Raw genomic sequence first — 72,089 nt, forward strand, 5'->3', positions numbered from 1 at the left:
AAGATAATATTTTTTTACTTCTATTTTTTCTATTCTAGAAAAATCTGTCTATTTTCTCCCCGTCCCTCTCTCTCTCTCTAGTCTCCATTGATTTCTAGGTTCTGATATTTTGTTTGTTTGTTGATTTACCTTTCTTTTCAAGCTCTGAAATTTCGTGGTCGTCCAACATGATTCCCACCTTCTCTTTCTCTGTTAGGGAAATTTTTTCCCACAACTTCTTCGGTTCCTCCTCCATAACTGATTTCAAGTGGTGGAATATTCAATGTGTTTGGGTTGATGATTTTGTGGATTTGTGATTTGTTCATTTTGAGGAATTTATGGTTTCATCATTTTGAAGATTTTGGTCTTCATTTTTTTTTTGTTTGTTCAGTTGTTGTTGACTGAGAATGGGAGACGAGAGAACATGAGAGATATAGATCCGGTTCCATGAGAGATAGAGAGAGGCGGAGAGGAAGATGGAAGTGCTGTGAAGAAGAAGAGATGAGGAAGAAAAGATCGGGAAACACGAGATCGAGGAGAGAGGAAAGATGAGAGAAACTTGTATTTTATCATTAAAATAAAGCATTGGGTAGCGATAATGTTTTCCAATGCATTGGAAAATACTGTACGTAGCTACCCCTTGAAGTAGGTTAAATTTAGGGCTTTTGACGTGGGTGTGGTTTTGTGGTTTTTTTTCCTTCTATTTTTTTCTTAAACTTAGGGAAGTGAATGCCATATAGGGCATCTGCTGCTAATGCTCTTACAAATAACTAAAGTTTGGAGGAGACTCCGTATTCAATAAGTCGTCATCTTCTTCTTCTTCATTTCTTAACTTATCTAACCGGAGAGTAATGATACAGGTTACGCGGCGTGCGTGAACAGTAACGCACGCCGCTGACGTGGCATGTGCCACGTCGTAACCTCTATTTAAAAAAAAAAAAAAAAAATCCAAAATCCTGCGTCAAAAACCCCAGCCCCGTCCATTTGATTTCCCCCCAAAATTTTCCCCAAACCATTCTCCCTCCCATTCTCCCTCCAAACCAACCATTTCTCCCCCCACCGGCACCGTAATCTCCTCTCCCCACCGTTACTGCCGCCGACGACCCCAAACCCTTTCTCCCGAGAATCACATTTCATTCCCCCATTTTTTCTCCCCAACCCATTTTCTTCCTCCACCGGCACCGTGAGTCTTCTCCTCTCCCCACCGTCACTGCTGCCGATGAGCCCAAAACCACCCCACCGTGCGATGACCAGCTCTACCACGCCTGGGACCCTCACCGACCTGGCCCATTGGCACTGCTGTTAAGGTCAACAGCGCAGACTCCGATATCGCCTTCAATTGCGCCAGGCGGCCTCCACCACGCCAAGAAGGTCAAGGCCTCTTGAGACCCTCGGGCTCTTTGAGACTTTTACATGGTTGAAAAACCAAGGCAAAGTTAGAAAGCCATTTCATTTTGATTTTATTTCCACATCTGTCACTTTCTGCTTTGTCTATTACGTTTCAATTTCGTTCTCAAATTTTTCATGGGTTATTTTCTATTTCAAATATAATGGTGAAATATTTGTCTTGGAGTTTTCTATTGCTTAGTTCTTATCCTTTGCCCTTCCAGAAATCTCCTCTTCATCAATGTCTCTCTCAGGTACTCTCTCTTTATCTCTCTCTCACATTAGATTTGACTGATTGGTTAGCTTCTAGTGCTTGTTTTACTTAGTGACTTATGGAGCTTTGTTGGAAAAAGATTTGCTGAAGAAGAAAAGAAGTGGGTTTATCTCAGTGTTTTATTTCCTTTTTACCAACGTGATGATATGTTCGGCTTAGCATCTTGCGGACCCAGTTCATAATTTTCTGTTGTTTGCATTGTGATGGCTGATCAGATGGTTACAAATTGTAAATTTTAATGTATTTTCATTTATTGGGTGCTGGAATTTAGACTACTGGGCATACATTGAATAAGGTACAAATATGAGAAATTATCATTTTGCTAGATTTTTTTTTTTTTTTTTTTTTTTTTTTTTTTTTTTTTTTGTGTTTCTATTTGGACCATTGTAATTGGTCTCTGTGTTATTTTTTCTGCATAGGATGAGAAGGTCTATAGTAATTTCTAATTAATCACTGAGGAGATAACTTTTATGATGTTGGAAAATTTTATTTCAAATCTTGCTTTCTTACTTCTAATTTTTAGTGGTGTTGTAGCTTAAAATCTTCTTGTGGTGTTGAATAAGGCCAATGTAATCAATATATGAATTTGTACCATAGAGTTCTTAAGGCCAGTTAAAACTTCTTAAGAGCTTTTTTGACCGAGGGGTTACTCGAGTAATGAGTGCTTTTATCAAGAGTAGAAGATGATTTAGCCTCTAATTTTGTGTCTCAAAAGTGCATGCTAGGATTTATCAATAAATTTTCTGGCATTTTCTTTTAAGAAGCAAAATTCTACATTTCTTCTATACTGGCTGAGGGGTGCTTGTAATTGGATAGTAAATGATATTATTATATCGATTTTGATGTTGAAATATGTTGTTCATATGATTGCTAAGATTTTATGCTAAGCTTTACTTTGTTAACCTAATTGATGATTGATACTTGATCCATATGTATGTGTGCTAGTGTGAGGGACTTTCCTAACGCAATTGCATTTCTTGATGACAGGCATTGCCTATTTCCTGATGATGTTAAAAGATCATGTTCTACAATATGGTTGAGAAAAGACAACAATTATTTCCTTCATGTGACTAAACATAAGATTCTTTTGTTCTTCTGTTTTTATCCCTCTTGATTCACTATGTATTTGGTAGGTTGTAGGTACCTAGTGAATTGTACATAAAATTGATTATTGGAATGCTCCCAACTCTTGGCCTTATGTAAAATTAATTATTCTATGTGTAAGTTTGTTTCATCTCATTTGATTCTTTTAGCAAGTGTTGTTTGCAAGAATTTATGATGGAATTAAACATTCTCAAAAAATTGTGAAGGATTGGTTGTTTGTTTGACAAAAAATGGTTAAGCTGAAGGAAAATATTGAATTAAAAAACGGATGCAGTATAATCTTATGTCTTGATAGAGAAACATGCAGCCGATTGATAGCTAAATTTGCACGTGTTTTGGCCACCTCACAATGCTAATGTGTGCTGAAGGTTGCAAGCATAGCAAGGGCATTGTTGATAACCATATAGCTTTATTCCTTTCTGTTTTGCAAGTGAAAGATATATTTGTTGTCAAAGTTTCAACCTTGAAAAGCAAGTAGAAAATCACACAAGACTTTTTCGACAACACATCATGACTTTGACAAAACAAAACCAACAAAGTACATTTAATTTTCACGAACTAAAAGATTCTATGCTTCAATAGTATGAAAATATTGAAGGATGTAGCAAAACAGAACAAAGAGAATTTTACAAGCTTGCAACATTAGTTTACAGTTGACCCATAAAAGGAAAAATGTAACCTCTTCCTTTTTGCAAACATGCGAAATACTTGCAAAATAATAAAATAAGCCTATTTAGGGTATCACTTGAATACATTTTAGTAATGAATTTGTACACCAATAATTTACAATAAGCAACCAAGCAACTCATCATAGAAAACGCTGAGGACCTGCGATCCCATGAGTCTGATTACATTAAGGAGTTTTGTGCAACCAGAACATGCAAAGAGATATATTGAATATACAAGAAGTTGAGGCCCATCATGGCTATGCCGAAGACTACAACTGATGCAATACAGCATGAATGGCCTTCAGATAAAGCTACATCAAAATCAAAGTAGTCAATAAGAAAAGGACCAATAAGTCAAACATTTAAAAACACATGCATTTTAGCGAAAGCAAATTTGGATATATTTTAGACAGCCATGTGAGAATGAACTAAATGGAAAGGTCGTAGTGGGCTAGTGTTAGTCAACCTGAGTGGTTCTTTCTTAATAGCATGGATTTATAAGAGTCAAGCATAATGTTAAAAAAGTTCATGCTAAAAGAGGACTTCCTATTCTGAGTTAATCCCATTGTTCTTATGTGTCACAATTATCCAAACATGCTTTTGACTCTTCCTTCGTAGCACATCTACATATTGGAGATACTTTCTGCAACTGAAAGAAACAATTCACTTCACCTTCCCTAGGTTTAGAAGTGATGGTGGCATAATTGAAACAGCAGTAGGTAACTATATGTTTCCTTTGGCTCCATTGAGGCCAGAACTTTGGTCTTGGTGTTGCCTCACAATTCAAGAGAAGTTAGCAATGGGATGGTACAAAACAACCACCAGCCCTTCTTTCTAATTTTGTGCCAAAAATTCACCAAATTAAACTTCAAGAGGAGAATTTTATAAAAAAAATTGATGTCTTCTCAAGAGTTTTGTAGAATATCATCATATAAATTATAGACCAATTGCATGCCACCATTTTTTTTTTTTTTTGGATAGGTAATTACATGCCACCATTTACATAGTATTACCTACTAGGTAACGCATCTGAAATGTATAAAAAGATTGGAAGCACAAGTAGCAAGCCATGAAAACAGCATAACTTCAACTCATTTGGTGGCATCTTCAGTAATTTTGATGGTTCCAACTCTCCATTTAGAAGACGCTGGACTAATAATGCATTTTTCTACCAAGAAACAAAAGAAAGTGACTTCTTTTTTCTTTTTCTTTTTTTTTTTGAAAAAGGAAGTTAATAAAAGTAGCAAGACAAATGTGACTACTTTTGCAGCAAAATGTACTCATATCTAAAGCTACGTGCTGTTTCCTCAAACCAATTTAATATGCTTTGTTTATTATGGACCCTAAGAGCAACAAACCTTACATATTGAAGGACTCGAGTCCTCAACTATGAACACAAACTATGCCCAAAAAAAGTAAAGGATTCATCTCATCAAGCAAAGGCATAACACTGTCTCTCTTTCATTCAAATGCTTCTAGCATTTGCTATTTACATGCTTGCAAATTCTTATAAAGAGAACCATGCCATCATTTTCTATTTACTCTTGCTTAGAATTTGATTGTTCAAAGATAACATTCTTCATGCAATAAACTAAATTATCAACATCAAAAGAAAAGCAACTCACATAATGGTGGAACATCTCCACAACCTTCTCAGCTTCTTCAACAGTACTCATAGTGATAAACCCAAACCCTCTACTTTGATATGTTCCCCTCTTGTAATTCACCTATAACAAAATCAGTAAATTAGCATAATTTCATGGCAGAAAATTCCCCATCTTCCAGTTTTACTCTCTCACACACACAAAAACCAACAAAAATGCAAACTTTACCTCATCAATCTCAACAATTCCAACAAGATGATGTCATGTGAATGAATTCTCCAAAAAAAGAAAAAAAAAAAAAAAAAAAAGGCTTCTCACAAGCCCAAAGATCTGGAGAGCGCATTGGAAGATGTTCACCCCCAATGTTGCTGCATTCACTTATTTTTGTATTAATGGACACAAAATCAATTAATAGCTTACACAAGTTGAAAAACCATAAGCAACAAGTATGCATAAGAAGCTACGAATCAACAGCAATGAGGGAAAGGTTAAAAAGAGACCAAAAAGAAAGAAAGGAAAAAAAAAAAAAGAGTTGGGGATTTCAAAATTAAGCTCTAGCCTCAATTATAACATGTTGCAGGCCACTTTTAAATCAGCACAAGTTCATTATCCATTTTACATTGATGGTTCATCAAATCCGTACAAATTTCAACTTTGCAAACAAGTTTAAGGAGAGCTTAAGGTCTTAGGTCCATGGCGGGGACACTCTGAAAACAAAACATTTGACAATAACACAACTCCACTAGAATAGACAGCGATATCTTAGAATGGGAACTTGAGAGAGTTTATAGGTGCTCCAAATGAACCAATAGCTATTCATATACTTTTCTAATGACCACCAAATGGCTTTTTGCCTTCTTAATGAGGTGTATAAGAGAATGTGCTTTTTGGAAGGTATTCACATAGAATTGACCCACATAAACAAAACAAAGGTGTTCATATAGAATTAGTATTGGTGGGCTCTTTTTTGGCTTTTTTCCTTCATATATTCAGAGGCATCATAAAAGTTATCATCTGAGTGATGAAGTAGATTTTGCTATAGACCTTATCATCATACGCAAATAACATTGAGACCAATTACAATGATCAAAAAAAAAAAACTCAATTTTCTAACAATATTATACTTCTCAGGTCTGTACCTTATTCAATGTATGCCCAGCAATATAAATTCCAGCACCCAACCAATGAAAATATATTGAAATTTACAATTTTTTAACCATCTAATCAGCCACCACAATGCAAACAACATAAAATCATGAATTGGGCCCGTAAGAAACTAAGCTGATCATGTCATCGCATTGGGCAAAAGGAAATAAAACAATGAGATAAACCCAGCAAATCTATTTCGAACAAAGCTCCATAAATCACTAAGTAAAACAAGCACTAGAAGCTAACCAATTAGTCAAATCTAAAGCGAGAGAGAGAGAGTACCTGAGAGAGACATTGATGAAGAGGAGATTTCTGGAAGAGGTGAAAGGATAAGAAGAGCTAAGCACTAGAAAACTCCAGGACATATATTTCATCATTAATTCTCACTCGGTCTTTCTCATAAACGAAGCTTCCTTTTCACAAAGAAAATACCAACAACCCATTTGAAACAGAGAATAAGCAATGAAAAATTTGAGAGCCCATGAAAAATTTGAGAACGAAATTGAAACGTAATAGACAAAGCAGAAAGTGAAAGATGTGGAAATAAAATCAAAATGAAATGGCTTTCTAACTTTGCCTTGGTTTTTCAACCTTGTAAAAGTCTCAAAGAGCCTGAGGGTCTCAAGAGGCCTTGGCCTTCTTGGCGTGGTGGAGGCCGCCTGGCGCAATTGAAGGCGATATCGGAGTCTGCGCTGTTGACCTTAACGGCAGTGCCAATGGGCCGGGTCGGTGAGGGTCCCAGGCGTGGTAGAGCTGGTCATCGCACGGTGGGGTGGTTTTGGGCTCATCGGCGGCAGTGACGGTGGGGAGAGGAGAAGACTCACGGTGCCGGTGGGGGAAGAAAATGGGTTGGGGAGAAAAAGGGGGGAAATGAAATGTGATTCTCGGGAGAAAGGGTTTGGGGTCGTCGGCGGCAGTAACGGTGGGGAGAGGAGATGACGGCGCCGACGACGGTGCCGATGGGGGGAGAAATGGTTGGTTTGGAGGGAGAATGGGAGGGAGAATGGTTTGGGGAAAATTTTGGGGGGAAATCAAATGGACGGGGGTGGAGGTTTTTGACGCAGGATTTTGGAAATTTTTTTTTTTTTTTTTTTTTTTTTTAAATAGAGGTTACGATGTGGCACATGCCACGTACGCGGCGTGCGTTACTGTTCACGCACGCCGCGTAACCTATATCATTACTCCTAACCGGATTGTGTTATTTTAGCCACTTTATAGACATAGTTAATTACTTTGGGTTAGGGGTGCAAAGGCGGTTACGGTTAGCGGTTAGTGGCAATAACCGCTAACCGTAACCGCCTTAGCGGTTAGTAGATTTCACTAACCGCAACCGCTAACCGCTTAACGGTTAGCGGTTAGCGGTTAACCGCCGGTTAGCGGTTAGTGAAATAGATAACCGCCCGCTAACCGCTTTTTTAAAATTGGGCTTTTTTTTTGGGCTTTTTGGGCTTTCTTTAAGGCTTTTTGGGCTTTTTTTTTTGGGCTTTTTTTTACCCTCATTTTTTTTTCTTGTATTTTTAATATCTTCTTGGGCCCAATTGCTATAAAAAGAGCCCATATTGAAAAATCAAAAATATTTGACCCAAAATTTACATTTACTTGTACTTTAAAAAAAATTTCTTAAATATTAAATCATAACCGGTTAACTTTTAAAAAAAAAAAAAAATCAACACAACATACAAAAAAAAGTTCAAATTTCAGACAACTGTCACAACATATAAAAAAAAATAAAAAAAAAAGTTCAACACAAAGCATATAAAATAAGTTCAAAAAATGGTTAAATTTCTTTTTCTAAAAAATATTCAAAAAATACATTAATACTTCAATTGTGATTATAAGTAACACATTGTTGAATCTAATGTCAATTACTTAATTTGATATTATATAATTATATAGTCTCATTAAATTACATCATATGATTCATATGATTAATTATTTAAATTCTTATCATATTTACTTATAATCTTTTTTTTTTTTTTGAATTGAACTTAATATCTAATGGTAAATGGTAATGTTCAAACTCCTAAATCCTAAATTCGCAAAGTATCTAATAATGCTTTAATTAAATTGTAGACTTGTAGTTATAAGTAATATATTGTTTAATTCAATTGAATCAATTGTGATTATCATTGTACATGAATCATATGATTAACTTGTAGACTTATGACTTATGAGTTATGTCATATTATATATGTATTATTTATTATTATATAATCATATGATTTAATGATCAAGTCATCATGTGATATAATCATATCAATTATAGTGATAATATATAAATTACTAAAATTATAATGATAATACATTAATACTTAAAATGTGTTTATAAGTAACACATTAGTCATTGTTTAATCCAATGTCAATTATTTAATTTGATATTATACGAATCACATCATCATTGTACATTAATAATATGATTCACTTGAAGTCTTGAATAAAGTATTTGAATTGTCATCGAATCATATGATTAAGTATTGATATTATACATTTATATTATTCATATACATATGTAGACTTATATAGACTTATAACATATATAGACTTATAAATTTATAACATACATTGGAAATAAATCTCTAGATATTTAATTGTTGTATTAGTATGAATTTGTATACTTATGAGTTATGTCATATTATATATGTATAATTTGTTATTATATAATCAAATGATTTAATGATCAATCTCATGTGATATAATCATATAAATTATAGTGATAATATATTAATACTCAAATTGTGATTTAATTATTTTTTTAAAAAAATTGTGATTTAATGATCAAGTGATTATATCATATAATCATATAAATTATAGTGATAATTTTTTAAAAAAATTGTGATTTAATTATCAAGTGATTATATTATATGTATAAATATTTTTATAATTATAAAAATATATTATATAAAAAGGCGGTTAGCGGTTAGCGGTTACAGTTAGTAGACCCAATAACCGCTAACCGCTAACCGCTAGACGGTTATAGCGGTTAGGCGGTTAGCGGTTAATGCGGTTAGGCGGTTAGACGGTTAGGCGGTTGGCGGTTATAGCGGTTAGCGGTTAGAAAAAACCGCCCGCCTTTGCACCCCTACTTTGGGTTTACACCTTATGATTGTCAGGCCCCCACAGGCGACACCCACATTCACGTTCTTTACAAATTAAACTTCATAATTGTTAGCTAGGCTGCTTGGTGCTTGAGTATTTTGGAGTAGGCATGTGATTAAGTGCAAGCAAATGTCAAGTCTCATTCATGACGTTGAGAATATATATATATATATATATATATATTATGTGGGCAACATGATGTTGATAATTTTTTTTATTAATTAGCACATTATGTTAATTTTTGATGCAATGATGATTTTGCTTTTTTTTTTTTTTTTTTTTTTTTAAGTTATTTTTATTTAATTAAACAAAACATAGAATCAATTACTTGCTCAGTTGTTTGTCAAATAAAATTTTTTAACACGCATGTAAGTAAGTTCGTATTTTTTTTTTTTTGCTTAACTTGTGCACATATTTCTTGTAAGGGTTAAATACCAAATACCCCCTTGGGGTTTGGTAACTTTATTTTTACCCCCATGAGGTTTCATTTTTATCACAGGACCGGCTTCTTGGGGTTTTGATAAAGGACCAAATTAGTCCATCCGTTAGTTGACCGTTAGGACTGACACGTGGACCAATCAGATGTTGACACGTAGTACCTATTTAATTTTTTTTAAATTAAAAAAAAAAAAAAAATGGGGGTGGCTCGGTCACCCCCTTGGGCTCCAAGGGGGTGGCCGAAACCACCCCCTGTACCCACTGGGGGTGACTCGGCCACCCCCATGGAGCCTTGGGGGTGGCCGAAACCACCCCCAATCACCATTGGGGGTGGTTTCGGCCACCCCCTTGGCACCCCCATCTAGCCAGATGGGGGTGGCTTGGCCACCCCCATGGCCAAAGGGGGTGGCCGAGCTACCCCCAATTGGCCAAGCCACCCCCAATTTTTTTTTTTTTTTTTTTTTTTTTTTTTTTTTTTAAAATACATTTTTTTTTAATTTAAAAAAATTTAAAAAATTAAATAGGTGCCATGTGTCAACATCTGATTGGTCCACGTGTCAGTCCTAACGGTCAACTAACGGATGGAGTCGACTAACTTGGTCTTTTATCAAAACCCTAGAGGGGTCCTGTGATAAAAATGAAACCCTAGGGAGGTAAAAATAAAATTACCAAACTCCAGTGGGGTATTTGGTATTTAACCCAATTATAAGAAAAATAAGTTATATTAGCTGTATGAAATAAAACGATTTACTGAGAAAAAAAAAATTAGTCCGCAAGAAAAGAAAATAAAAAAAAATCATGTGGTAATTAATTTTCTTTTTTGCATGTGAATTTGAGCAAAGTCAAATTAAGTAATTAACACAATAACTCACGCAAGACAATGACAATGACCACAAGTACTATTGATTGAGATACTTCATTATCTTTCTAAATTTTTGTTTTTACGTACGTTTGAGGTTAATTATAATTTGTTGATTGTGTTATCAGCTAGCGATTAATTGTTCGATAAAAAAAATGGAAAGAAAGCAAATGAGCCATTTAATCGACATAGAAGACCCTCATGTTCCATTGGAAGATTCAATGGGAAAGGAGTTTCAAAGCTTGTCTCTCTTATCCCCTGCATGTAGCATCTATAGAGTTCCTGACCGACTACGTCATCTCAAGCAAAAAGCATATACACCAAAGGTTGTCTCCATTGGCCCCCTACGTCATGGTGGTAGTGAAGCCTTAAAAGCCATGGAAGAACATAAAATGAGGTACCTGCGAGATTTCGTTGGACGGACTGGGCAAACCTTGAAGTTTTTTATTGACGTTGTAAGGGAGAAGGAAGCAAAACTTCGTGAATGTTATGCAGAAACCATTAATTTTACAAGTGAAAAATTTCTCAAAATCATTCTGGTGGATGCTGCCTTCATCCTTGAGGTCTTACTCAAGTCCTCCAACCCTAAACTCCTAGAAGAAAACGACCGCATATTTAACAAACCCTGGTTGATACAAGATGTTTGGGCAGACATGCTTTTGCTTGAAAATCAGCTTCCCTTCTTCATTCTTGAGCATCTTTTCAATTCATACAAAACAGATGTCCTTCTGCAAAATGATGGGACGACACTTACAATCAATAAGCTTACAGTAGACTTTTTCAAAAGCCGAATGGAGTCACTGGGAATAGAAGAAAGATGGGACGAAATCTTGTATGGTGATTTCAAAATCGAACATTTTGTTGATCTCCTACGACACGTGCAATTTAAGCCTGATGATGCTGAGATAGCAACTCGTAGAAATATGAAACTTCGGACACTAACCACCCCCAGTGCGACAGAGCTACACGAGGCTGGAGTGTTGTTTAAGGTACGGGATAAGAGCAAAAATCTTTTCGACATAAAATTCGAAAAAGGGAAACTAGAAATCCCAAGTTTTATTTTAAGCGATGAGAAAGAATACTCAATCAGAAATTCGCTTGCATTTGAGCAATGCCATTGTAGTGATGAGAACTACATAAATGACTATGTTATCCTTATAGGTCGCCTTGTCGAAACACGCAAGGATATAGACTTATTGGTGAAGCAGGGGATTATTGAGAATAGGATTAGCAACAGCCGAGATGGGTCACTTCTGTTAAACAAGCTTGCCGATGGGGCTATTTTGGACCAGGAAAAGTTCTCTTTTGCTACTCTTTTTGAGGAGTTGAACAACTACTACAACACCTCATGGCACAGGTGGAAGGCACACTTGAAACAAAGATATTTCAGAACACCATGGGCTGGGGTTTCGCTTTTAGCAGCTGTGTTTCTGCTTATTCTCACTATCGTACAAACGGTGTGTTCTTTGGCTGCGTTTTTCCCAACACTTAATCCTTCTTCTAATTAGTTCAGATTATGCATACTTGTTTTTGTGTTTATATTTGTGTGGGTTAAAATATTCTCATGCCCTTCTAGTTCTGTCAAGAACAAGTTTTCTTTTGTATTGAATATTTGATAAGATGCATTCGTTTTGTGAAATAAATATACTAGTGTGGGTGTACCAACATTTTACCACTTAAAATGATCTTCATTGAGTGCTAAATGCTAATAAGTTAATCAAGTTAAGCTTTAGTCAAGTTAAAGATTCCATTTTGATGCTTCACAAATCTATGCCTCGTCATAAAAAAATGATGAATCTTGATATCAACCTTTAGGCCTCAGAAGATAGCTTTCACTACTTAGAGCATTTCCAACAATAAGAGGTATTCTACCTAGTCAAAAAACATAATTCTCTATTTTAACTACTCATTTTTTAATACCAACTCCAACAAATTCTTTATTTCATTCTTTATTTTAGTAAATATTATTTTTTAATCTTTCGTTTTTTTTTTATTTTTTATTTTTTATCCACGACCTCTATTGCATCATCTTGTAAATTGCAATAGAATTGATTCACGCAGTATACCTGTGTGCTATTTTTATTTTTCCATTTTTAGTTTGTCAATTATATGCATGCTATTCAATTTTTTTGGGAGAGTTTTTAGTGATTCAAAAAACTTGAATTTATATCATAAATTCATGAAGAGAGAAGAGAGAAGAGAGAAGAGAGAAACGTTGAGGGAGAGAGAGAAGAGAGAGAAAATAATGTGAAAATAAGATTATATTCAACAATGTAGTGTGCTACAGTGAATAGCAATATGAAGCTATTCACTGTAGCAGTTAAGGTATAATAGCTAATATGAAGTTATTCTGTTGGAGCAAAAAAAAGGACAAAAATAGCTAAATGCAGCTAATATCTCTATTTTAGCTACACTGCTGGAAATGCTCTTACAACCGATTCACCAACATTACTCATTGCCAACACTACCAAAATAAATAAATAAAAATCCATTACGAATGACTTTTAGCGACGACATGCAAGTCATTGCTGATAAATCTTTGCAAATACTTCGACATTATTGCTCATTAGCGACAACTTTGAGTCGTCGTTGATATCTCCTTATCAGTTATTACTAATAATAGCGGTGACTTTTGTCGTTGCTGATAATGTTATTACTAATAGATTCAGAACCCCTAACGAGATTTCATCGGTTATAATAGGTTATCAACAATAACTTAAAGTTGTAACTAATATCTTATTATTATGAGAAATGATTCAAGTCAATATTTTTCTCATATCATCTCATAAATTCAATAGATCAACCATTAGATTTGTGGGGTCTACTATTAAATTTGTGTGGGGTCAACATAAGTCTACAAATGTAATGGTTGATTTGTAAGATGAGATGAAAAAAACATTGACGTGAATCATTTCTCTATTATTAGTGACAACTTTAAGTCGTTGCGTGGATTGGCCTCAAAGCCACCAACCTAATTGTGGACTAGGTCGTAAGATAGGATCATATAAGATAAATGAATCACATTGCTGGCAGACTTGACATCCATCTCTTCTCACTCATCATCATCCATCTTCTAGGGTTTCTCTATCTTTTTCAATAACACTTTGTAGACTCATCATTGAATCAAAAGATCTTTCATCGTTCTCTGTCAAAGAGAGAAGGTGTTCTTGTCATTGAACTTCCTCGCTTCATACTTGATACTTATGAAAAAAATAGTTTAAAAAAAAAAAACTCAAAATCAAAAGGTCCAATACACCTAAATGTCGCACTTAGACAAAAGGGATTCTTCCTCCAAGGAAAAAACAAGTAAAAACATTTTTTTTTTAAATTTTTTTTTTTATCTGGAACGAACAACGACTATGAGCTCGTTTGGGTGTACGATTTTTTTTTTTTTTTTTTTTTTGGTATTTGTATTCTTTCTTTCTTTAGAATGGTGAATATCAATAACAAAAAACATGTTTGGGTGAATATCAAAAAGAAAAAAGAAAAAAAAAATTGAGGTAGTTTTTAACCACCCCTAGGGGTGATTGGGCGACCCCCGAAATAGATGGGGCCCATCTTGTGACCCATGTGTTGACCTACGATTGTGGGTCATCGCTAGACCCTGTCGTGGGTCACTATTAGACACAACGTGTGTCACTTTACTCACGTTGCAATTTTTTTTATTTTTTTTTTTAAATGTAATTTTGTAGAGGTATAAGAGTCATTATAGTTATTTACATTATGATTTAGACCCAAACCCTAACGGTAGGTGGGACATTACAATTTATTTTTTAATTTTATTATTATTATTTTTTTAAGTTGGAGACCCTAAATTAAGAGTTTTTCAAGTTTGAGGAGGTGACTACGAAAGCAATGAAAGTTTATGGGTGTTAAATGAAGTTTTTCGTAACTCTTTATATTTACTTGCCCCTTGCTTTCCTCAAACCCAAATTCCACTTATATAACAAAATATTGTAATGGTGGTAAACAAAACTTAGGGTCCGTTTGAGTTTGCGAATTCAGAAAGTGAGATTTAAAAATAGCGATTTTAAAATGTGATTTTTAAAATGCAATAAACGTTTTACAAAATAGCAGTTTGGCATTTAAAATCGTAGTTTACTCTTTAAAATTGTGTGTGTTCAAAAAGCAGTTTCCTACTTGCTATTTGAAAAAGCAAATTTTCTATGTCTTCAAATCACAATCTTTTAAAAATGCAATCACAAACAATTCATTTTCTGCGATTTGATTTAAAATCACACTTTATATCTATAAAATTGCAATGTCAAACATACCCTTAAAATCACACTTTTAAAATCACAAAATCACACTTTTAAAATCACATTTTCTGCTACAATGGCACGTCACCAATTTTTGCCAGTGTTATTTGTGACACGTCACAAATAATTTTAATTTCAATTTTTTTTTTTGTTTTATTTTTCCCTTGTTCAAACCTTCTTTTTTTTTTTTCAAGTTGGTTACGTGTCAAAATTTACACGTCACTAAAAAACTTGGTGATGTGTGAAAAAACCCAGTATTGTAGACACATCACTAAATCTCGATTTTTTTTAGTGTTAGCCCATTAGCACATTTATTCTTCTTTTGTAACTTCTTCCGTTGTATTTTCTCTTAAAGGTGATAAATTTTAGACTTAGGGAGCTTGGAAAGGTAAAGAATGAAGTTGTATTCTAAGATTTAATTGGTGGGAAGGTTTTGGTATCTTCCTTGTCCTTTCCTAGTTTCCAAGCAACACATTTGTTCTAAATATCTCCCTATTAATTTCTATATGTCACATGCTTGTGGGCCTAGGCAAGAATAGGATCTTTCCCTCCCTTCGCTCTATTACCAAATTCATTTTCTCAATCTCTCCAAAATTTGAAGCACAAAGTTGATCGAAAAAGATCCTATTATTCATTTTCACGAGTGTAGCTTCAATTAAGCTTCCCTTACTTTTTTGAGATGCATTGTCAAATCTTAAACTTGATGTTGTAGTTTATACCGCGCCGGTTTGCTCTTCTTTTTTCTTTTATGGGAAAACTATACTTATCTTACTTAAACTACTATCCAATTTACAATGTTCTCTTAAATTTTAAAAGGTTGTAATCGACCCTCTCAAACTACCGGATACTTTCACTTTGCCCTTTCCATCAGCATTTTATATTATCTTGAACGGAAACTACAACACGTGACCCACAAATGATATAGAGACCGACGGCTTGACCTTGGGTCTATCTTTTTAATGTTTTCTTTAATGATTGGGTACAATGGGCATTCTAAGTCGCGTGTATCGCACATAACATATTTTCGATTGGATTTAACAGAAAATCCTTATAGATGGGGCTAAGCGAAAGGGCTATCTAGTTAAAGGGGTTGATTAATGTAACATTTAAAAATTTGGAGAATATTGCAAATTTGGTAGAAGTTAGAGATGAAGGATTAGTGTAGTTAATTTCCCCTTCTTTTAAAGTAACGATTCTTCATAACAATTTCTTTAGTTCCCTTGAGCCATTTAAGTGAAATGACAGGCAAATTGTGATTCTTGCTAATATGCTTTCTATTTGAGTCTTTTGACAATAAGAAGAAAAAAAATACAAATTCGAATTAAAAAAAATTACCATCTCTAACCCCACAAAATATTATTGCTGGAATATATATATACACAATTTCCTGTATATGACTTCGAAACTTTATGTTATACTATTTGAACATATTTGAGAATTTATGGATGGAAATTTATAATATTAATTTTTGTATCCAAGAAATTGCCGGTGATATATATATATATATATATCCTACCATATATGCATGTAACATGTTGATGTGGGGCCTATGTTTAGAGGAACATGTATTTTACAACTGGGGAGAGCCACTACAAGAAATTTACTCATCAGGGGCGACTTATTAGGGGCGACTATAAAGTCGCCCCTAACACTCAACTATCAGGGGCGACTTTTGAAAGTCGCCCCTAATAGTTAAGTATTAGCGTCCACATCCAAGTGGACGCTAATAGCCGACCGAAAAGATGAATATTAGCGTCCACTGTAGAGTGGACGCTAATAACTCGACCCTAATGTACACGCGGGAATTATTCAAGAGGTGGGAAAAAGATCAATAGGGTCGACAAAGTCGACCCTAAAGACTAGGTAGAAAAAATAAAAATAAAATTGAAGAGCAATAGCGTCCACTCAAAGTGGACGCTAAAGACCAATTATTAGGGCCGACTTTCAAAGTCGACCCTAAAGATTAGGTAGAAAAAATAAAAAAATAAAATTGAAGAGCAATAGCGTCCACTCAAAGTGGACGCTAAAGACCAATTATTAGGGTTGACTTTGAAAGCCGACCCTAATACTTAAGTATTAGGGTCGACAAAGTAGACCCTAAAGAGTAGGTAGAAAAAATAAAAAAATAAAATTGAAGAGCAATAGCGTCCACTCAAAGTGGATGCTAAAGACCAATTATTGAAAGTCGACCCTAATACTTAAGTATTAGGGTCGACAAAGTAGACCCTAAAGAGTAGGTAGAAAAAAAAAAAAAAAAAAATTGAAGAGCAATAGCGTCCACTCAAAGTGGACGCTAAAGACCAATTATTAGGGTTGACTTTCAAAGTCGACCCTAAAGACTAGGTAGAAAAAATTAAAAAAAAAACAAAAAAATAAAATTGAGGACGCTAAAGACCAATTATTAGGGTCAACTTTCAAAGTCGACCCTAAAGACTAGGTAGAAAAAAAAAAAAAAAAATTGAAGAGTAATAGCGTCCACTCAAAGTGGACGCTAAAGACCAATTATTAGGGTCAACTTTCAAAGTCGACCCTAAAGACTAGGTAGAAAAAATAAAAAATAAAAAATAAAATAAAATAAAAAAATTGAAGAGCAATAGCGTCCACTCAAAGTGGACGCTAAAGACCAATTATTAGGGTCAACTTTCAAAGTCGACCCTAAAGACTAGGTAAAAAAAATAAAAAAATAAAATTGAAGAGCAATAGCGTCCACTTAAAGTGGACGCTAAAGACCAATTATTAGGGTCGACAAAAGACTAGGTAGAAAAAATTAAAAAATAAATAAAAAAATAAAATTGAAGAGCAATAGCGTCCACTCAAAGTGGACGCTAAAGACCAATTATTTGAAAGTCGACCCTAAAGACTAGGTAGAAAAAATAAAAAAAAAATAAAAAAATAAAATTGAAGAGCAATAGCGTCCACTCAAAGTGGACGCTAAAGACAAATTATTAGGAAAGTCGACCCTAAAGACTAGGTAGAAAAAAATAAAAATAAAATAAAATAAAATTGAAGAGTAATAGCGTCCACTAAAAGTGGATGCTAAAGGCCAATTATTAGGGTCGACTTTCAAGACTAGGTAAAAAAAATAAAATAAAAATAAAAAAATAAAATTGATGAGCAATAGCGTCCACTCAAAGTGGATGCTAAAGACCAATTATTAGGGTCAACTTTCAAAGTCGACCCTAATACTTAAGTCTAAAGAGTAGGTAGAAAAAATTAAAAAAAAAATTAAAAATTAAAATTGATGGCCAATAGCGTCCACTAAAAGTTGACGCTGAAGACACACTATTAGGGTCGACTTTCAAAGTCGACCCTAAAGAGTAGTCCAAGCTTACTTAAATAAAAAAAATAAAAAGCAAAGTAAACTAAGAAATAGTTTAAAAAATTGTTTACAAAATGGTTTTAAAAAATGACCAAAATGAATATTAAGAACCTCAAGGTTCAAAAAATGGTTAAAAAATAGAATAAAATTTTTTGTTATTATATATGTGTAATTAAAATTTATAACATAGATGGACTTTTTTTTTTTGAAAAGTAATGTATAACATAGATTGACTTATAACATACATTGAAACTAAGTCTCTAGATACTTAATTATTTTATTAGTATGTATTTATATATTTATATCATATTATATATATGTAATTTTTTATTATATAATCATATGATTTAATAATCAGTTGATCATGTCATATAATCATATAAATTATAGTGATAATACATTATACTTAAATATTATGTAACTTAATTCATGAAGAATAGGACAAAGTTTTCTAAAAAAAAACAAAAAAAAACATTATTAGATCATGTTCATATGTATTATCATTCTAATTACACTAGATCATACTTAATTAACTAATTAAGTATGATCTAATGTAATTAGAATGATAATACATATCATCATATCATTGTTTTTTGAAAATAGTTAACTTACTTAGTAATACTTGTATTTTTTTTTTTTTTTTTTTTTTATAAATGGAACTTACTTAGTAATACTAAGTTAGTATATATTAACAAACAAGTATATATATATTAAGTAACATATAATTTGTTTTTTGTCAAAATAACTGGCCTATAGTAAATTATACTAGGTTAGTAATTTAATATATTAACTTAGTTAATATGTTAGTTTATTAAATAACTAGTTATTAAGTATCTAGGTACTTAATTGTTGTATTTTTATGAGTTTGTATACTTCTGACTTATGTCATATTATACATGTATATTTTATTATTCTATAATCATATGATTTAATCATCAATTGATCATTTTATATAATCATATAGATTATAATGGTAGACCATATGATGTAACATTTAACTTATAATGATATCTACATCATAATACTCTAAACATAACAAGAGCATATATTTCTAAACAAACACATTGTTGATTCTAATATTAATCACTTAATTTGTGATATATATGATCATATGATATAATAATTCACATAATCTTTAGATCATGTGATCTACCACTTAACTTAATATATAGTAATACTAAGTTAGTATATAGTAACTAACAAGTATGTATATTATATATTCATATATATATATAATACTCATACAAATATTAAGTAACATAATTTTTTTGTTTGTCAAAATAACCTATAGTTAATTATAGTAAGTTAGTAATTTAATATATGTTAACTTAGTTAATATGTTAGTTTATTAACTAACTAGTTACTAGTTAGTATGTCAATACTAATATATAACACACACATGTATAATAAAATAAGTAATATACATAGAAGTATTGAGTAACATTTACTTAATTATATTTACTTAATATATATTAATTAACTAAATAATATGTTAATTTATGAACTAACTAGTTAGTATGTCAACTAATACATACACATAAATATTAAATTATTCATATAACATATACTATTTAATTACTAATATATATATATATATATATATATATATATATATTGACCAAAAAGGAGAAAAGTAAAAATAATATCCAAGGAGAAAAGTAAAAATAATATCCAAGATCTCACAATCTGACCAATAAAGTGCATATAAAAGTTGGAAATATATATATATATATATATATATATATATATATATATATATATAAGGAATTAATTGAGGAAAGTGGTAGAACGACCCCGTTTTAGGGAAAATTTTTGCCGGGATCCATCAATTATATTTCGCACTAGATATTTCGCACAAAATTTTTGTTTCCCTCGCTCACCTCCCTCATCACTCTCACTCTAGATATTTCGCACGAAACTTGTGTTTCCCTCGCTCACCTCCCTCATCTCTCTCACTATCGATCTCACTCTCACTCTCAATCTCTCTCCCTCAAAAACACCCCCCTCTCACTCGATCTCTCTCCTGCTGCTCACCTCTCTCTTACTACGGCGCCCAGTGACCCGCACGGTTGGCCAACCCACCGGCCATCTTCTCCAGTTGAAACCGGCCGGCCATCTCCCTCTCCATCTCCCTGATCGATCGACATATCCTCTCTCTACGGCGCCCAGATAGTGCTCTCTCTCTCTCCGGCCGGCGATTATTCCGCCATTACTGTTCATGCACTAGTGAGTCTCTCCCTGTCTCTGTCTCTGTTTTTCTTTGTCTCTGCTGTCTTTTTAAGTTGTCGATTTGGGATTGTAATAGTCAGATTTTTGATGTATTATGATTTTTAGGAGAATTAGGGATTTTAAATTCAGCAAAATTCTTGATTCAGTTTTGGGGTTTGTTTGAGTTTCTGGGTTAATAAACATTAAACCCATTAAGATATTTCAGTTGCAAAGCAGTCAAGGCACTTGAAAACTTTATTTTTGAAGATTGACAAATTGGGGTTGTGTTGAGCTCTAAATTGAATCATTATATATTTTCCTTTTAAAACCAAATGATGCCTTTGATTTTCCCCTTCATGCTTTGGTATTGCCTTGGATAAAGGGCTTGAGTTGCAGGAAGGGGGTTTGGGTGGAGTAATGCAGGTTTATGCATGATGAACCTATTGAGTTCACTCTAGAATGATGAACAATAATCAATGAATTCTTTTAGGCTGTCAGGTTCCACTGAGAATCAAATTGAAAATTTTAATCCATCGTTCATTGCAGGTTTATGCATTTCATGGGAGTCATCCCTCTACAATAAATGGTGAGAATTTTTTCCTTCATTCTACTTGCTCTTAATTTTCTATAGGTCACCTGCATTGACATACGTTATATGGTGGCCTAACACATCATAATTCTGCTGAATATGAATAACAGAGTTGCAACATAAATTACCTTAACTTTATAAGTTTTAGTACAGTACCAAAGATTATTATATGTATTGTTATAAAAATTACCTTAACTTGAAAGTATTAGTTTGGTTTTCCATTCATTGGCATTATATTAGTTCATATATTGGTTTAAAGGTTCTTTGAATTTCTTACTGGTTATAAAAATGAGTTCGTAGAACTTCAATCTTAGTGATGTTTTGTGTTTCTTTTACATCCCTTCCTATGCTCATACCATACATTCATCATGGTACATACACATTGGAAGAACTAAAAATGGAGGCATTCATGAGAAGTTTGATGCAGAGCCTGTTGGTAATGAGGACAAGATGAGAAAATACCAGTTGACATAGTTGTTCTGTCTCTCCTGTATTTCATTCATAATCATCATATCTTTTATAGTTTCTTATGTTTTTTAGTTTGAAGCACCTTTCTTTCGGCTATTACCTTAATTTTGTTATTTGTTGAAACACATTATATGCTTGTATGGGCATTAAACTTCTGAGAAATTTGCTTCTTTTAACTCTTCACTATAGTTCATATTTTTCCTGCAAAAGTAATTAGGGCAGATGTACCTTTAACTTTTCAGGTTTTAAAGAGGAGGTTTCCGGGCTTGCAAATGGGGAACTTTTTCCAGAATTTGGAATTGTGCAAGATGCTGATCGTCTTGATGCAATTGGTGCAATTGGTAATGTGCCCTTTTGTATAAAATGCATCCATATTATCCTGGGTTAGCTACTTGAAAAGTGAGCTGCACATTAAGATACATGTGTGCATAAAGATTTTCTCTTTGTTTATTTAATGTACTTGTTTCTTTTGCTGATTTAATTCAACTTGTCGCGATGCCATTATTTGATATTGCATTACACACTGGAAGAAATTCTTTATTGACAAGCTATGCACAAATCTTAAGCTGTCTCTCAATTTCAGGTATTGCTCGTTGCTTTACTTTTGGGGGAAGTAGGAGCAGGGTGCTACACGATCCTACGATTCAGCCTCGATCAGATTTATCCAAGGAACAGTACATGAAGAAAGATGAGCAGACTACTGTGAATCATTTTCATGAGAAGCTTCTGAAGCTGAAGGATTTGATGAAAACCAAGGTAAAAGCAAACTCGCCTGCCCAGGTTTTCTTATCATTTGTGTGCTTAATGTGAACTTACAACACAACAGATGCATGTGCATTATTAGACTTGTATACATTTATATTCACTATATAAATTCAGGCTGGGCAGAAAAGGGCTGAGAAAAGGCACAAGTTCATGGAGGAGTTTCTAAAGGAGTTCTATGAAGAGTGGGATGGAAGAGCTTAAAAGAGAAACCTGTTGTTACTGTCAGCAATTTGATCCTTCAATTTAACACAACAATGAAATGATTTGATTTCCTAGTTCTTTTATATTCCAACACATGGACAAAACGCCAATTATGTTTTGGATGAATGGACTTTGCATGTTATTGAAATGGTAATAATTCAGAATGCCAGAATTTTTTTAGCTAAACTATGAATATTTTTTGTTGTCGGTATTTTCTGAAAGTCAAATTCTCAGAAGTTTTCCTATTATTTGTTATTCTGGAGTACTTTGTTGCCAATCTGATCTGGCATTTTGAGTGGATGGCAGTGGATGATGTTGATCTAACGGAGAAGGAGGAGTTCTTGGTTGTCATGAAGAATCCTGTGCGTGCCCAGGTTATCCCAAGAGTCAAAAAGATACCCTGCACGTACTACTTCTTCTGAGTATATGAATAAGAAGGCCCTTTATGTATTTTTCTATAGTATCTTTGGTTAAAAATCACTCTTTTGTATTGAAAAAAGGGGTAATAAAAACTAATGCATTTTATGGTTGTTTTACTTTTACCAATCTTTCATTAGATTTTATTAGATATATTTGTCCTAGCTTGATCCAAACTATGGCTGGTCTAACATGCACCAAATCAATATTAAATATCAAACAGTGTATATCCCTAGTACAGATTTCTGTATTAGCTAAGCATGTATATCTGTACATTTACACCAACACACTTGGACCATTCCACTCTGTGTTGGGTCATATGTCCCCCACATAGATATATAAAATTTTCTGCCTAGCTTTGATAAACTAAAATTTGAGGGTAATGGACTGGAAGCCTGGGTAACCATCTGTCTTAATGGGGTGAAAACACTTATTGCTTCAAATCATGTGCTTTTTTCAAAATAGAAAGTGTTTTTCCTTCATGCATTCTACTTTTATAATGTCTAACATTTGCTTATAATCTTATCTCTTGTTTTGCACAGGTGGCCTATGAACCAGTTATGGCGATGAGCAAGCAAGGTATTAGACCAATTTCTTGTTTTGCACAGGAAAAGTTTTGTTTATGAATACATAATTGTTACCAAGCAAGGTTTATCAAATAATTGTTACAAGCAGACATGGGATAGGTATCAAGTGAGTCAATTCAATTTATCCTATGTGGTCTTGGAGCCGATTATGATCTAATCATATCTTTTATGGTCCTATTTATTTTAAGGCATATAAATGGTGTCCTGAAGCCATCGTTTGTTACAGTTATTGGTGAACAAGATACTCTATGAGAAAACCTTAGCAAGTGGCTTTGGCTCAGTGCATTTTCTTTTAGATGCTTCTGAACAACAGCAAGTGAGAATTCTTTCAGTTTTATGAATGTATTTATCTTTCTGCATCGTATAGGTTTTATTGGGTCCAGAGTATGTTTTTGCATAGTGGAAGGTTTTAAATCAGCCACATCTTTTAGGATTGAATTTGATCATGTCAGGTTTAGTTCCATGTCAACATCAAGATAGTGGGTTGGGACTAACTAAATTATTAGTCCTGTTTAGCCATTTAAAGGGACTTTTTTTCCTCCATTCCATATGGTTGAATAGAAACTATTTGATTTATTTATATCTTAACAATATGGACTGTCTTTATGTGGTCTGAGGGAGAAGTCTTAAGTAATGTAACTCATAATTTTAGTTGTGTGGCTGAAAATTTTAAATAGCTTTCAAAGAAGTACAGGTAAGGAAAAGATATCCTTACCGCCAAACATGCACATCATTTTTCAGTTTAATGGATCTCTTAAACCAGCATATAATGATTATAAAATAGAGCCCAAAATGGATTCTAAGGCAGCCAAGAGAAATCTAAGTTCCATGAATATATGAATTTGTTCCCTGGTTCTGCGATCGATCGCACTCCAAGTGCGATCGATCGCAGTACCAGTGGGTTTTCAAATAGGTTTTTTATATTTTGCGATCGATCGCACTCCAAGTGCGATCGATCGTAAAATGTCGAAAACCTACTGGTACTGCGATCGATCGCACACGATTGTGCGATCGATTGCAGATTATCTTTTTTTTTTTTTTTTAGGACCATTAGGGTCCACTTTGTGAACGCTAATGGTTAACTATCAGCGTTCACTTTGGTTTGGACGCTGATAGTTAATTTTTTTTTAAAATTTTTTTAGGACCATTAGGGTCCACTTTGTGGACGCTAATGGTTAACTATCAGCGTCCACTTTGGTTTGGACGCTGATAGTTATTATTTTTTTAAAATTTTTTTAGGACCATTAGGGTCTACTTTGTGGACGCTAATGGTTAACTAAAAGTGGACACTAATGGTTGACTATTAGGGTTGACTATGGCTTCCGTTTACATCATCTTTAGGGTCAAAACATTTCGACTTTTAGGGTCGATAAAGTGGACGCTAAAAGTGAGCATTAGGGTCGACTTTAAGTGGATGCTGATAATCACGCATTTGATCATTAGGGTCGGACTATTAGCGTCGACACCTTTAGGGTCGAAAAGTCGACGCTGTTGTCAACAACGTCCACTTTAGGACTTTTAGGGTCGACTGCAAGTCGTCCCTAAAGACCTAAATTCTTGTAGTGGAGAGGGATTGGAGTCTCATCTTTAGACTCTTTACTTATAAAACGAGTAATATTACAGGCCAAAACATTCTATATGTCACATGCTTGTGGGCTTAGGCAAGAATAGGATATTTCCCTCCTTTAGCTCTATTACCAAATTCATTTTCTCAATCTCTCCGAAATTTGAAGCACAAAGTTGATGGAAAAAGATCCTGTTATTGATTTTCACGAGTCTAGCTTCAATTAAGCTTCCCTTACTTTTTTGAGAAGCGTTGTCAAATCTTAAACTTGATGTTGTAGTTTATACCACGCCTGTTTGCTTTTTTTATTTTTTATTTTTTATTTTATGGGAAAACTACACTTATCTTACTTGAACTATTGTCCAATTTACAATGTTCTCTTAAATTTTAAAAGGTTGCAATCGACCCTCTCAAACTACCGTATACTTTCACTTTGCCCTTTCCATCAGCATTTTATATTATCTTGAACGAAAACTACAACACATGACCCACAAATGATATAGAGTGTCAATTATACTCTTTATTAGTTGTGTGAAAATACATTTATACCTTTAGACTAAAAAAATAATAAAAAGCTTCTTTGGCCAAGGAGACTGATGCAGCGTCACTTAGTGGGCTGACAAAACTAAATACTCTCTAGGTTTTAAAGAAAAAGAATAAACTCAACTCTGAGTAATTCTTATTAAACAAACCCAATAATAATCCAAATCTGCATTCTCAGGGCTCTAAGCATCTATTTATAGCCCCAAGACTCCTAGTCTTAAGATAACAATAAAATAAAATCAGTTTAGAAGTCTATGAAAGACAACTAAACCAGATAAAAGACTAACAAAGAAACCTAATTCAAATAAAAGGCTGAAAGATAAGATAGAATAAAAGACTAACAAAGAAACCTAATAAAAGACTAAAAGATAAGATAAGCCTTGAATTCCAATCTATATCATCCTCCCGAGTTTGGAGAGAATTCGCCCTCGAATTCGAACAATTTTTTCCACGGTCCTTCGGGTGCCCTGTCAACTCATTCCATTCTCCATTCCTCAAGATCAAGACAAGACAACACCGCACAAGAAGCGTGATGCTCTTCATCACCGAAATATCTTGATGGTTGTTGCGAAGGCCCCACACACCACTTGGCAATTCTTTGGATTTGCCGTACTTCTCCCTTCCACGTGCCATGAAAATCTTCAAATAACTAGCAACGACCCCATCACTTTTTGATAGAACATTCCCTTCCGCCAAATAGATCTCATCACAAATTTGGTTAGAAGAATTTGACAAAATAGCATTTATCCCAATGAAATCAACATAGTCAATTGGCTCAACACTAAAATCAAAGATTTTATCTTCAGGGCTCTTATCAGGCATATGATATTTAGAATTGTCATCAAAAAGTGCAAAACTATCCGAATGATTTACCTCTTCCAAGGGTTCCTCTTCTTCATAAAAAATTGCGATATTCTCTGAAAGGTTTACCTCTTCCACTTGTTTCCCCAATTCTTCAAGCTTTTTAGGACTCTTGATGTCGTGCGCATGATTAGTAACATTAGTCCCCGGTACCAAATCAAGTTGAGGTTGAATGTCTCGCAATGATGGCATCACTTTCGGTAATTCTGCTCGGACTATGTCGACACATCTCCCCAACAGCTCCTTTATCGACCCCGACACCTCTCCCTTGATGCCGCTTTCCTTGTCTGTCAACTCTTGCTTGGCTATAAAGGATTGACCATCTCTTTGTGAAGGTTTTGGCTCCGCCCATAGGCTATGTAACAACGTCAATTTGGTTTTACCAAACATGAAGCTGTACGTGTTCTTTGTTTCATCATGGATAGCAGCTCTATCATATTTTCATGGCTTTCCCAACAATAGGTGACACGTATCCATGTCGACCACATCACACCACACATGATCCACATATTTAGCTCCAATATAAAAAGACACTAGACAACGTTTAGAAACCGTTACCTCGTTTTCTTTTGTGAGCCATTCCAACCGATAGGGAGTAGGATGTCTCTTGGTCTCAAGCCCTAGCTTTCGAACCGCTTCCTCCGAGACTACATTCATACCACTCCTTTGATCGATGACAAGCTTGGCCACCTTGCCTCCCATGGTGCATGCAGTCTGAAATTGTCATCATAACATTAAAAAAAAAAAAAAAAAAAACCATATTACAGAGGACTAAAGTTTGGAGGAGACTCCGTATTCAATAAGTCATCATCTCCTTCTTCATCTATTAACAAATCTAATTGAATTGTGTTATTTTAGCCGGTTTATAGACATAGTTAATTACTTTGGGTTTAAACCTATGATTGTTAGGCCCCCCACAAGCGACAACCACATTGGCGGTCAATACAAAACTTCATAATTGTTAGGTTCCTTTGTGCTTTAGTATTTTGGCGTAGGCATGTGATTAAGTGCAAGCAAATGTCAAGTCCCATTCATGAGATGTTGACTCTCTTTTCTTTTTTTCTTTTTTTTTTTTTTAATTTTTTTTATGCGGGCAACGTGGGGTTGATAATTTTTTATTAGCACATTATGTTAATTGTTGATGCAATAATGATTTTCTTCTTTCTCTCATTTACATGCACCTTGCCTCCCATGGTGCATGTAGTCTGAAATTGTCATCATAACATAAAAATTAAAAATTAAAAAAAAATAAAAATAAAAACAACATATTGCCGAGGACTAAAGTTTGGAGGAGACTCCGTATTCAATAAGTCATCATCTCCTTCTCATCTATTAACTAATCTAATTGAATTGTGTTATTTTAGCCCGTTTATAGACATAGTTAATTACTTTGGGTTTAAACCTATGATTGTTATGCCCCCCACAAGCGACAACCACATTGACGGTCAATACAAAACTTCATAATTGTTAGGTTCCTTTGTGATTTAGTATTTTGGCGTAGGCATGTGATTAAGTGCAAGCAAATGTCAAGTCCCATTCATGAGATGTTGATTTTTTTTTTTGTTATTATTATTATTATTTTTATTTATGCAGGCAACATGGGGTTGATAATTTTTTTATTAGCACATTATGTTAATTGTTGATGCAATAATGATTTTGTTCTTTCTCTCATTTTTTTTTTAAAGTTAATTATTTGTATTTGGCTAAACAAAACATAGAATCAATTACTTGTTCATGTTTGTCAATAAATTTTTTTAACATGCATGTAAGTAAGTTCGTATTTTTTTTTTTTTTTGCTTAACTTGTGCACATATTTCTTATAATTATAAGAAAAATAAGTTATATTAGCTGTATGAAATAAAACGATTTACTGAGTAAAAACAATTAACCCGCAAGAAAAAAAAAAAGTCATTTGGTAATTAATTTTCTTTTTTGCATGTGAATTTGAGCAAAGTCAAATTAAGTAATTAACACAATAACTCACGCAAGATAATGACCAAAACTATTGATTGAGATACTTATCTTTCTAAATTTTTGTTTTTACATTTGAGGTTAATTATAATTTGTTGATTGTGTTATCAGCGATTAATCGTCAAGAAAGTCTTGTTCGACAACAAAAATGGAAAGAAAGCAAATGAGCCATTTAATCGACATACAAGACCCTCATGTTCTATTGGTAGATTCAATGGGAAAGGAGTTTGAAAGCTTGTCTCTCTTATCACCTGCGCCTGCATGTAGCATCTATAGAGTTCCTGACCGGCTACGTCATCTCAAGCAAAAAGCCTACACACCAAAGGTTGTCTCCACTGGCCCCCTACGTCATGGTGGTAGTGAAGCCTTCAAAGCCATGGAAGAACATAAAATGAGGTACCTGCGAGATTTCATTGGACGGACTGGGAAAACCTTGAAGTTCTTTGTTGACGTTGTAAAGGAGAAGGAAGCAAAACTTCGTGATTGTTATCCAGAAACCATTGATTTTACAAGTGTAAAATTTGTGAAAATCATTCTGGTGGATACTGCCTTCATCCTTGAGGTCATACTCAAGTCCTTCAACCCTACACTCCAAGAAGAAAACGACCGCATTTTTAAGAAATCCTGATTGATACAAGATGTTCGGGCGACATGCTTTTGCTTGAAAATCAGCTTCCCTTCTTCATTCTTGAGTGTCTTTTCAACTCGTACAACAATGAGACAAAGACAATTACACTCAATCAGCTTACAGTAGTCTTTTTCCGAAACTGAATGGAGTCACCGGGAATTAAATATAGATGGGAAGAAATCTTGTGTGGTGATTTCAAAATCGAACATGTTGGCAGATAAAGCGGTTATGGAGTTTTTACTAAGAGTACATTAATATACATAATTTAACACAACTCTAGCCCAAAAGCCTAAGCTAATGGGCTAAGGTCTACTTAAGTATATTAACTACTCAACTCTCCCTCGCTTGTGAGTCATTTTTTACATTTCCAAAAGTGTCTTACATCAAGAGTTGCGGAAGGCAGACACAACTCTAAACCCGATACATCCAAACACTCGTCCCAGAAAAGTAACCATGGCTTTGATACCATTTGTTGGGAGATAAAGCGGTTATAGAGTTTTTACCTAGAGTACATTAATATACACAATTGAACACAACTCTAACCCAAAAGCCTAAGCTAATGGGTTAAGGTTCACTTAAGTATATTAACTACTATTTTCTTTTATATTTTCTCAATGTGGGACACAATACTCACAAGTGAATTCACAACAGAACATTTTGTTGATCTCCTACGACATGTGCAATTTAAGCCAGATGGTGATGATGAGATGGCAACTCGTAGAAATATGAAACTTCGAACACTAACTACTCCCAGCACGACAGAGCTACACAAGGCTGGAGTGTTGTTTAAGGTACGGGAAAAGAGCAAAAGTCTATTCGACATAAAATTCGAAAATGGGAAACTAGAAATCCCAAGTTTTATTTTAAGCGATGAGATAGAATACTCAATCAGAAATTCGCTTGCATTTGAGCAATGCCATTGTAGTGATCAGAACTACATAAATGACTATGTTTTCCTCATGGGTCGCCTTGTTGAAACACGCAAGGATATAGACTTATTGGTGAAGCAGGGGATTATTGAGAATAGGATTAGCAACAGCCGAGATGGGTCACTTCTGTTAAACAAGCTTGCCGATGGGGCTATTTTCGACCAGGAAAAGTTCTATTTTGCTACTCTTTTTGAGGAGTTGAACAACTACTACAACACCTCATGGCACAAGTGGAAGGCACACTTGAAACAAAAATATTTCAGAACACCATGGGCTGGCGTTTTGCTTTTAGCAGCTATTTTTCTGCTTATTCTCACTATCGTAAAAACGGTGTGTTCTTTGGCTTCACTTTTCCGACACTTAATCCTTCTTCTAATTAGTTCAAATTATGTATACTTGTTGTTATGGTTATATTTGTGTGGGTTAAAATATTCTCATGCCCTTCTAGTTCTGTCAAGAACAAGTTTTCTTTTGTATTGAATATATTGATAAGATGCATTCGTTTTGTGAAATAAATTTATATACTAGTGTGGGTGTACCAACATTTTACCACTTAAAATGATCTTCATTGAGTGCTAAATGCTAATAAATTAATCAAGTTAAGCTTTAGTCAAGTTAAAGCTTCCATTTTGATGTTTCACAAATCTATGCCTCGTCATAAAAAAATGATGAATCTTGATATCAACCTTTTGGCCTCAAAAGATAGCTTTCACTACTTACAACCGATTCACCAACATTACTCACTGCCAACACTACCAAAAAAATAAATAAAAATCCATTACTAATGACTTTTAGAGATGACATGCAAGTTATTGTTGATAAATCCTCGCAAATGGAAAAAGTTTTCCTCCAAACTGGGTTGAAGGAATTTCCTTCAACCTAATCTATAAAAGTGACATGTATCCCTTGAACATGTGAGATGCACATGTTTTTTTAATAGCAGCGAGAAAATTGGAATAAATTTTATTAAAAACTCATGTGCATCTCACATGTTATTAAAAAATAGATACATTTCACTTTTATAGACTAGGTTAAAAGAAATTCTTTCAACCCAGTTTGAAGGAAAACTTTATCCCTTGCAAATACTTCGACATTATTGCTCATTAGCGACAACTTTGAGTCGTTGCTGATAATGTTTAGGGTCATATTACTAATAGATTCAGAACCCAAAATGAGATGTCATCGGTTATAATAAGTTATCAACAATGACTTAAAGTTGTCACTAATATCTTATTATTATGAAAAATGATTCAATTCAATATTTTTCTCATATCATCTTATTACGAGGTCCATCATTAAATTTGTATAGGGTCAACATAAGTTTACAAATGTAATGGTTGATTTGTAAGATGAGATGAAAAAAACATTGACGTGAATCATTTCTCTATTATTAGCGACAACTTTAAGTTGTTGCGTGGATTGGCCTCCAAGCCACCGACCTAATTGTGGACTAGGTCGTAAGATAGGATCATATAAGATAAATGAATCACACTGGCAGCCTTGACATCCATCTCTTCTCACTCATCATCATCCATCTTGTAGGGTTTCTCTGTCTTTTTCAATAACGCTTTGTAGACTCATTACTGAATCAAAAGATCTTTCATCTTTTTCTGTCAAAGAGGGAAGTTGCTCTTGTCATTGAAATTCCTCACTTCATACTTGATACTTATGGAAAAAATAGATTTAACAAAAAAAACAAAAAAAAACTAAACACTCAAAATCCAAAGGTCCAATACACCCAAATATCACAATTAGACAAAAGGGATTCTTCCTCCAAGGAAAAAACAGAAGTAAAAACATTTTTTTTAGGGAAAAATCTAAAAAAAAGCTTCCCAAACTACCAGCCGTTTTCGATTTAGCCCCCTAATGTTTCAAAAGTGATAAACTAGCCCTTCAAACTATCAAACTATTACATTTTGGCCACTCCGTTAGTCAAAACCGTCAGTTTGGAAGAAAACTGCAAAATGACGTTGTTTGGTTACGGGTAAGTTACTACAATGCCCTTGTATGAATTTTTTTTTTTTTTAATCTTTTAATTTTTTAATTTAATTTAATTTTTTATTTTTAAAAAACACAAGAAGCAAAACGGCGCTATTGTCTCTCACAACTATCTCCCTTTCAACAGCTTTTGATATTAGCTTAGCCGCATTATGACAATCTACACAAATGCGCAGATTTTTGCAGATCCTCAGTGTTGCACCTTTGGTCGTCTTTAACAACCCGAAAGAAATTGCAAGCTTCTCACTATGCCCCCGCAATACCTCAATCTTCTCCTCTTCGCTAAGTTCATGAAGCACAGATTCTGTGTTAGGTTTGTATCCAATTTTGCTTATTTTTTCCTCTAATCTTCTCCACATGTTCCGGATCTCTTCGGACTTCGACAGCATGTCATCACCAACAACAAAGCCATAAACTTTCCCTCCAACTTCAATCCAACTGCGGCCAGCATCTTTCTGAAGACCATTCTCCTTCATCCTTTGCCTCACTCTTCTCACATCATCCCATTTTCCTGACCCAGCATATAAATTTGAGAGTAGCACATAATTCTCTGCTTTGTACGGTTCGAGTTCTAGTAACTTTTCTGCAACTTTCATCCCTATATCTAGATCACCATAAATTCTACAAGAACTGAGCAATGAACTCCATATTCTAACCTCTGGTTCTTCAGGCATCTCATGTATGAGCTTTAGAGCTTCAGCCAATTGGCCAGCCAGACCCAACATGTCCACAATACATGCACAATGCTCCAATTTTGGCTCTATTCCGTACAAACTTTGCATCTGGCAGAAATATTTTAAACCCTCCATAAGGGAACCCTAACTTGAAGCAAAACGGTTTTGCTTCTTGTTTTTTTTTTTTTTTTTTTTTAAAAAAAAAAAAATTTCATACAATGGCATTGTAGTAACTTACCCGTAACCAAACGACGTCGTTTTGCAGTTTCCGTCCAAACTGACGGTTTTGACTAACGGAGTGGTCAAAATATAATAGTTTGGTAGTTTGGGGGGCTATTTTATTGCTTTTGGAACGTTAGGGGGCTAAATCGAAAACGGCTGGTAGTTTGGGAGGCTTTTTTATATTTTTCTTTTTTTAAAATTTTTTTTTTCCTGGAACGAACAACGACTATGGGCTCGTTTGGGTGTGCGATTTTTTTTTTTTTTTTTTTTTTTTGTATTCTCCTTTCTTTAAAATTGTGAACATCAATAACAAAAAACATGTTTGGGTGAATATCAAAAAGAAAAAAGAAAAAAAAAATTGAGGTAGTTTTTAACCACCCCTAAGGGTGACTCGGCGACCCCTGAAACTGATGGGGCCCACCTTGTGACCCATGTGTTGAACTACGGTCGTGGGTCATTGCTAGACCCTGTCGTCGGTCACCATTAGACACAACGAGTGTCACTTTACTCACACGGCAATTTTTTTTTTTTTCTTTTTTGGTAAATGTAATTTTATAGAGGTATAAGAGTTACTTTTTTTTTTTTTTTTTTTAAGTTGGATACCCTGAATTAAGAGTTTTTCAAGTTTGAGGAGGTGACTGCAAAAGCGATAAAAGATTATGGGTGTTAAATGAAGTTTTTCTTTATCTCTTTATATTTACTTGTCCCTTGCTTTCCTCAAAAGCAAATTCCACTTATATAACGAAATGAAAAAAAATTCACTTTACACCCCTAAAGTTTGAGGTGTTTTTCAATTTGAACCCGTCCAATGTTTAAAAATTTGCAATGTACCTTCCTAATGTTTCAAAAATTTGCAATAGGGACCCTCCGTTACTAATTTCCGTCTAAGTGAACAGAAATTATTCCACTTGCGTCTCACGTAGGAACAATATGCTGGAACTTCCAATTTTGCCCCCCTCAATAAAACAAATGCCTCAACCCCCAACCCCTCGTTTGAGCATCACATTGGAGCTACCCCTCTCCTTTTCATACAAAGTACTGACTTCTGTTCTAACACTTGAGAAAACAGAGGTTTGAGGTAAAAGAAATCTCAAACCACTACATTGATATACAATTAATATTACTTGCAAGAGAAAAGAAACCAAACCCACCATTCTTTAATGTAAAATATTAACTACAACACCAGAGCCATAACATGCTTAACCCTAACGACTCACTAGCACTTCTCCTCCCCCTTAACAATATTCCACATCTGCAAAGAAGATTTAGGCTTGGATGCCTTGTACCACACCGCACAAAAAGGAAATGCTACAAAATTTATGATGCCAAGTACAGCAAGGAGTCCACAGAAACAATCAAGCCTCCCATTATTGATGTTGTCTGCCACCCATCCATGCCCATCCTTGCTTCCAGTCACCCTCTTCACGACCGACACCAAGAAACTACTGACAAAGAAACCAAGCGACAATGTTGTGAGGAAGAGACCGATGCTCATGGTTTTCATTCCTTTTGGTGATTCGGTTATGAAAAAATCTAGCTGGCCAGTGTATATGAAGGCTTCGCCAGAACCCACCAACACAAACTGTGGGAATAAGAAGAAGACGCTTATAGGTTGGGTGCAAAATTGTGTTTTATGAGGGGTAATCACGTCATTTTAATATATAGGTTGGGTACAAAATTGGAAGTTTCATCATAAAAATCCCACATGGGATAATTTCCGTCCACTTAGACGGAAATTAGTAACAGAGGGTCTCAATTGCAAATTTTTGAAACATTAGGGAGATATATTGCAAATTTTTAAACATTGAGGTTCAAATTGAAAAATACCTCAAACTTTAAGGGGGTAAAGTGAATTTTCCCCTAACAAAATACTATAATGTGGTAAACAAAACTTAGGGTCCGTTTGAGTTTGGGAATTCAAAATGTGGGATTTAAAAATAGCAATTTTAAAATATGCGATTTGAAAATGTGATTTTTAAAATGCAGTAAACGTTTGACAAAATCGCAGTTTCGCATTTAAAATCGTAGTTTACTCTTTAAAATTGTGTGTTTTCAAAAAGCACTTCCCTACCTGCTATTTGAAAACGCAGATTTTCTACGTTTCAAATCACAATTTTTTAAAAACACAATCACAAACCATTCATTTTCTGCGATTTGATTTAAAATCGCACTTTTTATTTATAAAATTGCAATGTCAAATGCACCCTTACGCTCTTAGCCCATTAACACATTTATTCTCCTTTTGTAACTTCTTCCATTGTATTTTCTCTTAAAGGTGATAAATTTTAGACTTAGGGAGCTTGGAAAGGTAAAGAATTAAGTTGGATTCTAAGATTTAATTGGTGGGAAGGTTTTGGCATCTTCCTTGTCCTTTCCTAGTTTCCAAGCAACACATTTGTTCTAAATATCTCCTTATTTCTATATGTCACATGCTTGTGGGCTTAGGCAAGAATAGGATCTTTCCCTCCGTTAGCTCTATTACCAAATTCATTTTCTCAATCTCTCCGAAATTTGAAGCACAAAGTTGATCGAAAAATATCCTATTATTCATTTTCAGGAGTGTAGCTTCAATTAAGCTTCCCTTGCTTTTTTGAGACGCATTGTCAAATCTTAAACTTGATGTTGTAGTTTATACCATGCCGGTTTAAACTGTCCTCATCCCAAGTTAAAAAAATAAAATAAAATAAAATATTTTTTAAAAAAATTAAAAATTAAGGGCTGGCCGGCCACCCCAGTTGGGCCTAGAAGCCACCCCAGACCGGACACACCTTAATTTTTTATTTTTTATTTTATTTATTTATTTTTTAACTGTGGATGGGGGCATTTTAGGAAGAAAAAAAAGTCAAAATGATCGAATTGCAACAATTTGATAGTTTGGGGGGGCGTCAAGTGTTACTTTTTAAACATTGAAGATCAAAGTGCAAATTAATGGGTGGATAGTTCAGGATGGTAAAATATATGTTTCCCTTTTTCTTTTATGGGAAAACTATACTTATCTTAAACTACTATCCAATTTACAATGTTCTTTTAAATTTTAAAAGGTTGAAATCGACCCTCTCAACCTACCAGATACTTTCACTTTATCCTTTCCATCAGCTTTTTATATTATCTTGAATGGATACTACAACACGTGACCCACAAATGATATAGAGACTGACGGCTTGACCTTGGGTCTATCTTTCTAATGTTTTCTTTAATGATGGGGTATAATGGGCATTCTAAGTCGCGTGTATTGCACATAACATATTTTCGATTGGATTTAACACAATCCTAATAGATGGGGTTAAGCGAAAGGCCTGTGTAGCTAAAGGGGTTGATTAATGTAACATTTAAAAATTTGGAGAATATTGCAAATTTGGTAGAAGTTAGAGATGAGGGATTAGTGTAGGTAGTTAATTTCCCCTTCTTTTAAAGTAATGATTCTTCATAATAATTTCTTTAGTTCCCTTGAGCCATTTAAGTGAAATGACAGCCAAATTGTGATTCTTGCTAATATGCTTTCTATTTGAGTCTTTTGACAATAAGAGGAAACAAAATACAAATTCGAATTAAAAAAATGACCATCTCCAACCCACATAATATTATTGCTGGAATATACAATTTCCTGTATATGACTTTGAAACTTTATGTTATACTATTTGAACATATTTGAGAATTTATGGATGAAAATTTATAGGAGTAATTTTACTGAAGACCCCTGAACTTCCACCTAATTTGACAAACTCACCCTGAACTTTAAAATCTCTCAATTTGAACTCATAAACTTTCAATTGCTTTCAACGTGGACCCTCCGTCAATTTTATCCGTTAAAAATATAAAAAAGACCAAAATATCCCTGATTTTTGTTTTTCTAAAAATAAAAAAACATTTTGGAAGTTAGAATTTTATACAAAAGTCAGGGGTATAAACGTCATGTAACGTTTAAAATCTAACGGATAGGTCCAAATTGAGAGAAATTGAAAGTTTAGTGGATTAAATTGAGAGATTTTGAAGTTTATGGGGTGTTTATCAAATCGGGTGGAAGGTCAGGGGTATTCAGTGAAGTTTCCCCAAATTTATAATATTAATTTTTCTATCCAAGAAATTTCCGGTGATATATATATATATATATCCTACCATGCATGTAACATGTTGTTGTGGGCCTATGTTTAAAGGAACTTGTATTTTACAACTGGGGAGAGGGATCGGAGTCTCATCTTTAGATTCTTAATTTACTTATGTTCTTAGCCCTTTAACCCATTTATTCCCCTTTTGCTATTTCTTCCTTGCACTATTTTCTCTCAAAGGGAGGTAAATTTTTAGCTTATGGGACTTGTAAAGGTAAAGAATTAAATTGGATTCTTAGATCTAATTGGCGGGGAAGGTTTTGGCATCTTCCTTTTCCAGTTTTCCTTTCCTAGCTAGTTTCCAAGCAACATTTGTTCTAAGTATCTCCTTATTTATATATGTCAGATGCTTGTGTGCTTGGGCAAGAATGGGATCTTTCATTGCCCTAGATCTATTGGCAAATTCTTTTTCTTAATCTATCCAAAATTTGAAGCACAAAGTTGAAAAACATTATATAGTCATTTTCAGGAATATAGCTTCAGTTAAGCTTCCTTTACTCTTTTGGGACGCATTGTCAAATCTTAAACTTGATGTCGTAGTTTATACCAAGCCGGTTTACTCTTCTTTTTCTTTTATGGGAAAACTATATTTACCTTACTTAAACTACAACCAAATTTAGAATGTCCACACTAGACAACCCAAATTTTAAAGGTTGCAATATTATTGCCCATTCTGACACTTTCAAACTGTCAGACACTTTCACTTTGCCCATTCTGACAACATTTTTTGTTAACTTGAATGCAAAATGCATCACTTAACCTACAAATGATATAAAATGTCCATTATACCCTTATTAGACATTTGAAAAAAATAATATAAGTTGCATATAATATTTTCTGTTGGATTTAATAGAAAATCCAAACGGAGAGTTGTTAAAGGGACCATAAGAACTTTTTAAAATTTGAGGAATATTGCAATTAGGTGGAAATCAGAGGAGAGTAAGTGGAGTTTTCCTTGCTCCATGTACCATAATTAAGAGGATGCATGTTGATCCAGAAAGTGAAATGCAAGGAAAATGGTGATTCTTCGTGTAATGCTAATTTCTTTAATTAGTTCCCTTGAACCCTTTAAGTGAAATGCAAGGCAAATGGTGATTCTTGCTAATTACGCTTTCTATGTTTAGAGAGGAACTTGTATCTTACAAGTGCAGATCTTTACTTATAAAAAGAGAGGGAGCTCTGATCTTTTGGTTGTGCCAGCAAAACTGCATTTCGTGCAGTACTAAAGATCGATCAAAGGTGGTCGTCTACAACAAAACAAACTTCTCCATAGCAGGTGCAATACTAATTCTTTTTTTCTTTTTAGGGTTAATAACTTTTTATACTCTGACAATGCTTAGGTTTATTTGTTAAGCTCAAAGTTGCCTTTGGGGTTGACCAAAAATTTGATTTCGTTTTGACATTTATTCTTTTAGAGTCTTGGTTTGTGCTACGGATTGAAGTTTTTGTCGTTATGGAAATTAAAAAAAAAAAAAAAAAAAAAAAAAAAAAAAAATGTTTGTGGATTTAAGCCAAACCCAAAAGCTTACAGGTTAACCACCAAAATTTCCAAAGAAAAGAAATCCTTACCATGGCCCGACCCCCTAGGAAAGTAAATTATATACATCAATATATAGCATCTTAAATTAACTTGACATGACGCTTTTTTACACTTTTTAAGCCTACTCATTATTGTCCCTTACAGCTTCCTTCCCCTCTTGATCAACAGTTTAACTTAATCATCTTCTTTTAGTTTTTGGTTTCCCTCTTTATGCCCTTTTTTTTTTTGTGCGAGCAAATAACACAAAAACATAAAAAAGTACATATTACAAAGGACTAAAGTTTAAAGTAATTAACTCCGTATTCAATAAATCATCTTCTTCTTCTTCTTCTCCTAACTAATTTAATTGGATTGTGTTAATTACTTTAGGTATTAACCTATGATTGTTAGGCCCCCCTACAGGTGACACCCACATTGACAATCAATACAAAACTTCATAATTGTTTGGCTACTTGGTCCTTTAGTATTTTGGGGTAGGCATGTGATTAAGTGCAAGAAAATGCCAAGTCCCATTCATGATGTTGAATTTTTTTTTTTTTTTTTTTTTTTTTTTTTTTAACATATATATGGTGTTGATAATTTTTTTATTAGCACATTATGTTAATTGTTGATGCAATGATGATTTTGTTCTTTCTCTCATGTGTTTTTTAAAAGTTATTTGTATTTGGCTAAACAAAACATAGAATCAATTAATTACTTGTTCAGTTGTTTGTCAAATAAAAAATTTTAACATTCATGCATGTAAGCTAGTAATTAGTTCGTATATTTTTTTTGCTTAACTTGTTCACGTATTGTTGTCAACTTATAAGAAAAAAAATAAGTTATATTTGCTGTATGAGATAAAACAATTTACTTAGAAAAAAAATTATTTTATCAAATCGGCCTGGCCGCAAGAAAAAAATAAAATAAAATAAAAAATAAAAAATAAAAAAAATCATGGCTCTTCCACTGATTTAGCTGTGATTTTTCCATTGCCAAGGATGAATTCACATGTTGTGTCCATATATTTTTCAATTTTAAGATTATAATTCTAGGGTATTCTTTATCAAACACTTGAAGTACTTTACCCGTAAAAACAAAATGAAAGACTTATTCATCAAAAACAAAAAAAAACAAAAAAAAAACAAAATGAAAGACGTAAATGTTAAAGATAAACATGAGCTGCATGCTAATACCCAAAAGGACCCTTAGCTCCAACATGAAAAATCAGCAAAAGCATTCACTAAAGATCTCCAGATTTTGTGCTGACTTTGCTCCCCCACATCAGCTCACAACAGTAACTCAGAGCAGCAGCCTCTTCTCCTTGAATCATGCTGCAAACTCAAGCTCCGTGATTCACTCTTCCTTGTTTCATTCAGCTGCTCCTCTTTTCCAGCTTTTGAGCATAAGCTACTACTCTGCACAGCTGAGTCTATGACAACATCACATTGTAACCTTTTCTGGTTTTTAGTTTTCCCTTTGTACTGTATCCACGTGGTACACCTTTGTGTATCTGAACCCTTTGTTAAACCATTGTGTAAAATGACTCCATGAGTCTCTCTATTACTCTATATAAATATAATTCACCTCCTCGATCTGTTTGGGGAAAGATAACCAAAAGAGCTTCTTCCGAAACTCTTTCATTAAAAACAATCAATAACCTATATAATCATTTTCTTTTTTGCATGTGAATTTGAGCAAAGTCAAAGTAATTAACACAAGAACTCACACAAGACAATGCCCAAAACTACTGTTGTTACGTTTGAGGTTAAATTGGTTAATTATAATTTGTTTATTGTTACGTTTGAGGTTAATTATAATTTGTACTTGGTTGTGTTATCAGCGATTAATTGTTCGATAACAAAAATGGAAAGAAAGCAGCAAATGAGCCATTTAATCGACATACAAGACCCTCATGTTCCATTGGTAGATTCAATGGGAAAGGAGTTTCAAAGCTTGTCTCTCTTATCCCATGCATGTAGCATCTATAGAGTTCCTGACCGACTACGTCTTCTCAAGCAAAAAGCATATACACCAAAGGTTGTCTCCATTGGGCCCATAAGTCATGGTGGTCGTGAAGCCTTCAAAGCCATGGAAGAACATAAAATGAGGTGCCTGCGAGATTTCATTGCACGGACTCAGACAACCTTGGAGTTCCTTATTGACATTGTAAAGGAGAAGGAAGCAAAACTTCGTAGTTGTTATGCAGAAACCATTGATTTTACAAGTGAAAAATTTGTCAAAATCATTCTGGTGGATGCTGCCTTCATCCTTGAGGTTTTACTCAAGTCCTACAACCCTAGACTCCTAGAAGAAAACGACCGCATATTTAACAAACCCTGGTTGATACAAGATGTTTGGGTCGACATGCTTTTGCTTGAAAATCAGCTTCCCTTCTTCATTCTTGAGCATCTTTTCAATTCATACACAACAGATGTCCTTCTGCAAAATGATAGGACGACAGTTACAATCAATATGCTTACAGTATATTTTTTCAAAAGCCGAATGGAGTCACCAGGAATAGAAGAAAGATGGGAAGAAATCTTGTATGGTGATTTCAAAATAGAACATTTTGTTGATCTCCAACGACACGTGCAATTTAAGCCTGATGATGATGAGATAGCAACTCGTAGAAATATGAAACTTCGGACACTAACCACCCCCAGCGCGACAGAGCTACATTGGGCTGGAGTGTTGTTTAAGGTACGGGAAAAGAGCAAAAATCTATTCGACATAAAATTCGAAAATGGGATACTAGAAATCCCAAGTTTTATTTTAAGCGATGAGAAAGAATACTCAATCAAAAATTCGCTTGCATTTGAGCAATGCCATTGTAGTGATGAGAACTACGTAAATGACTATGCTATCCTTCTAGGTCGCCTTGTTGAAACACGCGAGGATATAGACTTATTGGTGAAGCAGGGGATTATTGAGAATAGGCTTAGCAACAGCCGAGAAGGGTCACTTTTGTTAAACAAGCTTGCCAATGGGGCTATTTTGGACCAGGAAAAGTTCTATTTTGCTACTCTTTTTGAGGAGTTGACCCGCTACTACGAACACAGAACCCTCTGGCAGAAGTGGAGGGGAATCTGGATCAAATTGAAGGTATACATGGAACAAGAATATTCCGCAAGACCATGGGCCATGATTTCATTTATTGGAGCTGTTTTTTTGCTTATACTCACTATTATGCAAACAGTATGTTCTTTTATCCAGCTACTTCATCCTTCCAAGTAGTTCAGATCGAAAGCGACAATGAAAACTGACAATTTCACCACTACACCATCGCAGTTATTTCAACTATTAATGCTCCAAATACTTGTTGTGATTTATATATGTGTGGTTTAAAGTATTCTGAATAAAAAATCAGTCATTGTACTTCGTCTATGAAAGATTACTAGGATCGTGTTCTACTTCTAATCGCCAAATAAAAAAAGTATGGAACTAAGCCATAAAACAAAATAAACATGCACAACGGAATTTTGAACAACATCACAAACACAACACAAAGTTTGTTTACAAAGTAGAAAACCCTTTGAATACATCAAAGGTAGAAACCACTCTAGGGCAGTCAAATCTGTAAAATCACTAAATGAAAATTTAGAGTTACAGACTAGACAATACTCACTCCCTAGAGGACCTCTAGACTTAGTAACAACAACAAACTTCCCAGCTTGTCTCCATCTTAACCATCTTCACCGAGTGCATTTCCCCACCAGCCCTGCGGTAGACTTATTTCTTCAAGTAACACGGTAATAATCTTTGTGTAGTTGAACAAACAGACAACACACCAAACAAAAACAAAGGACAGGCCGGAGCTTTATCATGTCATCTCTTGAACAAACACTCCCGAGACATAGCACTTGAAGACTATTAAGACTACACAAAGAAAAATCATCTCAAAAAGTTTTCAGTGAACAGTGACAGCAAAATCTTTTTATAGCATAAACATTTTACACTTTGCGTCCTAACGAGAGTCATTTCTCGTTAAGACGGGATGAACAAAATATCAGATCTAAAAAATAAACGTCTTAACGGGAAATGAGTGCCATTATGACAGGAAGAACAAATGTCACATGTTCGTCACACGTCCTGTCCTAACGAGGTTCTTGACAAGGAAAAAATAGCTTCAGCTTCAATCCCATTACATCTCAGTCCTGACCAACTTCTGACGAAAAACAGTAGCTTCTGCTTCAATCCCGTTACATGTCTCGTCCTAATGGAACTCCTAACGAGGAAACAGTAACTTCCCGTTACATATCTCGTTCTAGTGTACTGAATGAATTATTCTTTATCAAACACTTGAAGTACTTTACCCGTAAAAACAAAATGAAAGACTTAAAAACTCAATAACCTATATAATCATTTTCATCTTTGCATGTGAATTTGAGCAAAGTCAAAGTAATTAACACAAGAACTCACACAAGACAATGCCCAAAACTATTGTTGTTACGTTTGAGGTAAAATTGGTTGATTATAATTTGTTTGTTGTTACGTTTGAGGTTAATTATAATTTGTTCATTGTGTTATCAGTGATTGATTGTCAAAGTCTTGTTCGATAACAAAAATGGAAAGAAAGCAAATGAGCCATTTAATCGACATACAAGGCCCTCATGTTCGATTGGTAGATTCAATTGGAAAGGAGTTTGAAAGCTTGTCTCTCTTATCCCCAGCATGTAGCATCTATAGAGTTCCTGAACTACTACGTTATCTCAAGCAAAAAGCCTATACACCAAAGGTTGTCTCCATTGGCCGCCTAAGTCATGGTGATAGTGAAGCCTTAAGAGCCATGGAAGAACATAAAATGAGGTACCTGCGAGATTTTATTGCACGGACTGGGAAAGCCTTGGAGTTCTTTATTAACGTTATAAGGGAAGGAAGCAAAACTTCGTGATTGTTATGCAGAAGCCATTGAGTTTAATAGTGAAAAATTTGTCAAAATCATTCTGGTTGATGCTGCCATCATCCTTGAGGTCTTACTCAAGTCCTTCATGTTAGAATTTCACTGAATAAATCCGTCTTACTCAATAGCATATGAACAATACTGAAAAATGAAAAGAATATAAACGTACCTTCTTTGTTAGACGATGAATATGCCATCTCCCTTTGTCATGTTGTGTTGTGTGTGTGGAGGGCACTAGTACCTAATTTCTCTAATAACCTAATGAAGTCTAATGGGCTAACTTCATTTATATATATGTAGGGTGAGAGTACATGGCTTTCTCAAGTACTTATAGAATTGGTCCAGCCCATTATGGACCCAAACATTAAAATGACTATGGCAGTCCACCCAAAAGTGAAATAAAATACAACACTTCAACCCTACACTCCAAGAAGAAAACGATTGCATATTTAAGAAACCCTGGTTGATACAAGATGTTTGGGCCGACATGCTTTTGCTTGAAAATCAGCTTCCCTTCTTCATTCTTGAGCATCTTTTCAACTCGTACAACAATGAGACAGAGACAATTACACTCATTCAGCTTATAGAAGTCTTTTTCAAAACCCGAATGGAGTCGCCGGGAATAGACAACAGATGGGATGAAATCTCTTCCGGTGATTTCAAAATGGAACATTTTGTTGATCTCCTACGACACGTGCAATTTAAGCATGATGATGATGAGATGGCACTCGTAGAAATATGAAACCACTTCGAACACTAACCACCCGCAACACGACAGAGCTACAAGAGGCTGGAGTGTTGTTTAAGGTACGGGAAAAGAGCAAAAATTTATTTGACATAAAAATCGAAAATGGGAAACTAGAAATCCCAAGTTTTATTTTAAGCGATGAAACAGAATACTCAATCAAAAATTCACTGCATTTGAGCAATGCCATTGTAGTGATGTGAACTACATAAATGACTATGTTATCCTTATAGGTCGCTTTGTTGAAACACGCAAGGATATAGACTTATTGGTGAAGCAGAGGATTATTGAGAATAGGCTTAGCAACAGCCGAGAAGGGTCACTTCTGTTAAACAAGCTTGCCGATGGGGCTATTTTGGACCAGGAAAAGTTCTATTTTGCTACTCTTTTTGAGGAGTTGAACAACTACTACAACACCTCATGGCACAGGCGGAAGGCACACTTGAAACAAAGATATTTCAGAACACCATGGGCTGGCATTTCGCTTTTAGTAGCTGTTTTTCTGCTTATTCTCACTATCGCACAAACGGTGTGTTCTTTGGCTTCGCTTTTCCCGACACTTAATCCTTCTTCTAATTAGTTCAGATTATGTATACTTGTTGTTGTGGTTATATTTGTGTGGGTTAAAATATTCTCATGCCCAACTAGTTCTGTCAAGAACAAGTTCTCTTTTGTATTGAATATTTGATAAGATGCATTCGTTTTGTGAAATAAATTTATATACTAGTGTGGGTGTACCAACATTTTACCACTTAAAATGATCTTCATTGAGTGCTAAATGCTAATAAATTAATCAAGTTGAGCTTTAGTCAAGTTAAAGCTTCCATTTTCATGCTTCACAAATCTATGCCTCGTCATAAAAAAAATGATGAATCTTGATATCAACCTTTTGGCGTCAAAAGATAGCTTTCACTACTTACAACTGATTCACCAACATTACTCATTGCCAACACTACCAAAAAAATAAATAAAAATCCATTACTAATGACTTTTAGAGACGACATGCAAGTTATTGCTGATAAATCCTCGCAAATGGACAAAGTTTTCCTTCAAACTGGGTTGGAGGAATATCCTTCAACCTAGTTTATAAAAGTGACATGTGTCTCTTGAACATGTGAGATGCACATGTTTTTTTAATAGCAGGGACAAAATTGGAATAAATGTTATTAAAAACTCATGCGCATCTCACATGTTATTAAAAAATGGATACACATCATTTTTATAGACTAGGTTGAAAGAAATCCCTCGCAAATACTTCGACATTATTGCTCATTAGCGACAACTTTGAGTCGTTGTTGATATCTCCTTATTAGCGGTGACTTTTGTCGTTGCTGATAATGTTTAGGGTCATATTACTAATAGATTGAGAACCCAAAACAAGATGTCGTCGGTTATAATAAGTTATCAACAATGACTTAAAGTTGTCACTAATATCTTATTATTATAAGAAATGATTCACGTTAATATTTTTCTCATATCATCTTATTACGAGGTCCACCATTAAATTTGTATAGGGTCAACATAAGTCTACAAATATAGGGTTGATTTGTAAGATGAGATGAGAAAAACATTGACGTGAATCATTTCTCTATTATTAGCGACAATCTACCTAATTGTGGACTAGGTCGTAAGATAGGATCATATAAGATAAATGAATCACACTGGCAGCCTTGGCATCCATCTCTTCTCACTCATCATCATCCATCTTCTAGGGTTTCTCTATCTTTTTCAATAACGCTTTGTAGACTCGTTACTGAATCAAAAGATCTTTCATCATTTTTTGTCAAAGAGAGAAGTTGCTCTTTGTCATTGAAATTCCTCACTTCATACTTGATACTTATTAAAAAAAAAAAAGATTTAAAAAAAAAAAAAAAAAAAAAAATCACTCAAAATACAAAGGTCCAATACACCCAAATGTCGCACTTAGACAAAAGGGATTATTCCTCCATGATAAAAAAAAAAAAAAAAAAAAAAAAAAAAAGAAAGTAAAAACATTGTTTTTTTAATATTTTTTTTACTGGAACGAACAACAACTATGGGTTCGTTTGGGTGTGCGATTTTTTTTTGTATTCTTCTTTCTTTAAAATTGTGAACATCAATAACAAAAAACATGTTTGGGTGAATATCAAAAAGAAAAAAAGAAAAAAAATTGAGGTAGTTCTTAACCACCCCTAAGGGTGACTAGGCGACCCCGAAATTGATGGGGCCCACCTTGTGACTCATGTGTTGAACTACGGTTGTGGGTCATCGCTAGACCCTGTCGTGGGTCACCATCAGACACAATGTGTGTCACTTTACTCACATTGCAATTTTTTTTTATTTAGTAAATGTAATTTTATAGAGGTATAAGAGTCATTATAGCCCCAAACCCTAACGGTAGGTGGGACATTACAATTTTTTTTTTTTTTTTTTTTTTTTTTTTTTTTTTTTTTTTAAGTTGGATACCCTGAATTAAGAGTTTTTCAAGTTTGAGGAGGTGACTGCAAAAGCGATGAAAGTTTATGGGTGTTAAATTAAGTTTTTCTTTAACTCTTTATATTTACTTGTCCCTTGCTTTCCTCAAAACCAAATTCCACTTATATAACAAAATGGGAAAATTCACTTTACTCTCCTAAAGTTTGAGTTGTTTTTCAATTTGAACCCAATATTTAAAAATTTACAATGTATTATCCTAATGTTTCAAAAATTTGCAATAGGGACCCTCCGTCACTAATTTCTGTCTAAGTGAACGGAAATTATCCCACATATATCTCACGTGGGAACAATATGCAAGAATTTCCAATTTTGCCCCTTCTCAGTAAAACAAAATGCCTCAACCCCAACCCCACGTTTGAGCATCACATTGGAGCTACCCCTTTCCTTTTCATACAAAGTACTGACTTCTGTTCTAACACTGGAGAAAGCAGAGATTTGAGGTAAAAGAAATCTCAAACCACTACATTGATATACAATTAGTATCTCAAACACTATTTGATATATTACAGTTCTATGAATCAATGTGTATGATCACAACTTTTTTGCTCTGCCCTCTCTCCTCTTTTCCTGAGAAACCCTAGCCGCCTCTGTTGCCTGTTCTGGGAGGGGGGAAGAAATTCCTTTCTTCTTCCTTCCTCACTTCCCCTTCTTTTTCTGCTTTTTCCCTATCCCTTTTTTCTTTCTCAGGTTGTTTTCGGTTTTCCTTGGTTTAGAGTTATCTCTAACCACCTTTGCCATCGCCTTGTGCAATTTACCCCTTATCCTCCCAAAACCTCATCATTGGCGTTTCCATCTGTTGTGGGTTTTGGTTTTAACTCTTTTGGAGCTAAAGTGGTCTTCCTTCGTCAGATCGGCCCATCATCACGCTTCTTCTCCGTCTGCATCGGTCTTCCCCCCCTCCGCCAGCCAACCTCGCTCCGGTGCGACTTTCCCGAATCCCTTGCTGATGTTTCTGGTTTTCGGGTTTGGATCTATGTTTATGCTTTTTAAATTAGATTACTGCCTTGTACTGCTTTGTTTGAGCTTGTATGTGAGGATTTTCATCACCAAATGCCGGTTTACTCCTCTGACAGACCCATTTTGAATGGTTTTAGTGCCTACCTTCAATTGGCATCCTTTTGGATGCCTTGTTCGCTGCTTGCTCGTGAGGTATTTTCGGGTAACTCCGGGTTTTGCCTTTGTAACCGCTTTTAGTGGCCCTTTTAGAGAGGCCCGGGTCATTTATGACCCATTGCCTACTATTTGTGTGTAGTTTCTGCACTGTAATTTTCGTTTTGGGTGTATTGTTGGGAAACCCATCCCTTTTTTGGTGTTTTAATCCTTGTACCCGCTCCTTATTTGCTTAAAAAAATAAAATAAAATAAGGTGACCTATGGTGTCCTTCCTTTCTTTAAAAAAAAAAAAAAAAGGACACCTACAACACCAGAGCCATAACATGCTTAACCCTAACGATTCACTAGCACTTCTCTCCCCCTTAACAATATTCCCCATCTGCAAAGAAGATTTAGGCTTGGATGCATGCCTTGTACCACGCCGCACAAAAAGAAATGCTACAAAATTTATGATGCCAAGTACAACTAGGAGTCCATAGAAACAATCAAGCCTCCCATTATTGATGTTGCCTGCCTCCCATCCATGCCCATCTTTGCTTCGAGTCACCCTCTTTGTTAGACGATGAATCTGCCATCTCCCTTTGTCTTGCTATGTTGTGTGTGTGGAGGGCACTAGTACCTAATTTCTCTGATAACCTCATGAAGTCTAATGAGCTAACTTCATTTATATATATGTAGGGTAAGAGTACATGGCTTCCTCAAGTGCTTATAAAATTGGTCCAGCCCATTATGGACCCAAATATTAAAATGACTATGACAGTCCACCCAAAAGTGAAATAAAATACAACACTTCAACCCTACATGCCAAGAAGAAAATGACTGCATATTTAAGAAACCCTGGTTGATACAAGATGCTTGGGCCGACATGCTTTTGCTTGAAAATCAGCTTCCCTTCTTCATTCTTGAGCATCTTTTCAACTCGTACAACAATGAGACAGAGCCAATTACACTCATTAAGCTTATAGAAGTCTTTTTCAAAACCCGAATGGAGTCGCCGGATATAGACGACAGATGGGATGAAAGCTCTTCCGGTGATTTCAAAATGGAACATTTTGTTGATCTCCTACGACACATGCAATTTAAGCCTGATGATGATGAGATGGCAACTCGTAGAAATATGAAACCACTTCGAACACTAACCACCCGCAGTGCTACATGAGGCTGGAGTGTTGTTTAAGGTACGGGAAAAGAGCAAAAATCTATTCGACATAAAATTCCATCAAGGGAAACTAGAAATCCCAAGTTCTATTTTAAGCGACGAGAAAGAATACACAATCAGAAATTCGCTTGCATTTGAGCAATGCCATTGTAGCGAGAACTACATAAATGACTATGTTATCCTTATAGGTCGCCTTGTTGAAACACGCAAGGATATAGACTTATTGGTGAAGCAGGGGACTATTAAGAATAGGATTAGCAACAACCGAGAAGGGTGGGTCACTTCTGTTAAACAAGCTTGCCGATGGGGCTATTTTGGACCAAGAAAAGTTCTATGTTGCTACTCTTTTTGAGGAGTTGAACAACTACTACAACACCTCATGTTACAGGTGGAAGGCACACTTGAAACAAAGATATTTCAGAACACCATGGGTTGGCGTTTTGCTTTTAGCAGCTGTTTTTCTGCTTATTCTCACTATCGTACAAACGGTGTGTTCTTTGGCTTCGCTTTTTCCGACCCTTAGAGCCCGTTTGGGAGTGCGATTTCAGAAAAATAATCTGCTTTTTTAAACCAAATCGCAATTTTGGAGTGTTTGGGATTGCGATTTTAAAAACGCAAATTTTAAAATGGTGGAAAAATTCGCGATTTCGATAAGCTGAGTAGAGGGTGCTTATTTGAAAAAGTGCGAATTTAAACAAAAATCACGATTTCGCTTAAACAAAAATTTGGCACAATATTTACCTATTTTTGAGTGAGTATAGAAAAAATTACAAGAATACCTACCTAAAATATATTAAAACCCTTCGTTTCTCTTCTTTTTCTTCATCCTTTCTCCACCCCTTCATCCTCTTTCCGCCCCTTTGCTATTTCTCGTGTAGTTGTTGTTCATCCTCTCTCTGCCCCTCCATCATGTAAACATCTCATCCTATAGAACTCTTTTGCTTTTGTAAACCTCTCCACCGTTTGGTGTTTATGTGGATGTTGTTTTTTGTGGTTTTGTGTTTCCATTGTTTGTTGTATATATATATATATATTTTTTTTGTGGTTTTGTGTTTTCTCTGTATGTTGTATATGTGCTTTTGTAGTTTGAATCATTTGATGCGTTTTTATGAATAAAACTTGTCTCTTTTTTTTTTTTCTTTTTTTTTTTTTTTTTTCCAAGTTGATTTTCGATCATTGTGCACTACGCTATGAACAATGACCAATCCTTATTGGTAATTTGGCCATGAACCCGCAATTATATGCTAATGTTATCCAAACACTCAATTAATAAAAAAAAAAGTACTTTTTTAGTATGTTTTACCAAACGCCTTTGCAATTTTAAAAAGTACCGATTTTAAAAACACAATTTTTAAAAACGCAATTTTTAAAATCGCACTTATTGAAATCGTACTCCCAAACGGGCCCTTAATCCTTTTTCTAATTAGTTCAGATTATGTATACTTGTTGTGGTGGTTATATTTGTGTGGGTTAAAATATTCTCATGCCCTTCTAGTTCTGTCAAGAACAAGTTTTCTTTTGTATTAAATATTTGATAAGATGCATTCGTTTTATGAAATAAATTTATATACTAGTGTGGGTGTACCAACATTTTACCACTTAAAATGATCTTCATTGAGTGCTAAATGCTAATAAATTAATCAAGTTGAGCTTTAGTCAAGTTAAAGCTTCCATTTTCATGCTTCACAAATCTATGCCTCGTCATAAAAAAATGATGAATCTTGATATCAACCTTTTGGCGTCAAAAGATAGCTTTCACTACTTACAACCGATTCACCAACATTACTCATTCCCAACACTACCAAAAAAATAAATAAAAATCCATTACTAATGACTTTTAGAGACGACATGCAAGTTATTGCTGATAAATCCTCACAAATGGACAAAGTTTTCCTTCAAACAGAGTTGGAAGAATTTCCTTCAACTTAGTCTATAAAAGTGACATGTGTCTCTTAAACATGTGAGATGTACATGTTTTTTTAATAGTAATGACAAAATTAGGATAAATTTTATTAAAAACTCATGTGCATCTCACATGTTATTAAAAAATGGATACATGTCACTTTTATAGACTAGGTTGAAAGAAACTCCTCCAACCCAGTTTGAAGGAAAACTTTCTCCCTCGCAAGTACTTCGACATTATTGCTCATTAGTGACAACTTTGAGTCGTTGTTAATATCTCCTTATCAGTGGTGACTTTTGTCGTTGCTGATAATGTTTAAGGTCATATTACTAATAGATTCAGAACCCAAAACAAGATGTCATCGGTTATAATAAGTTATCAACAATGACTTAAAGTTGTCACTAATATCTTATTATTATGAGAAATGATTCACGTCAATATTTTTTTATATCATCTTATTACGAGGTCCACCATTAAATTTGTGTAGGGTCAACATAAGTCTACAAATGTAATGATTGATTTGTAAGATGAGATGAGAAAAACATTGACGTGAATCATTTCTTTATTATTAGCGACAACTTTAAGTTGTTGCGTGGATTGGACTCAAAGCCACCGACCTAATTGTGGACTAGGTCGTAAGATAGGATCATATAAGATAAATGAATCACACTGGCAGCCTTGGCATCCTTCTCTTCTCACTCATCATCATCCATCTTCTAGGGTTTCTCTATCTTTTTCAATAATGCTTTGTAGACTCATTATTGAATCAAAAGATCTTTCATCGTTTTTTGTCAAAGAGAGAAGTTGCTCTTGTCATTGAAATTCCTCACTTCATACTTGATACTTATGAAAAAAAAGATTTAGGAAAAAAAAAAAAAAAAAAAAATCACTCAAAATCCAAAGATCTAATACACCCAAATGTTGCACTTAGACGAAAGGGATTCTTCCTCCAAGGAAAAAACATAAGTAAAAACATTTTTTTTTTCCTAGAACAAACAACGACTATGGGCTCGTTTGGGTGTTCGATTTTTTTTTTTTTATTCTTCTTTCTTTAAAATTGTGAACATCAAAAACAAAAAACATGTTTGGGAGAATATCAAAAAGAAAAAAAGAAAAAAAAAATTGAGGTCGTTCTTAACCACCCCTAAGGGTGACTGGGCAACCCCAAAACTGATGGGGCCCACCTTGTGACCCATGTGTTGAACTATGGTCCTCGACCCTGTCGCGGGTCACCATCAGACACAATGTGTGTCACTTTACTCACACTGCAATTTTTTTCTTCTTCTTTTTTTTGGTAAATGTAATTTTATAGAGGTATAAGAGCATTCCCAATGGAAGAGCTAAATATTACTTTTATCTAAAATGGCTCTTCAAATGTTTAAAAAACCTCTTACATTGGATTAGTCAAAATAAAATGTAAAATAGATATTTGATTGGAAGAGCTAAAAAAAAAGCTAAATGTAGCAGCATTTTTTAAGGAAGCCATTTTATTTTTTATTGTTTCTCTCACCTGTTTTCTCTTTTTCCCAAATCTTTTCCTATTTTTTCTCTTCACGTTCTCTTTTTTCCCAAAACTTTTCCCATTTTTCCTCACATGTTCACTTTTTCCCAAAACTTTTCACTTTTAGTAATATTTAAATGATATAGATAAAAATATAACTAATCAGATGTGGATGCATTTAAAAATTTATTAGCTAAACTAGATAAAAGTGAGTTTTGATGAGCTATTTGGCATAAAAATTTGGCTCCTCCACTGGGAATGCTCTAAGAGTCATTATAGTTATTTACATTATGATTTAGCCCCAAACCCTAATAGTAGGTAGGACATTACAATTTTTTTTTTTTTTTTTAAATTGGATACCCTGAATTAAGATTTTTTCAAGTTTGAGAGGTGACTGCAAAAGCGATGAAAGTTTATGGGTGTTAAATGAAGTTTTTCTTTAACTCTTTATATTTACTTGTCCCTTGCTTTCCTCAAAACCAAATTCCACTTATATAACAAAATGGGAAAAATTCACTTTACTCCCATGAAGTTTAAGGTAATTTGAACCCAATGTTTAAAAATTTACAATGTACCACCCTAATGTTTCAAAAATTTGTCATAGGGACCCTCCGTCACTAACTTCCGTCTAAGTGAACGGAAATTATCCTACGTGCGTCTCACATAATAACATATGCTGGAATTTCCAATTTTGCCCCTCCTCAGTAAAACAAAACGCCTCAACCCCCAACCCCACGTTTGAGCATCACATTGGAGCTACCCTTTCCTTTCATACAAAGTATTGACTTCTGTTCTAACACTGGAGAAAACAGAGATTTGAGGTAAAAGAAATCTCAAACCACTACATTGATATACAATTAGTATTACTTGCAAGAGAAAAGAAACCAAACCCACCATTCCTTATTGTACAATATTAACTACAACACCAGAGCCATAACATGCTTAACCCTAACGACTCACTAGCACTTCTCTCCCCCTTAACAATATTCCCCATCTGCAAAGAAGATTTAGGCTTGGATGCCTTGTACCACACCGCACAAAAAGAAATGCTACAAAATTTATGATGCCAAGTACAGCTAGGAGTCAATAGAAACAATCAAGCCTCCCATTATTGATGTTGTCTGCCACCCATCCATGCCCATCCTTGCTTCCAGTCACCCTCTTCACGACCGACACCAAGAAACTTCTGACAAAGAAACCAAGCGACAACGTTGTGAGGAAGAGACCGGTGCTCATGGTTTTCATTCATTTTGGTGATTCGGTTATGAAAAAATCTAGCTGGCCAGTGTATATGAAGGCTTCGCTAGAACCCACCAACAAACTGTGGGATTAACAAGACGCTTATACGTTGGGTGCAAAATTGTGCTTTAATGAGGGGTAATCTCGTCATTTTAATATATAGGTTGGGTGTAAAATTGGAAGTTTCATCTTAAAAATCCCACGTGAGACATAGGTAGGATAATTTTTGTCCACTTAGACGGAAATTAGTAACGGAGGGGTGCATTGCAAATTTTTAAACATTGGGGTTCAAATTAAAAAATACCACAAACTTTAGGGGGGTAAAGTGAATTTTTCCCTAACAAAATACTGTAATGGTGGTAAACAAAACTTAGGGTCCGTTTGAGTTTGGAAATTCAAAAGGTGGGATTTAAAAATAGTGATTTTAAAATGTGCGATTTTAAAATGTGATTTTTAAAATGTAGTTAACGTTTGACAAAATCGCAGTTTGACATTTAAAATCGTAGTTTACTCTTTAAAATTGTGTGTTTTCAAAAAGTACTTCCCTACCTGCTATTTGAAAACGCAGATTTTCTACGTTTTCAAATCATAATTTTTTAAAAACACAATCACAAACCATTCATTTTCTGCGATTTGATTTAAAATCACACTTTTTATTTATAAAATTGCAATGTCAAACGCACCCTTACGCTCTTAGCCCATTAACACATTTATTCTCCTTTTGTAACTTCTTCCATTGTATTTTCTCTTAAAGGTGATTAATTTTTGGAAAGGTAAAGAATTAAGTTGGATTCTAAGATTTAATTGGTGGGAAGGTTTTGGTATCTTCCTTGTCCTTTCCTAGTTTCCAAGCAACACATTTGTTCTAAATATCTCCTTATTTCTATATGTCACATGCTTGTGGGCTTAGGCAAGAATAGGATCTTTCCCTCCCTTAGCTTTATTACCAAATTCATTTTCTCCATCTCTCCGAAATTTGAAGCACAAAGTTGATGGAAAAAGATCCTATTATTCTTTTTCACGAGTGTAGCTTCAATTAAGCTTCCCTTACTTTTTTGAGATGCGATGTCAAATCCTAAACTTGATGTTGTAGTTTATACTACGCTGGTTTGCTCTTCTTTTTTCTTTGGGGAAAATACATTTTATCCCTCTAAACTATTCACCAATTTGCACTTTGACCTCCAATGTTTAAAAAGTGACACTTGAGCCCCCCCCCCCCCCCCCCCCCCAAACTTCAAAACAAAGAGAAGTAATCATCCAAGACTTACAGCATGAAGTCAATCAAATCAAAAAAGAAATAAAAGATTTAAAAGACAAAAACAAAAAATTGGAACAAGAAATAATGATTTTAAAAATTGATAAAAAAATTTCTGAACAAAGTCAATCTGAAAATGAACAAGACTCAGAAGACGAAAAATCTACGAAATCTTCAACCAAAAGTTCGATCTTCAAAGAAAGTACAGATGAAAAATACTTAAACATAATTGATAGAATCTTTTTTCAAAAGTGGAACTCTAGAGTAACAATATTTATTAATGGTGAATTCGAATTTGAAGTTATAGCTTTGATAGATTCAGGTGCAGATTTAAATTGTATTCAAGAAGGAATGATACCTACTAAATATTATTCAAAAACTACAAAGCATTTATCATCAGCCAATGGTAGTGAAATGCAGATATATTACAAGTTGCCTAAAATACATGTCTGTCAAGATGATGTTTGTTTCAAAACTTCATTTGTTTTAATAAAAAACATGCCTGATTCAAAAGTCATATTAGGAAATCCCTTTTTATGTCTTTTGTATCCCTTTACTACAGATCACAAAGGAATTACCACAGAAGTTTTAGGAGAGAAAGTAAAATTTAAATTCTTCAAAAGACCACATATTAAAGATCTTAATATATTAAAAGAAGTTTCAATTTCTAAAACACTTAACATTTTATAGAATAAGAGCAAGCATTTGGATTCCCTAAAAGAAGAAATTAAACATAAAAGAATACAAGAACAACTATCAAGTGACATTCTTTTACAGAAAATTGAAAGATTCAAAGAAAAAATACATAATGAAGTTTGTTCAGATCTCCCCAATGCCTTTTGGCATAGGAAAAAACATTTTGTAAAACTCCCTTATGTAAAAGATTTTAGTGAAAGAAATATTCCTACTAAAGCTAGATCCATCCAAATGAATCAAGATTTAATGGAACTTTGTAAAATTGAAATTAAAGAATTGCTTAACAAGGGAATAATTAGAAAAAGCAAGTCCCCTTGGTCCTGTTCAGGCTTTTACGTACAGAAAAATGCAGAATTAGAAAGAGGAGCTCCAAGATTAGCAATAAATTACAAACCCCTTAATAAAGTCTTACAGTGGATAAGATATCCAATTCCAAACAAAAAAGACCTGATAAACAGAATAGACCAAACCAATGTTTTCTCAAAATTTGATATGAAGAGTGGATTTTGGCAAATCCAAATCCATGAAGAAGATAGATACAAAACAGCATTTGTTACACCATTTGGTCATTATGAATGGAATGTCATGCCCTTTGGGTTAAAAAATGTCCCAAGTGAATTTCAAAACATCATGAATGAAATCTTTGATCCTATAACACATTTCTCAATTGTTTATATAGATGATGTCCTTATTTTTTCAAAGTCAATTGATGAACACTGGAAACATCTTCATTTGTTTCTCAGTATCGTCAAAGTTAGTGGTTTAGTTGTTTTAGCTACAAAAATCAACTTGTTTCAAACAAAAATCAGATTTCTAGGATTCAACATCAGTCAAGGAATGGTTAAACCCATTGATTGGGCCATTCAATTTGCAGACAAATTTCCTGATATCATCCTTGATAGAAACCAACTTCAAAGGTTCCTAGCTTCTTTAAATTATGTAGCTGAATTCTATCAAAATCTTAGAAAATATTGTAAACCATTGTATGATCGTCTTAAAAGCAACCTTCCACCTTGGACAGATCTTCATACTTTAATTGTCCAAAAAGTCAAACAATATGTCAAGACTTTGCCCTGTCTTGGCATTCCTGAAGTAAAAGCTTTCAAAATTGTAGAAACAGACGCCTCCAACATTGGATATGGGGGTATTCTCAAACAGAAAATCTCTCCAGATTCTCCTGAACAAATTGTTTGTTTCCATTCAGGAATTTGGAATTCAGCACAAAGTAATTATAGTACTATTAAAAAAGAGATTTTATCTATAGTATTATGCATCTCAAAGTTTCAAAGTGATTTGTTAAATCAAAAATTTTTAATTCGTGTCGATTGCAAAAGTGCAAAACATGTTTTAGAAAAAGATGTTCAAAATATAGCAAGTAAACAGATTTTTGCCAGATGGCAATCAATTTTAAGCATCTTTGACTTTGATATTGAATACATCAAAGGAGATCAAAATTCTATACCTGATTTCCTCACTCGTGAATTTTTGCAGGGAAAAGATGGCTGAAAAGCCACAATCAAGTCAAAACAAAAATAAAGCACTTTCCATCAAGTCATAGCCAAGTCACCATATAGTCCTGAGCCCAGGAAATGTAAACCCCTATGACACATGTTCACCTATTAACATGTTAAACAAATTCCAGGTTCTTGGTTCTCCAAGACCTACTTTTTCATCAACTTTAGCATCTCCAAGCCACACGGACCCTTACCAGTTGGTAGAATGTCCTACAGCAACCGTTATCCCTACCCAACAGAATTATTCAAAACTCATACAGCAGCAAAAATTCTATACCAACCAGCCAATTACCCATACCAATAGATCTCAGTTTGTCCAAAAAACCTATATAGAAAACCTGTTTTTTGTAGAACATAACCAGCGTCATCTCAAGAATCCTTTGGATCTTGTAAAGAATTATTTTCCTCCGAAATGGAATTTCATTCTATTTCACCCATCCAAATCCATCAATTTCTACAGAGACATTTTACTCCAAACAGCATCAATTACCAAAGACTTTGTCCCTGACAAATATGATCCAGAACACAAAAGAATAATCTTTGATAAAATGTATATCACAAAAATCATTTCAGCAAAAGAATGGGGTCACCCAGCTAATCTCAGAGTCCTGCAAGGTCACCAAGTTCAATACTGCTACTATGATTACATTGAAGCATGGTCAAAAGTATTTCTTTATCAAAACAATAATAACAGTCATTCTTGGTATCTTTGTTTTGATAATAATTTTAGCAGTCAGCTCCCTATCTGGTTCAACAGATGGTGGCAAAGTCATGGGATGATTCCCGAGATTTTACCTCCTGGACTTATAGATACTTTACAGCAGTTCTCTACAGCTTACAGAGTTAATGAAGCAGAAAGTCAATTTCCTTCTTTGCTCCATATGGCAAAGAAATATAAAATCCCATGGCTCTTCAAATGGGATTATGTCATTGATCAAGGCATTTGCAGAAGAAACAGATATGTCCGCTGGTGGGACAAATACAACATTCACAAAATCCTTTCATCAATACAGAGAGAATTTCCTTCATTCACCACTCAAAGCCAATTCTTAGCAAGCAAATCACATCTACAGACAGAAATTGCAGCAGCCATGGCCCAGGTCCAATGTAAAGAAGACCTCAAGGACCTTTGCAGAAGCCTTCTCCTTAAAGCAGAAGGCATTGAAGAACAAGGAGAACAAAGCCCAGCTTCGTCCTCCTCTTCGACAAACCAAGTACAGCTCATTTACCAGGATGCCCAAGACCCTTATGATCTTGGTGAAGATTGAAAGCCCAAATACAACATTTATTGTTCCAAAATACAGCAAACATTGTGCCCAAATACAACACTATTCATGTCACTGTTTTGGCGGTCATTACTGTTCATCACTGTTCACGTACTGTTCACGTCAGCAGCTACTGTTCATGACACTATTCAGCCTATTCATCTGATAGAACACTGTTCATTCAGCACTATTCACCCGACAGAACACTGTTCATCTACAGTATTCAGCTTTTAATTTTCTATTTAACGCTCTTTCAGCTCTTGTAAATACAAATCGGATTCTTCCGAACTAAATTCTCTTTTCTTTTCTCCCTCTCTGATCATCTATGAAATCTCACAAAATGTATGACAAAGTTTCATCTATGTACAACAGAATGTTTTGTTCAATGAAAGCTTCTTCAAGCTAATTTTACAGCATCATATTTTCGTAAGTCTTTATTTTCATATATCTTATTTTCATGATGTATATTCTTGAACTTATGGTTCCAATTGAAGTATCTTTAACATTTCATTCATATTCATATTTATATCTTTGTGTATCCCTCTAGATATGCTGTTCATATTTTACCTAGATTCTTTCAAGCAGTCTCTGTTTAAATTCATCACTATATCTTCAATTCTTCTTCTTATGTCAACTCGTTCTTGCGAGTCCGAATGGAATGTCTTGCCCTTTGGGTTAAAAAATGCCCCAAGTGAATTTTAAAACATCATGAATGAAATCTTTGATCCTATAGCACATTTCTCAATTGTTTATATAGATGATGTCCTTATTTTTTCAAAGTCAATTGATGAACACTGGAAACATCTTCATTCATTTCTCAGTATCATCAAAGTTATTGGTTTAGTTGTTTCAACAACAAAAATCAACTTGTTTCAAACAAAAATCAGATTTCTAGGATTCAACATCAGTCAAGGAATGGTTAAACCCATTCATCGGGCCATATATATATACAATTTCCTGTATATGACTTTGTAACTTTATGTTGTACTATTTGAACATATTTGAGAATTTATGGATGAAAATTTATAGGGATAATTTCACTGAAGAGTCCTAAACTTTCATCCGGTTTGACAAGCCCACCCCGAACTTCAAAATCTCTCAATTTGGACCCCTGAACTTTCAATTGCTCTCAATGTGGACCCCTCCGTCAATTTTATCCGTTAAAAATACAAAAAAAAAAGACCAAAATATCCCTGATTTTTGTTTTTCTAAAAATAAAAAAACATTTTGGAAGTTAGAATTTTATACAAATGTCAGGGGTATAAACGTCATGTAAAGTTTAAAATCTGAAAAAGAGGTCCAAATTGAGAGCAATTGAAAGTTCAGGGGACTAAATTGAGAGATTTTGAAGTTTGAGGGGTTTGTCAAATCGAGTGGAAGGTCAAGGATCTTGAGTGAAGTTACCCCAAATTTATAATATTCATTTTTCTATCCAAGAAATTTCTGGTGATATATATATATATATATATATATATATATATATATATATATATATATATATATATCCTACCATGCATGTAACATGTTGCTGTGGGCCTTTGTTTAGTGGAACTTGTATTTTACAACTGGGGAGAGGGATCGGAGTCTCATCTTTAGATTCTTTACTTATAAAAAGAGTAATATTACAGGCCAAAACATTCTATATATATATATATATATATATATATATATATATATATAATGGTACAGCTAGCTCAACTCCATTTCGTGTAATATTAAAGACCAAAGGTGAAAGGTCGTCGTTTCCGGTCGTCTACGAAAAAGTGGCAAAAAAAGAACTTCTCTATATATAGCTGCACGCAGCCTGCAGGTGCAATACTCTTTTCTTTTTCTTTAATTTCTTTCTGTTTAGCTAGGTTATATACCTTTCTATATATACTCTAGATCAATATCGATCGCTTATGTTTCTTTGTTAAGCTCAAAGTTTCATATGTGTACTGTAGTTGTAGCATAATTGGAGTTAATTCATCCAAAATTTGATTTTGTTTTGACTTTTTTTTTTTTTGGAGTTTTGATTTCTGTTAAGGATTGAAGTTTTTCTTGATATGGGGTAGAATTTAAATCGAAGTGTCAATGTGCATGAGAAAGTTTGCATATTTATGCAATTTTAACTATTACATCATTTCCATTAAGAGAAAAGAAAAAGAAAAAAGACAGCTTCTGTTGGGAGTGTCCATGAGCCGCCTTGATCTATTAGGGTGTGGAGATGGCTGGTGGCCACCCCCGGGATGGCCGCCAACCACACCCAACAAAGGGGTGACCGTGCCATATGTTTGTTTGTTTGTTTTTTTTTTAGAGTAAAGTCTACTTAACCCCCTTAAACTATTACCCCAATGACAATTTACCCTCCCAAACTATCAATTGCGACAATATACTTCCCAAATTACCAAAACAATGACAATGTACTCCTAATTTTAACAAAATAATGAAATTACCCTTACTAAAAAAAAAATACTAAAATTTAATTTAATTTTTTTTTTTCAAAATTTAAGGGTATTTTTGTCTTATTGAAAATTTTATAGGGGTAATTTTATCATTTTGCTAGCATTGGGGGTACATTGTCATTGTTTTGGTAGTTCGGGGGCTAAATTGTCATTGGGGGGTGATAGTTTGAGGAGGTTAAGTGGACTTTACCCTTTTTTTATTATTATTAATTTTATGTCATTGTTGTTATTTATTTTAGGGAAAAACATAATTAAGTTTTAAATTTATAATTTTCTTAAATTCAGGTCTTAAATTGGCAAAATTCAAAACTGAGGTCCTAAAGGCATACCCCCCCCCAAAAAAAAAAAAAAAAAAAAAAAGGATTATATATAAAATATTTTCCTAAAATTTTAAATCCAAAAGTGTATATCCGGCATCCCCACAAATTATAAGTATAATTGGGTTTACTTAAGACAAGACTTTTGTGGAAGGCTCTAATATTCAATTGGAAAAAGTCCACGTAAATATGTATTACCTCACGCTATTATCAATTAAATTGACAATGTTTCTAGCCTTCCTCCAAACTTTTAATTGGGGCAATGTTCTCCTTAAATTATCAAAAATTTGTCACTATCATATCTCTCAATCACAAAAATACCATTAATTAATAAATTTTTAAAAAATATTCTAAAACGTATTATTATTATTATTATTATTATTTAAAAAAAAAAAAATCGAGGAGGTGACCAAGCCACCTCTAATTGACTAATGGGTGGCTCGGTCACTCCAATTCCCACAATATCAATTACGTGATAGTTTGAGGGGATATAAACTTCTTCCAATTCAATTTAATGAAAGGAACAAAGAGATCAAGTATTTAGCATAGTGCTATAGATAGGGTGGGTTGGGTGCAACGCCCGCCCAAGCCCAAAAAAGACTTACATGGGCTTTCCTTCTAGCCGTCCTCCAAACTTTTAATTAGGGCAATGTTCTTCTTAAACTATCACAAATTTGTCAATATCTCTCAATCACAAAAATATCGTTAATAAAAATTTTAAAAAAAATATTCTAAAACTTATTATTATTTTGAAAAAACAAAAAAAAAAACAAAAAAAGACGAAGAATCGAGGAGGTGACCAAGCACCTCTAATTGACTAACGGGTGGCTCGGTCACTCCAATTCCCACAATATCAATTAGGTGATAGTTTAAGGGGATATAAACTTCTTCCAATTCAATTTAATGAAAGGAACAAAGAGATCAAGTATTTACCATAGTGCTATAGATAGGGTGGGTTGGGGGCAACGCTCGCCAAGCCCAAAAAATATTTACATGGGCTCCCCTAAAAATAAAACAAATAAATAAATTCTTAAGTTCACAAAAAAAAAAAAAAAAAAAAAAAAAAGCTTCTCACAACATAATTCTTGAAATAAAAAATTAAACGTTTTATGGATTTTTCAAGTCAAAACCAAAAGCTTATATATAGGCTAACTAGCTACCAAAATTTCAAAAGAATAAAAAAAAAAAAAAAAAAGGCCTCACCTCTTGAAAAAAATGAAACTACATAGAATGGCCTCTTAAAACATGACATGCCACGTTTTCACACATTTTTAGTCTACCCATTATTGTTCCCCAGAGCTTCCTTCCTTTTTCAGTGATTCGACTCTTTCTTTTCTATTCGATTTCCCTCTTCGTGCTCCATTTTCTTACCCCCCCCCCCCCCCTTTTTTTTTTCTTTTTTATCTTTTTTATCTTTTGTAATCAAAGAATGCAAAAACCTAAAAAATACATATTACAGAAGACTAAAGTATGGAGAAGACACAATGTTCGATAAATCTTCTTCTTCTAGATTTAATCTTTTAATTGCTTCTCCTCCTCCTTAGCACAGGCTAAAGCCTGGATTGACAATCAACGCAAAACTTCATAAGTGTTAGGCTGCCTAGGTGCATTATTGTTTTGGTAAAGGATTGTGATCAAGTGAAAGTAAGTGTCAAGTACTCCCGATCATGATTTTTTTTTTTTTTTTTTTTTTCTATGGGAAACATAATGTTAATTATTTTTTTATAAACACATTATGTTGATTGTTGATGAATAGTTTTGTTTTTTTTCTTCTTTTCTTTTCTTTTTTTTTTTATAAAAAAAAAAAAAAAAAAAACTTGTTTACGTCTTTTTTTTAATTGGATAAACAAAACAAAGAATCGGTTACATCTTTAGTTGTTTGTCAAAGAAAAAAATTCTAACATGGAAGTAAGTTTTTTTTTTTTTTTGCCTAACTTGTGCACGGATCTTTGTCCTCCTATAAGAGTACCCTATGTATTAATCATTTTCTTTTTTGCATGTGAATTTGAGCAAATTCAAAGCTCCAAAGTAATTAACACACGAACTCATGCAAGACAATAATCAAAACTATTGATATACTTTTCTTCCGAAATTTTCTTTTTTAATGTTTGAATTAGGCTGATTGTGTTATCGTAGTGATGATTGTCAAAGTCTTGTTTGGTAACAAAAACTGAATTTGTTGACAGAGAAGGAAAGCAAATGGGCAACCATATTTCATTATTCGACATAGAGAATCCAATGGGAGAGGAGTTCAAAAGCTTGCCTCCCTTATCCTCTAAATGCGTTATTTATAAAGTTCCTAAGCGGCTACGACATGTCAAGGAAAAAGCCTACACACCTAAGGTTGTCTCCATTGGCCCGCTTCATCAAGGTGGTGAAGACTAAAAAGCCATGGAAGAACATAAAATGAGGTACCTGCGAGATTTCATTCGACGAACCGGAGAAACCTCGGAGTTCTTTATTGACGTTGTAAGAAAGAACGAGGCAAAACTTCGTTAGTGTTATGCAGAAACCGTTAATTTTACAAGTGAAAAGTTTCTCAAAATCATTCTGGTTGATGCTGCCTTCATCCTTGAGGTCTTACTCAAGTCCTTCAACGACAAACTCCGAGAAGAAAACGACCGCATATTCAACAAACCCTGGTTGATACAGGATGTTTGGACCGACATGCTTTTGCTTGAAAATCAGCTTCCATTCTTCATTATTGAGCTTCTTTTCAATTCATACAAAACAGATGTCCTTCTGCAAAATGATGGGACGACACTTACAATCAATAAGCTTACAGTAGTCTTTTTCAAACGCCGAATGGAGTCACCGGGAATAGAAGAAAGATGGGAAGAAATAGATTGCGGTGATGTTAAAATGGAACATTTTGTTGATCTCCTACGACACGTGCAATTACAACCTGTTGAGGTGCATAGTGAAAGGAAACTTGTAACGCTCACCACGCCCAGCATAAGACAGCTAGACCAGGTTGGAGTCAGCTTTGCGGCAGGGCCAAGCAGAAATCCATTTGACATAAAATTTGATAAAGCAAAAGGGATTCTGAAAATCCCAAAGCTTATTTTAAGTGATGAAACAGAATTCACAATCCGAAATTCGCTAGCCTATGAGCAATGCCATTACAAGGAGAACTACCTAACTGATTATGTTACCATTATGAGTCGCCTTGTTAGCAGTTTAAAGGATATAAACTTACTGGTGGCTAACCTTATTGTTGAGAATAGGCTTAACAACAACCGAGAAGGGTCAGATCTTCTTAACAAGCTTGCCGATGGGGCTATTTTGAATCAGGATAACTTCTATTTTGCTGCTCTTTCTGATCAGCTGAACAAATACTACAACGGCTCCTGGCAAAAGTGGAAGGCAAATATTGAACAAAAATACTTGAGAACACCATGCATGGTGTGTTAATAGCGGCGACCCAAGAGTCGCCGCTATTGAGGGGTCATTAGCGGTGACTCAAAAGGTCGTCGCTAATGACCCATTAATAGCGGCGACTCCATGGTCGCCGCTATTGAGTTTTTTAATTATTTTTTAAAATTTTTTGTTATGTCAATAGCGGCAACTGCAAAGTCGCCGCTATTGACTACTCATTAGCGGCGACTCTTGAGAGTGGCCGCTGTCGACACTCATCAGCGGCAACTTTAGGGTCGCCCCTGCTTGATTTTTAATTACTTTTTCCCGTGTCAATAGCGGCGACCCAGGAGTTGCCGCTATTGAGGGGTCATTAGCGGCAACTCAAAAGGTCGCCGCTAATGACCCATTAATAGCGGCGACTTCATGGTCGCTGCTATTGAATTTTTTAATTATTTTTTCTTATGTCAATAGCGGCGACCGTAAAGTCGCCGCTATTGACTACACATTAGCGGCGACTCTCAAGAGTCGCCGCTGTTGACACTCATCAGCGGCGACTTTTGGGTCGCCGTTGTTTCGAGTATTATTAGCAGCGACCCCTGTCGCCGCTATTGTTTCTTAATAGCGGCAACCCATTGGAGTCGCCGCTAATGATGGTTAGTAGCGGCGACTTTTGGTCGCCGCTATTGTTGTTGCTGCTAAATAATATTTTTTTTTGTTTTAAGCGTCCGCTATTTGTTTGGTCGCTAAAGACCATATTGCTTGTAGTGATGGTCCATCGCCATCATTTCAGTTCTTGCAGCTGTTTTTATGTTTATACTCACTATCACACAAACGGTGTATTCTGCTCACCAAGTACATGTTCATAAATAATTGAAATTTGACCTTTTAGTTTATATTGAATAAAGTTGTATTCGCTGAGTTATTTAATGGAGCATATATATATATATGTAACTTGTTTACATCCATAAGTTTGTGGTGTAAGTAATGAGATTATCACATATAAGATTTTAAACCATGAACCATGCAATTTATAATATGATTCGCAGTTGATGGTGGAATAATTGGGCATTCTATTTGCGTACACTATAATACATCAATCATGATCATGTGAAGTAGAGAGTTCGGATTGACGTGTTGATGCAGAAACATATATGGATGCAATGTATTGAATGGACCATAGGAGTTTTTATTCCTTTAAAATACTGTAGAAATGAATGATTGTAACTTCCAATACTTATAATGATATTGATTCTAAATCTTGAGAGGATTGTGAACTCAAATGTTAAGTAGTAGAGATCACTTTGTGATGCAGCGTGACTTAGTAGGCCGTAGCGAAAAACAACAATAAAACAGCGGATAACTAATTCCAGATCTTGAGTCCATCAATGATCTAAGAATACTTAGTAGGCTACAGCGAAAAACAACAATAAAGCAGCGGGTAACTAATTCCAGATCTTGAGTCTATCAATGATCTAAGAATTCTTCTAAAAACAATAAATACTCTCTAAAGTTTAAAAGAAAAGAGGAATAAACTCAACTCTGAGTATTCTCATGAATCAAAATCAATAATAATCAACAACTGTTTTCTCTGGAGGCTATAAGCATATATTTATAGCCCCAAAATCCTAAACATAATAAAATATGACATAAATACCCCCAAAACCCTAAACCTAATAAAATAACGAAATATTGACTCCCAAAACCCTAATCCTACTAAAACAAGGAAATAAAGACGGCTTAACATAATTAAAACGCGGAGTATAACATAAGCAGCTCCGTGTGCGATCGATCGCAGGTACAACTGCGATCGATCACAGTTCCAGGGACTTGGTGCGCAAATGTCTGGAATTGCGCTTGATCGCAAGTACATGTGCGATCAGTCGCACTTCCAGGGGAACCTGCGATCTGCATCATTCTCCCCTTGTTGGAGAGAATTCGAGGGCGAATTCGGCTGGTTCTTTCCACAGTCCTTCGGATGTCCAGTCAACTCATTTCACTCTCCTTTCCTCAAGATCAAAACAAGGCAACATCCCAAAATAAATATGACGCTTCTCATCATCGAAATACCTTGATGGTTGTCATGAAAGCCCCATACACCACTTGGCAATACTTCAGATTTGCCGTTCTTCTCCCATTCCTTCTCCCTTCCACGTGCCATGAAAATACTCGAGAACAGGTCAACTATTGTTTCCCTTGTGAACATATAATTTTCTTCATCCGCATAAAACTCACCATAATCTTCGTTAGGAGAATTTAAAATATCTTCAACACCAAGAAAATCAACATAATCAACCTCTTCACCATTAAAATTAGACACTTCACTTGAAAAGTTTTCATCAACCTCTTCATAATTGTCGATGTCACCCGTGGACTCTTCCTCTTCCAATTGATCATCTTCCGGGTAGAGGCCGCCAAACATTGGAGAAAAACCATCTTCTTTGTACCCTTCCTCTTGGTCATCTTCTTCGGGGTAGAGGCCGCCAAACATGGGAGAAAATCCATCCTCTTTGTATTCGTCCTCTAGGTCGGATGCCAAAGGTCCTTCAATCGATTCTTCCTCATTGACATTGTCATCGTAGGTTGGTGGGGAATCCCAATCCACGAATCCTTACGAAGGCTCTTCAACATCTTCATGTCTGAACTCTTCATCAATGAATTCGAACTCCTCAAACTCTTCATCCACAGATTCTTTTTCCTCATCCACAGAATATGGATTCGGCTTATGGATTTGTGATTGGCAAGTAAGGGTCCAATTGCCCTGTCGTGGCCTCTTCACTTCACTCCATGTCTCCCTAAATACCTCTTTTTTGTAGAAATTTTTTGTTTTCTTCGTCACAGCCATAGACCCTTGTCTCCAATTTTGTGACTTTTGACCCATGGTATAACTATGGGGCAAGAAAGCGACCCGCATATATTTCAATAGTTTCTCCCAACTATTGATCTTCAATTTGCCTTGTCGCTTCCTAGTTTTCTTCAGTTGTTGCCACCACGCATCAACCCTTCCCCAGAATGTATGTACCACCAAAGAGACTCGTTGTTCATTGGGCACCCCGTTGAATTCAAAAACCTCCTCAACAGCCAACACCCAATCCATAAATTCGTCGGGTTCTAGATCCTCGTCGAATTTTGGAATTTTGAGTTCGAATCTACTTACCCGTCGATTGGCATGAGCTTGCGCAAGGTGCTGACGTCTGTGCGTTCGGCGCTCCGCAAACGGGTTTCTAGATCGGTTCCCAGGTTGACCACACAAGTTGGATAATTGGGTAGTGAGGTCTTCAATTTGATCCCCCATAGCCCTGAATCGATCCTCCATGCGTTGCCAAGGTTCAGCGATAGATTTGCCTTCCGCCTCCGCGAATCGCGGTCTTGGTTGGCGACGACAATTGTTCGGCCCACCACTCATGTGCCTCAAACGAATCGCCGGTTGCTCCTTACGTGCTGTCTCCATGCGCACATACACCTCGTTCATGTCTGCAAAGCGGTTGTTCCTCCCCATTCATGGAAAGTAACTAAGCTTTGATACCAACTGATGCAGTGTGACTTAGTAGGCTGCAGCGAAAAACAATAATAAAGCAGCGGATAATTAATTCCAGATCTTGAGTCTATCAATGATCTAAGAATTCTTCTAAAAACAATAAATACTCTCTAAAGTTTAAAGGAAAAGAGGAATAAACTCAACTCTGAGTATTCTCATTAATCAAAATTAATAATAATCAACAACTGTTTTCTCTGGAGGCTATAAGCATATATTTATAACCCCAAAACCCTAAACATAATAAAATATGACATAAATACCTCCAAAACCCTAAACCTAATAAAATAACGAAATATTGACTCCCAAAACCCTAATCCTACTAAAACAAGGAAATAAAGACGGCTTAACCTAATTAAAACGCGGAATATAACATAAGCAGCTCCGTGTGCAATCGATCGCAGGTACAACTGCGATCGATCGCAGTTCTAGGGACTTGGTGCGCAAATGTCTGAAATTGCGCTCGATCGCAAGTACATGTGCGATCGGTCGCACTTCCAGGGGAACCTGCGATCTGCATCGCTTTGATGCATTTAAAAGTAAGATCTTTACTGCAATCAAAACCCACGATGCGTTGAATGATCACGTGTAGCATTGTGAAAACACATTTTTTCTATCCAAGTCCTTTGTTTAAAAGATAATAAATTTTCACTTGAAATAGATTTTTAATAGAGTAATTATTTAAATTAAATTTAAACTAAGGCAAATCTGTTCCTACCTCTTTGAGTTCAATTGCACTCTTCGATTTTGTTCTCAAGTGGGTTGCAACCCCATGGGCTAGGGCCTAGGGGTGGCCATGAGCCACTAGGCACCATGAGGATGGCTCAAAGCCACCCTCATAGAATTGGGGCCACCCCCACCTTAGATTTGGTGGCCGAACCACCCTCACTTTAGATTTGGTTTGACACCCTTTAAGTTTTGCATTTTACATTTTTCTTTTTTATTTTGTATTTCTTAAGTTTTTATTATTTTGGTTTAAAAAAACAAAATGAGCAGTATAGGCAGTCTGATAGAAAAGTGATAACATGCTACGCACGTGACCACTTTTCTATCTAAACTGAGGATAGGCTCTAACAGAATATATACACTATTGCAATAAAAGAAGATTGAACTCTAGCAATAACAATTTGGAAGCGCAATGAAGACACAATCTCGTTTGAGCCTTTTCATTTTCCTTGGCAAGACATTTTATTTGATAACATGAGTTTTATTTTCTTTTTCATTTTTTTCATTTTTTCCTTTTAGTTATGACACTTCACGATTTCAAACTTTTTTTCTTCATAAATATTTAGTCAAAAATAAAAGATTATATAACCTATTTTGTGTATTCGTAAATAAGATTAATGAAATTAACTTTAATATTGTTTATATGATGCCCCGAATATTTATAATAATAAAAAGAAGGGTTAAATAGCGTTTTGCTCAGCCCCTGTGGTTTAATAACTTTATTTTTTTTTCCTTAGGGTTTAGTTTTTATCACATGAGGTAGCTCGGGTATACATAAAGACGGAGATAGTACCTCCATCTAAATTTTGTCCAAAATTTGACGGAAAGCCATGTCAGCATCATTAAAAAATCGACACGGGTCCATATACCTAATTAAAAATAAAAATAAAATAAATTTTTTTAAATTAAAAACATTAAAAAGTTAAATTTAATTAAATTTTTTAAAAAAAACAAAAATTGGGGATGGCTACTTTGGCCATGGGTGGCCAGATTGGGGGTGGCGAGCCACCCCCACGGCCCATGAGGGTGGTTCGGCCATGCACCCCCAAACCCTCGTGATTGATTTGAAGAAAGAGCGAAAGCTTGTTGAAAGCAAGGCAGGAAAGGTAGATCTCTTCCCAACTGTTAGTGGTTAGGCAAGGCGAGAGGATTCAAGTGGCTTAAGGCCCGTTTAATTCGCAGAATAGATCCCTGAAATGGAATGACTATTCCTATGGAATAGTCATTATTTTGTTTGGTAAAAGTCTATTCCTAGGAATAGTGATTCCCGTGTGAATCACTAATCCCTTACACACAGGAATATTCATTCCTCTAAAAAATTAGAGGAATAGCTATTCCTGAGAGTAAGGACAAGATTTTCCAAAAAACCATTTTTTTTTTCTCTCAAACTTAAAAAAAAATAAATAAAAAAAAAAAAAAAAAAAAAATAGTAATAATAATAATATTAAAAGCAACAAAAAAAAATCCAAAAAATCATATCGGTGGCCAACCACCCCAATGGGTGGCCAACCACCCACAGAAGGCCCGCTGCCACCCCCGGAGGCCTCGCAGTGGACCGGCGACGCCCTCTACTGGTGGCGTAGGGTCATCGGGGGTGGCCAAGACCACCCCCGGCAACCCCCGATAAGAATGGCCGCGCCACCCCGATTCACATCAAGGGTGGCCATGGCCATTCTTATCGAGGGTTACCGTGCCACCCCAATGGCACCGGGGGTGGCCGCACCACCCCCAGATGGCCACGGCGAGGTCCTGGGGGTGTCCTGCCACCCCCAGTGCATTGATGTGGGTGGCCGGCCAACCATTGGGGTGGTCAGCCACCACACGTTCAACGCTTTTCTTTTCTTTTTTGTTAATTTAAGTTTTAGAAAAATTAGAAATCAAATGAGTTTTTTAGTCATTTTAGTTCAATTCCAATTATAATTTTAAAGCCAAAAGTGTATATCTGGCATCCCCACAAATTATAAGTATAATTGGGTTTACTTAAGACAAGACTTTTGTGGAAAGCTCTAATATTCAATTGGGAAAAGTCCACGTATATATGTATTCCCTCAAACTATTATCAATTAAATTGACAATGTTTCTAGCCGTCCTCCAAACTTTTAATTGGGACAATATTTTCCTTAAACTACAAAAATTTGTCAATATCTTTCAATGACAAAAATACCATTGATAAATTTTTTTTAAAATATTCTAAAACTTATTATTATTATTATTATTATTATTATTATTTTGAAAAAAAAATGGAGGAGGTGACCAAGCCACTTCTAATTGACTAACGGGTGGCTCGGTCACTCCAATTCCCACGATGTTAATTAGGTGGTAGTTTGAAAGAATATAAACTTCTTCCAATTCAATTTAATGAAAGGGACAAAGTGATCAAGTATTTAGCATAGTGCTATAGATAGGGTGGACTGGGGGCAACGCCCGCCCAAGCCCAAAAAATACTTACATGGGCTCCCCTTAAAATAAAATAAATAAATTCTTAAGTTCACAACAAAAGAAAAAAAAAAAAAAAAAAAAAGAAGAAAGGAGGCTTCTCACAACATAATTCTTGAAATAAAAAATAAAACGTTTTATGGATTTTTCAAGTCAAAACCAAAAGCTTATATATAGGCTAACTGGCTACCAAAATTTCGAGAAAAAAAAAAAAATCCATACAATGGCCTCACCTCTTGAAAAAAATGAAACTATATAGAATGGCCTCTTAAAACATGATATGCCACGTTTTCACACTTTTTTAGTCTACCCATTATTGTTCCCCAGAGCTTCCTTCCCTTTTCAGTGATTCGACTCTTTCTTTTCTTTTCGATTTCCCTCTTCGTGCTCCATATTCTTACCTTCTTTTTTGTTTTGTTTTTTGTTTTTTTTTTCTTTTCGTAATCAATGAATGCAAAAACCTAAAAGATACATATTACAGAAGACTAAAGTATGGAGAAGACACAATGTTCGATAAATCTTCTTCTTCTTCTAGTTTTAATCTATTAATTGCTTCTCCTCCTCCTCAGCTAGCACAGGCTAAAGCCTGGATTGACAATCAACGCAAAACTTCATAAGTGTTAGGCTGCCTAGGTGCATTATTGTTTTGGTAAAGGCATGTGATTAAGTGAAAGTAAGTACTGTCAAGTACTCCCGATCATGATTTTTTTTTTTTTTTTTCTATGGGAAACGTAACGTTAATTATTTTTTGGGAAAATTACAGTTTACCCCCCTAAAGTTGACAGCGTTTTTCAATTCGAACACCAAAGTTTCAATTTTTGCAATCCACCCCCTCAAAGTTTCAAATTTTTGCAATTTGACCAATTAAATCCAAAACTTCCCATATTGCCCCTAATTTTTATTTTTTTATTTTTTATAAAAAAAATTTAAAAAAATTTGGGGTGGCCGTAGCCACCTCTTTGCCCATCTGGTCATTTTTGCAGCCCCAAATTTATTTATTTGTTCATAAAAAATAAAAATAAAAAAATAAAAATTAGGGGCAATATGGGAATTTTGGGATAGTATTGGTCAAATTGAAAAAAATTGAAACTTTGTGGGGGTGGATTGCAAAAATTGAAACTT

The 72,089-nt window shown here is 34.7% G+C and overlaps 3 protein-coding genes, 2 long non-coding RNA genes and 5 pseudogenes across 6 annotated transcripts; 8 read left to right on the forward strand and 2 right to left on the reverse strand.

Moving 5' to 3' along the window:
• The first annotated feature begins 990 nt into the window (after window positions 1-990).
• On the forward strand, window positions 991-2,873 carry LOC148583591 (uncharacterized). The gene is made up of 2 exons (XR_015909136.1): window positions 991-1,395; window positions 1,590-2,873. It is a non-coding gene; the product is annotated as an uncharacterized LOC148583591 (long non-coding RNA).
• A 481-nt stretch (window positions 2,874-3,354) lies between these two features.
• On the reverse strand, window positions 3,355-6,777 carry LOC132190387 (uncharacterized). Of its 2 annotated transcripts, XR_015909125.1 has the most exons (4): window positions 6,756-6,777; window positions 6,447-6,577; window positions 5,037-5,138; window positions 3,355-3,722 (listed from the first exon to the last, which is right to left on the reverse strand). It is a non-coding gene; the product is annotated as an uncharacterized LOC132190387 (long non-coding RNA). The 2 variants fall into 2 exon arrangements; XR_015909124.1 differs by lacking the exon at window positions 6,756-6,777 and having other exon boundaries at window positions 6,447-6,747.
• Window positions 6,778-10,713: 3,936 nt separating this feature from the next.
• Window positions 10,714-12,065, forward strand: LOC132190724 (UPF0481 protein At3g47200-like). The gene has a single exon (XM_059605774.2). The coding sequence runs from the start codon at window positions 10,728-10,730 to the stop codon at window positions 12,063-12,065; it is 1,338 nt and encodes a 445-aa protein (XP_059461757.2). The 5' UTR covers window positions 10,714-10,727.
• An 8,695-nt stretch (window positions 12,066-20,760) lies between these two features.
• On the forward strand, window positions 20,761-22,400 carry LOC148583592 (uncharacterized). Its single transcript, XM_088510461.1, has 5 exons — window positions 20,761-20,766; window positions 20,842-20,929; window positions 21,643-21,741; window positions 21,984-22,156; window positions 22,280-22,400. Exons 1-5 carry the CDS (start codon window positions 20,761-20,763, stop codon window positions 22,364-22,366), a joined length of 453 nt encoding a protein of 150 aa, XP_088366587.1. The 3' UTR covers window positions 22,367-22,400.
• A 6,072-nt stretch (window positions 22,401-28,472) lies between these two features.
• On the forward strand, window positions 28,473-30,346 carry LOC148583593 (UPF0481 protein At3g47200-like; annotated as a pseudogene).
• A 1,006-nt stretch (window positions 30,347-31,352) lies between these two features.
• LOC148583594 (pentatricopeptide repeat-containing protein At1g18485 pseudogene) lies at window positions 31,353-32,589 on the reverse strand (annotated as a pseudogene).
• Window positions 32,590-40,269: 7,680 nt separating this feature from the next.
• On the forward strand, window positions 40,270-41,622 carry LOC132190722 (UPF0481 protein At3g47200-like). The gene has a single exon (XM_059605772.2). The coding sequence runs from the start codon at window positions 40,270-40,272 to the stop codon at window positions 41,620-41,622; it is 1,353 nt and encodes a 450-aa protein (XP_059461755.2).
• Window positions 41,623-42,967: 1,345 nt separating this feature from the next.
• LOC148583595 (UPF0481 protein At3g47200-like) lies at window positions 42,968-44,613 on the forward strand (annotated as a pseudogene).
• Window positions 44,614-47,558: 2,945 nt separating this feature from the next.
• Window positions 47,559-58,155, forward strand: LOC148583596 (uncharacterized; annotated as a pseudogene).
• Window positions 58,156-63,112: 4,957 nt separating this feature from the next.
• LOC148583597 (UPF0481 protein At3g47200-like) lies at window positions 63,113-65,143 on the forward strand (annotated as a pseudogene).
• Window positions 65,144-72,089: the final 6,946 nt, after the last annotated feature.

Source organism: Corylus avellana, chromosome 9 (genome assembly GCF_965113065.1).
Source record: "Corylus avellana chromosome 9, dhCorAvel1.hap1.2, whole genome shotgun sequence".
Lineage (NCBI taxonomy): Eukaryota > Viridiplantae > Streptophyta > Magnoliopsida > Fagales > Betulaceae > Corylus > Corylus avellana.

What these genes read in the sequence shown, in the direction of transcription:
- LOC148583592 (XM_088510461.1), top strand. An exon ending in TCATCCCTCTACAATAAATG is followed by an intron (nt 20,930 to 21,642) that starts GTGAGAATTTTT and finishes TTAACTTTTCAG; the next exon opens with GTTTTAAAGAGGAGGTTTCC. An exon ending in TGATGCAATTGGTGCAATTG is followed by an intron (nt 21,742 to 21,983) that starts GTAATGTGCCCT and finishes TCTCAATTTCAG; the next exon opens with GTATTGCTCGTTGCTTTACT.
- LOC132190722 (XM_059605772.2), top strand. Translation starts at nt 40,270, where the DNA reads ATGAGCCATTTAATCGACATACAAGACCCTCATGTTCCATTGGTAGAT.
- LOC132190724 (XM_059605774.2), top strand. Translation starts at nt 10,728, where the DNA reads ATGAGCCATTTAATCGACATAGAAGACCCTCATGTTCCATTGGAAGAT.